This window comes from Heloderma suspectum, chromosome 2 (genome assembly GCF_057233095.1).
Source record: "Heloderma suspectum isolate Gila_16-S chromosome 2, 16-S_ref, whole genome shotgun sequence".
In the NCBI taxonomy this organism is placed as follows: Eukaryota; Metazoa; Chordata; class Lepidosauria; order Squamata; family Helodermatidae; genus Heloderma; species Heloderma suspectum.
Genome location: NC_139459.1, coordinates 351,932,642 through 352,004,003, shown reverse-complemented (window position 1 = coordinate 352,004,003; position 71,362 = coordinate 351,932,642). Strand labels below are relative to the sequence as shown.

The 71,362-nt window shown below is 47.3% G+C and overlaps 2 protein-coding genes across 2 annotated transcripts; both read right to left on the bottom strand.

Moving 5' to 3' along the window:
- Positions 1 to 15,011: 15,011 nt before the first annotated feature.
- On the bottom strand, positions 15,012 to 23,415 carry LOC146355503 (vomeronasal type-2 receptor 26-like). The gene is made up of 4 exons (XM_084832566.1): positions 23,275 to 23,415; positions 22,482 to 22,712; positions 19,417 to 19,543; positions 15,012 to 16,571 (listed from the first exon to the last, which is right to left on the bottom strand). Exons 2-4 carry the CDS (start codon positions 22,557 to 22,559, stop codon positions 15,661 to 15,663), a joined length of 1,116 nt encoding a protein of 371 aa, XP_084688692.1. The 5' UTR covers positions 22,560 to 22,712; positions 23,275 to 23,415; the 3' UTR covers positions 15,012 to 15,660.
- Positions 23,416 to 24,145: 730 nt separating this feature from the next.
- LOC146355502 (vomeronasal type-2 receptor 26-like) lies at positions 24,146 to 40,329 on the bottom strand. The gene is made up of 4 exons (XM_084829911.1): positions 39,809 to 40,329; positions 31,372 to 31,663; positions 24,538 to 25,131; positions 24,146 to 24,379 (listed from the first exon to the last, which is right to left on the bottom strand). Exons 1-4 carry the CDS (start codon positions 40,021 to 40,023, stop codon positions 24,146 to 24,148), a joined length of 1,335 nt encoding a protein of 444 aa, XP_084686037.1. The 5' UTR covers positions 40,024 to 40,329.
- Positions 40,330 to 71,362: the final 31,033 nt, after the last annotated feature.

Sequence of the window (71,362 nt, the reverse complement as noted above, 5' to 3'; positions counted from 1 at the left end):
TCTCCATCTTTGGCTGCAAAGGACATAATCAATCTGATTTCGATATTGACCATCTGGTGACATCCACGTGTAGAGTCGCCTCTTGTGCTGTTGGAAAAGAGTGTTTGCTATGATCAGCATGTTCTCTTGGCAAAACTCTATTAGCTTTTGTCCTGCTTCATTTTGTACACCAAGGCCATGCCTGCCTGTTATCCCAGTGATTTCTTGACTTCCTACTTTAGCATTCCAATCCCCTATGATGAAGAGGACATCTTTTTTTGGTGTTAGTTCTAGAAGGTGTTGTAGGTCTTCATAGAACCAATCAACCTCAGCTTCTTCGGCCTCAGTGGTTGGGGCATAGACCTGAATTACTGTAATGTTAAATGGTTTGCCTTGGATTCGTACTGAGATCATTCTATCATTTTTAAGATTGTACCCCAGTACTGCTTTTCCCACCCTTTTGTTGACTATGAGTGCTACTCCATTTCTTCTAAGGGATTCTTGCCCACAATAGTAGATATGATGGTCACCTGAATTAAATTCGCCCATGCCTGTCCATTTTTGTTCGCTGATTCCCAAGATGTCGATGTTCAATCTTGCCATCTCATGTTTGACCACCTCCAGCTTACCTTGATTCATTGATCTGACATTCCAGGTTCCTAAACAATATTGTTCTTTACAGCATCGGATTTTCTTTTCACCACCAGACACATCCACAGCTGAGTGTCCTTTCGGGTTTGGCCCAGCCGCTTCACTCTTTCTGGCGCTACTTGGAAATACCCTCTGCTCTTCCCCAGTAGCATATTGGACACCTTCCGACCTGAGGGGCTCATCTTCTGGCGTCATATCTTTTAGCCTTGTGATACGTTCCATGGGGTTTTCTTGGCAAGAATACTGGAGTGGGTTGCCATTTCCTTCTCCAGTGGACCACATTTTGTCAGAACTCTCTGCCATGACCTGTCCGTCTTGGGTGGCCCTGCACGGCATAGCTTATGGCTTCACTGAGTTACGCAAGCCCCTTCGCCACAACAAGGCAGTGATCCTGTGCAGGAAAAGAAAACACAAGAGGGACATGTGTTTGAGATCAATCCCTGGGAAAATTCTGGAGCAGATGATAAAGCAATCCAACTGTAAGCACCTTGAAAACAGTGCACTGATTACTCAAAGCCAACAAGGATTTGTCAAGAACAAATCCTCCCAGATGAAACTGATCTCATTTCTTGATCAACAAACCTCCCGTGTGGACTGTGGGAATGCATAATATACCTCAGCTTCAGCAAAGCTTTTGACAAAGTGCCCCATGTTATCCTGATGAGCAAACTAGCTCAAAGTGCGCTAGATGAAACAACAATCTAGTGGATCCACAGTTGGCTACAGAATTGGACTCCAAGAGTGTTTATCAATGGGATTTTCTCAGACTGGGGAGAGGTAATGAGCAGGGTACCACAGGGCTCAGTCCTGGACCCAGTGCTCTTCAACATTTTTATTAATGACTTGGAGGAGGAGGCACAGGGAATGCAGATCCGATTTGGAGATGACACAAAATTGGTCAGGATAGCGAATACTTTGGAAGACAGAAACAAAATTCGAAGAGATCTTAATAGACTGGAGCGCTGGGCAGAAAACAACAGAATGACAATAAATAGGGATAAATGCCAAGTTCTGCACCTAGGAAAAAGAGACCAAATGCACAGTTACAAGATGGGGGATACGTGGCTCAACAACACTACAAGAGAGAAGGATTTTGGAATTTTTCTAGATTACAAGCTGAATATGAGCCAATAATGTGATGTGGCTGCAACAAAGGCCAATGCTCTTTTGGGCTGCATTCATAGAAGCATCGCTTCCAAATCCCAGGAAGTACCAGTTCCCCTCTACTCAGCACTGTTTAGGCCTTATCTGGAGTACTGTGTCCAGTTCTGGCACCACATTTTAAGAAGGATGCAGGCAAACTGGAGAGGGTTCAGGGGAGGGCAATAAAGATGATCAAGGGACTGGAGACAAAGCCCTATGAGGAGAGACTGAAAGAACTGGGCATGTTTAGCCTTGAGAAGAGAAGACTGAGGGGAGATAGGATAGCACTCTTCAAAGTACTTGAAAGGTTGTCACAGAGAGGAAGGCCAGGATATCTTCTTGATCATCCCAGAGTGCAGGACATGGAATAATGGGCTCAAGTTACAAGAAGCCAGATTCCAGTTGAACATCAGGAAAAACTTCCTGACTGTTAGAGCAAGACAACAATGGAACCAATTATCTAGGGAGGTGGTGGGCTCTCCCACACTGGAGGCATTCAAGATGAGGCTGGACAGCCATCTGTCAGGGATGCTTTGACTTGGTTTCCTGCATTGAGCAGGGGGTTGGACTCGATGGCCTTGTAGGACCCTTCCAATCCTACTATTCTATGATTCTATGTTTGTTACTCATTCAATATATTTTATTAAATGTTGTAATGTGAACTACTCCTATGTGTACAAATGTGTTTTGTGATATTACACTATAATCCCCCTTAGTTATAAAATTCTCCTTTACATTGATCCTCCAGTATATCTGGTTTTGATCTGATTATGATCTATGTTTAATTTTTTCATCCACCCTTAAAAGACAAAGGGGGAAAGAATGTTTAATTTCAGAACAGAAGCCTGATTTAAAAAACACACAACAAACATGCGGAGTCTAATCATATGTAGCCTCACATTGCAAACTCAATCACGGCACCTTCATGAGAGCAGGAATAGAAAGGAAGGATCCTGTGGCCCAGGCTGGCTCGGACACTTCTGCCAGGTCCCTTTGCTGCTGATCCCATCACCTGCTGTTCTCTGGGTCATTGCTTGCCCGCCCCACACAGAACCCCAATGTCCAGAGCTGGCAGTGGCACCTGTCCAAGGGTGCCTGATCCTGGTGACACTCCTGACTGCAGAATTCAAACTGAACTGCACAAGCTGCAGCATTCACACTTGTAGGCAGCTACCTGAATGTTTCCTGAGCAGCTGAGCATCCTCCCCAAGGACCTTTTCCCCAAAGCAAAACTGGCCACAATAGGGATGTGGCTCTCACAGCAGGAAGGAGAGACTCACTGTCCCTGCCAAAAAAGGATGGCCAGAGAGCGTTAATTCAGTCAGGCAACTCAGTACTTACGGGCGAAACCTGGTTGAGGGAGGCTTGAAGAAGACATATGTCTCAAAGTCAGTATTTAGTGTAGAAGTGATCCCTCCAATCAAGTAGTCTCCTGGTCTGTAATAGTTAAAGGGGCCTGTTTGTTCACTGATAACACTCGCTGGACATTTTATCTTCAGCATCAGACAGGAAACTTGGGGCAGCAGAAAATGCAATAGCAGCAGCAATAGCATGTTGAAAATGCCCACTCTACTGTCTCTCTGTCTACCTGCCCCCACGTGCACACACAATCACCCCGTGACTGGTCTCAGAGCCTGCTAAGTAGAGGACAGAGCATCTCTCAAGAGCACAGCTGCAGAGACTATGGTAACAGAGATGGATGGAGCCCAGCCGTGGCCTCAGATCTGAAGGGGAGGATCTAAAACCTCATACTGGGGTAGCCCCTGCCTTCCCTAAATTTCACCCTGCAGGCACTCAGTGGCTCAGGAGGTATTTATGCACCAGATTTTCAGGATTCATACATGAGGAATTACCAAGCGTTGCTCCTGATTTGAGATTTCTTACATTGTTTTTGAAGGTGATATTCGGGTTGTCCTGGGGAATCCCGTTAGGTTTGGTCAAAAGTAGAATCACCATCATTGTGATAATTATAAGGTGGGAAATATCACTCCTGCAACATGGTTGAATTCTTTGTGGCACCATGAGAAGCTGGGGAAAAAAAAAAAAACTTGTTTGTGCCATTCCCCGAGTAGGTCTATTTCATGTGTCAGCAAGGGAGCAATTCAGTAAAGTTTGACTGACTGGTAGTGAAGAAAAAACTTCTTGACATATTAAAGTTTGCAGTATTCAGGTAAAACTGAACAACTGTGAATGAGCAACCAAGAAATCTGTGGGGAATTCCTCCTCACCCTGCCCTTCCAGTGTGGAAGAGGTCTTTGTTTTCCTCAGCTAACAGCAAATGCTCCAAAGTCCCCAGGTCAGGGAGGCCATATTCCATCTTGTCTAACCACTTCAACACAATTTTCTACTGTCTTCTGGAAGGAAGAAGTTGATGGCAGCCAAGTTCAGCACCTTTGGGTTATGGTTGGGCTTAGAGATAGACCGGCACTGAGCCATCACTGGGACATAACGGCAATAATATAGAGAGAGGTTTCGCTATTTGGGGGTATACAAATGTAATGCATAAATCCATAAAATATATGAGGGCAGTTGTATGTCTGCACATACAACTGCCCTCTTATATTACTGCCATCAGCCTCCAAACTAGAAAGGAAGTATAGAAGAAAGGTAACCAGGATATATATATTTTTTTCTCTCCTTGGAAAAACCATGTTCTCCCTACACATGCTGGAATTGGGAAGGTAATTCCAAAACCTTCTTGGCCGCATTGGGCCCTCTTAACACAGGTCAATGTAATTGTTTGTCCAGTGGACTCTGTAACCATATACACTCTAGTATTCATAATGCAGGAAGTTGAGAAGACCAAAAAATCGACTGTGGAGAAAATTTGGATTGCAACAGCTGTGCAGGAACTCAACATCAGCTTGATGTTCAAAATGGTTGATCTCCAGCTCACCCATGTTTCTTTGTCCTTCTTAATCAAGAAAGACAGAAGGACACCATATGACAATTTTGAATTGTTTGCTGTTGCTATCAAGCAGTTTGGGGAGACCACATTTCATTCCTTATTTTCCAGTCATGGCCTGTCTGTGAAAGTCTGGGAAAGATGCAGAGAATAAAGAGAACTGGGAGAACCAGTCCCAGGAGGTGACTGAAAGAATCCTGTCTCAAGGCACCTACAGTATTTACAGTTCCATCCTGGCCATGGCATGGACCTTACATGCTACATACTCATCCAGATCCAATGGAATCATTTGGAATGCAGGTGGTGGGTGGAGAGAAGCAGGCACTTCAAAGGGCACGGTCATGGCAGGTATTCCTCCATCTCCTTCACACATTTCATGTATTGATTACATTTATACCTCACACATTTTTGTTCTCTGAAAAGTCCTGTAAGTTAGGGGAAGCTGAGAGTCAGTGACCAGCCAAAGCAATCTCATGATTTGGGGATTTAAAACCACGTGGGGGCAGGGAGGTAGTAGTAGGCTTACAGTGGTTGATCAGATACCCCAGTCAGAATTCCTTCAAGGTTTCAGTGTTTGCTTTTTTAAAAAGGTGTCCAGAACCAAATGAGGATTCTGTGGGTTTATCACCCCAGCTACTCAATAATCTGCCACGCCACCCAGAGGTAGCAGGGGTGGTCTCAGTTTGTGGTATTGGGGTCTCCTGCAGAGGCTGCCTGTTGGGAGTGTCTTAGGTCTTCATGGCTGTATCAGATGATAGCACTCTGTTGATCTAAGTTTGCAATGGAGGTAAAGAACATTGTCTATTTGTCAAGGAGAATCCACTACCTGGATGGATTTGGGGACTTGCAAGTACTGCCCCACTTTACCTTGAGTCTCATAGCCTCAAGGAAAGATCTACCTACATTTGCTTGACTGTGAATAGAACTCTCCTAGCAACTGGGAATTCTGCATACAGGCTAAGATACCATATTACTGCCATAATACAAGAACAGGGTTCAGTGGCCTAGAAGAATCAGTGTAGAGAAGAGCTCCAAATGGGCAGACCCAAGATGTACCATGGACTTTCCCAAATTCCTAAGAGTGTTATGTCATTCTATGTCATTCTAGCTACACCCTTTCCTGAGAAAATTCCATCTTTACAATACTTCCATGGATGGAGCTTGTATGGATGTGCACAGAGAATTTGCATCTGACTTTTATATTGTAAACTGGGTGATGTTTCCCAACATGTCCACTGCTAGAGTGGAAGTTGGGAGTATAGAGAGACGGTCCTCCTCAGAGATCAAGTTCACCATTGAACAGAATGCCATTGTGTGGCCCAAAAGGTTTAACCAGGTAGGAGAAACTACTCATTTCATTTGATGCCCTGTATGTATGTATGTATGTATGTATGTATGTATGTATTGCATTTCTGTACCATCCCAGGCAATACTATATATTTCTAATGCAAAATATATTCCATTGAGTTCAATAAAGCTTGCCCATTAAATTCAGTTGGGCTTATTCACAGGTCAGACGGCGTATGATTGCAGTCTAAACATCTATCATTAGCTATTGTACAGAATACTTTAGGAATATGATTCCCAATCCATTAATTTATACTAAAATAACATTGTGAGTTAGGGATGGACGAAAGGGACTTACCTCGTCCCGCAGCTTGCTTTGTGGTGGGGGGAGGTGCTTCGCTTCTCCACCCGAAGTTCAGGTGAGGGGGGGGAGGCGCCCCGCCTCGCCCGGCCGAAATTCAGGCCGGGGGGGAGGCGCCCCACCCTCGCCGCCGAAATTCAGGCCGGGTAGGAGTGCCCCGTCTACCCGGCCGCGAAAAAAAAGTAAAACACACACACACACACACACACACACACACACACACATGATAGGCTACGTAACGATTTACATAGCCTATCATGGCTAGATTTCCAAAGTCAGCCGTGATAGGCTATGTAAATCATCACATAGCCTATCATGGGTGACTTTGAAAAAAAAAAAAAAGCGCGTACGCAAATGGCAGCTCCCATGGGGACCGCCATTTGCATTCCTTATTTTGGCACGTCTAGTCTATGTAAAGATTTACGTAGACTACGGCAAAAATAAGGGCAACGCAAATAGCGTGCCCTTATTTTCGCCATAGTCTACGTAAATCTTTACGTATACTAGATGTATACGTATATATGGGCGCCGCCATTTGCGTATGCATTTTTTTTCCCAAAGTCAGCTGTGATAGGATACGTGACGATTTACGTAGCCTATCACGGCTGACTTTGGAAATCTAGCCATGATAGGCTACGTAAATCGTTACGTAGCCTATCACGGGTGCATGTTGTTGATTTTACTTTATTTATTTTTTTTTGCAATGGCGGTGGTGGCAGCCGGTCGGGAGACTGGCTGCTGCCCCCGCCTCCGACAAACCGCCGCCGAACCGCCGCTGGGACCCGACGTCGAGAGGGACATTCACTGAAGGTAAGCCCCATCCCGGGCGGGGGCGGGGGGCCAGCGGAGAATTTCCCCAACACTTTTGGGGGGCCGAATGCATCGGCACTCAGCCTCCCGAAGATTTGTGGAGAAATTCTCTGCCAACCCTAGTGAGTATGAGTAGAAAAGGTTTAGCATGATTTTAAGGAACCCTTGGAGGACTGCTGTGAAGTTTGCTAAGCCAATGTTCCCCTTTCTTGTTTACAAGGCATATTTAAAATGTTGCAAATTCTTGTATGGGCTGTAACAACATGGCTTCCATGAAAGGGTGTGCCCATTCACAAAATGGCTGTTCTGATGGGTATGGCCATCATAAATTACCCATTTCACAGAAGGCAGCAGAGGGGCCAGTAGGGATCTACAAAAGGTACTTACCTTTCGTGAATTATGTTTATGGTTGGGGGGGAGGCATTCCGTCCCTCCCCCTGGAATCCTCGCCGGGAGGGGAGGCGCTCTGTTCCTCCACCCCTGGAATCCTGGCCGGCTGGCTATGCTCTGCAGGGATTCTGCACCACCCCTAGTTTGTTGGCAAAAACTATCCTGGTGGTGGAGGCATTTCTATTCACAAAGCCAGGAAATAGGATGAGGAAAAAGCTGGGGAAGAGTCTGGCAAACTCAATTGTAATTTCTTCCTCTAGTGTTCAAGTTGTTATCTGCATTAACTGGCTGGGAATTTCTCCTCCATTTCCAGACTCTGACAAGCATTTGCAACCTGGCAAATGCAATGAAGGGTCTGTCATCATGTTTTATATCACACTTGGCTTCATGGTCTTCCTGGCCATTGTCTGTTTCATGGTGGCTTTCCTAGCCAGGAAGCTGCCTGGGGCATTCAGTGAAACCAAGTTGATCACCTTCAGCATGTTGGTGTTTTGCAGTGTTTAGGTGTCGTTTGTGCCAACCTACCTGAGCACCAAAGGGAAATACATGGTAGCTGTGCAGGTCTTCTCTATTTTGGCCTCCAGTTTGGGCTTACTGGGTTGCATCTTCATCCCCAAATGCTACATTACATGAACCGCCCAGAGAGCTTCGGCTATTGGGTGGTATAGAAATGAAATAAATAAAAACAAATACATACATTATTGTCCAGAGGCCAGATCTAAATAAAAAGGAGCACCTAATGATGAAACCAAAGGACTGCATATGATGTAAGTAGACTTATTTTGTCCAGCATGGTGGTAATAAAAACCAGTGTACCTGCCTTGACAGTTAACTTCATTTGTACACTTTTCTAACAAATTTCTCTTCTTTCCAAATGCATTACAAAAAGAAACTAACTATTTTGACAAATAGCTGGCTGGGTGATGCTGAAAGTTGTCCAGCACATCTGGGAGTGCCAGGATGGGGAAGGCCAATTTAGAGTGTGTGTGCTAGAGGATGTGGCCCACATCACCTTCAGCGTTAAGGATGAGTTTGAAAACTCTGCGGCCAATCTATGTGAAATGAGAAGTGCTTTCATGTTATATCCAGATTTTCATGAAATCACTTTTGGTCCGTCAGGGGCACTCAAAGGAAGAACAGTGGAGTATCCACTACCTAAAGACCCAGGTTCATGAGTCACACACTTGAAACTGCCATCCTTCCGGGTTGGGTCTACTGAGTCCAGCCAGTAGAGCTGAATGTCATCAACGTGAAGGTGCTGCTCAGCTAATGTGAAAGGCTTATTCCCCACCCCTGTCCATGCTCCCCTGCCAGGGAAGTTGAAGTTCCTGTAATTTGCCCCTCTCTTCCACCATTAGGATATTGTGACAGTTTCAAACATACTACGTTATCATGAATAGGGGGAAAAAGGCTGTAAACTAGAAATGGGCAAAGCAGATACTGTGCCAGGCTACATATTGTGAATCTGAATAAAGCACTACGGTGATATAGTGAAAGGATGAAACAGCACAATATAGTGCTAAGTGGGAAAGCAAATAGGTGCCCAAAGGTGCCCTGCTGCAAATGGGGAAAAAGAGGGAATGGGGGGGGGGAAGTGGCGGACCATGTCTCTGCCATGTCACAGAGGCATACAAAGGATTTCATGCAGGGGGATGGGGCACACTACAGCTTAATGGCACTGGTGCTGCATTTAAGGAAATAAGAGTCGCTAAAAGGACTTTCCAAAAATTCACCTTTTCCAGAAAGAAGCTGTGGGGTTGCTGCGGATTGGCAACAGTGTCATGCGTCATGAGCATCCATGATGTGTTCTTGCATTGCTCTAAATTATCTGTGTGGATCAGCCCCAAGAGCATTTAAGTCTGCTTGGTCCCAGATTGGCCTTTCTGTGTGCCAGAAATGGGATGGAAGTAGGAACTGGTTCACTTGCAGCTTCCTCTCCAGCTCAAAGTCTGATATGGCAACAGAGGCAGCAGAACAATAACAACACAATTCAAGCACTCTTCAAGTGCTTGAAAGGTTGTCACAGAGAACTTCCGGTCTGGAGCCATGTCGCCCTATCAGCATTCCACGAAGCTCCGTGGGACGCTGTCTCAAAGAGCTTTTAAAAAGGTTGAAAAACCTTTTCATCTCCCCCCTGGAATGAAAAGGGGGGTCAGGAGCTGCTTTGGATGATGCTTCAGAAGATTAGCTATCTCTCCATATTAGCAGGGAGGTTGGACACCAGAGCTAGTCTGTCAGAGCTATATCATCGCTCAAAGCTGTTTTGAACCTCCTATCTAAATAGGAGAAAATAGGGCTGGCACGCTCCATTGTAATTTATGGATTAAGAAATACCAACAACATCTGAGGAATGGACTAAGATATATCAACAATATTTGAGGACCTGCAAGACTTGTTTGAAGAGAAGGATGGCTACATTAAGATGAAAAAAAAAATTCTCTGCCTACTCCCCCCACACCTCCCTTGGCAAAGGCTCTGAGAAGTTGAAAATACAGATGAGTTACTTGCTTTAATAAAAACTTTGTCCTTGCAATTTGCTGAACAGGTGAAGAGATTGGATAATATTCAAAATCCCATCACCACCCTGCAAGGGGCTGTGGATTTAATCAACACTTCTTGGCAAAACATGGAGGTGAAGATTAATGAGCTCCAAGATCGGGTGACAGGAAATAAAACAATATCTCGCTTTTTCAATAATCTCTGTGCTAGAATTTCTCAACTGGAAGCTTCAGAATGCAGGGCAAATGTACGTATTTTTGGTATTAAAAATTTACCTACTGATGTAAATTTGTCTACTTTTGTAGATAAGTTCCTGCATGAGATACTCCCTGTGCCATCTGATTATTCATTTGATATTGAGCAAGCATTCTGTGTGTCAAATGCTAAAAGGACTGGCTATACAGTTATAGTCCAATTTGCAAGAATCTCCACAAAAAATTATATCCTGTGTTTGGCAAATGAGGGAACGAGGTGGTGGAAGGGGTGGCCCCACTCCTGGACCACATCACTGCCTGTTCAGAGAGGCACGCCTAGGATTTCATTCAGGGGGATGGAGCACACTGCAGCAGAACCTCATGGAAGCTGTGTTAAAAGAAAAAAAAGACACACTAAAAGGACTTTCCAAAAAAGCACCTTTTCCAGAGAGAAGCTGTGGGGTTGCTGTGGATTGGTGACAATGTCGTATGTCACAAGTGACTGTGATGTACTCTCACTTTGCACTAAATCATCTGTGTAGTTCAGCCCCAGGAGAATTTAAGTCTGCTTCATCCTGGGTTGGCCTTTGCATGTGCCCGAAGTGGGATACAAGTGGGAATTGGATCACGTGCAGCTTCCTCTCCATTTCAAAGCCTGATATTGCAATACAGGCAGCAGAACAATCAGAACATACTTGTCCATGCATGTAAAAGATGCAAAACATGTATCCTGATCAGCAAGGGACAAGTGCAGTTGTGGTAGGAGTGGGAAGTTTAGCTGTTGGGAAGCTTTCCTACAGAGCTGTTCCACACTGGAGCAGAACTCTTTGGGGTGTGCTTGGATCTCCCTTGCTGCAGGCTTTTGAGTAGAGGCTGGAGACCCATATAGTAGGAATGCTGTAGCTGCATCCTCTGTGGGAGAGTCTAGATTGAACAGCAGGTTGGACTAGATGATCTGAAAGCTCCCTTCCAACTCTGTAATTCTACAATTATACAAAGGAGAGTCTTGGAAAAGTAACTCTCTGGTTTGAAGCTAGATTTGCCAGTCACATACCTGCACACCCTCCCCTTCCTTGCCTCTGTCCTTACATGGGGAGCTTGAGGAAATGCTATGCTTTCAAAGAGATGGTCTGGGTCTGTGAGGGTTTCCTGGGAACTCCGAGGTTCCTCCATGTTCTGGGATGAGTCCGATTAGATTTTGGATGCCTCAGAGGACACCTGCTTCACTTTGGGAGAGCCCCAGATACCTCCAAAGCAGCCGGAGTTGGCTCTGGAGTCATTCAACACTGCCAGCAATGGTGCAATTAGTGCAGGACCTCAGGGCGCAAGTCCAAGGGCCTCCAGAATAGCCCCCCTTCCCAAATGATTACCCAGAGAGCAGCAGGTGATGGGAACAGCAGCACACAACCATCCTGGGGCTGCTACTATTCCAGACAGGCATCCAGCACAGCTGCGAGTGGGAGCGAGAGGGGAACTCAGATTCCTGTACCCAAGGTTGGAGCCCAGACTCCAACCTCAAATTCAGGAATCCGAACTGCACAAAAAAACCCAGGCTCTGCCTCGGGGCCATCAGTTGCTCCTTACACCTCTCCACCCTACATCACTGTCTCATCCTCACTGTGAGACGCCTCAGCCTTGCCCACACAGCTGGCCCTGGGCATAGAACAGGCAGCATGTCAGGTCATCAGTTCCCTACAAGGACTCCTAGAATAGGAGAATAGGAGAAACACTGGGATAAGTTGAAGGAACTCTTAATTAGCGATGGGCGGATTACTCACCTGGTTCCGGTCTGTGGCATCCGCTGGGGAGGGGAGGTGATATGTCCCTCCCCCCCCAGGAATCCTTCCCGGCCAGGTCTACTTTGCGGCAAAGCTGCGGAGCTGCCGGCCGAGGCCAGCTGCAGCTGGACGTCCACCCGCTGCTGCTGTGCTGCAGATGCAAATGGCAGCCGCTATGCCGGCCGCCATTTGCACCCAAGCCTTAGGCCATGATAAGCTACGTAAGTATCTATGTAGTCTATCACAGCAAAGAACAGGGGCGCAAATGGTGTAGTGGCCACCATTTTCGCCCCTGCTCTTTGCCGTGATAGGCTACGTAAGTATTTACATAGCCTATCACGGTCTACTCTAGGGACGCAAATGGCAGCTGCTATGATGGCCGCCATTTGTGGCCACAGCAGCCCAGCAGCGGCTGAAAGACAACCTGCTGCTGCTGCCGCCGCCGCATCCACCTCCGCCACCACATCCGCTGCCAGGTAGGCTCCATATTCCATGGGGATTCCACGGGGTGGTGGTGGGGATTGCTCTGTTCTGCCACGGATTCAGTGGAGTCCATGGCAGAATTCTCCAACATCCCTGCTCTTAATACTTCTCGATCCACATCATTCCCTCTATGTCCTAATTTCACGTTAACCACTGTTCCACATCTGAAATCTCAACAGTGAGGCAATGCCCAGAGGATGCTGCTGTGAAACCCACTTGATGTGCTGGGGGAAAATCACTCTCCCACGTCCTAACAAAAAGGTGCCTCCATTCCCATGCAGTCCAGGTTCATCCTTGGCTAGCTCAGTCATGGTTCTTCATGCAGGCAACATGGTGCCAAAAGTCTGCAGGAAGGAGGACTGCCATTTGCTTCTCTTCCTCTACCTCACAGGGCAGTTGGCAGTGGACAGCAAAGATCAAGAAGCCAAAGCATTTTTGTTTCACCCCGAAAAGAGCAATCCCAATCAAACACAAGTAAGAATCCACTTGAGATTTTATTCTGTGGCAGAGATGGTGGTGAAAAAATCGTACTTCACCACCACCATTGCATCTGGTCAGTGTCATCCAACAGAGGCCCTTCAAATTTGTCCACCCATGAGAACAGTCAGGTGGGTGACCATGCATGAGAAGGCCTTCTCTGCAGTGGCCCCACACATTTGGAACAAGCTGCCATTGAAGGTCCGTCATGCTCAGTCATTGCAGGCTTTTAATAAGGCCTTGAAAACATCTTATTTTAACTTGGCATTCTATTGATATGACTTGTTGCTGATGCTGCTTTTAACATCAGTGTTGGTTTTATTGTTGGCTTCTATTGTTTTTATATTTTTTATCAATTTTAATATTTTAATTGTTTTTATGTATTTTACTGTTGTGAGCCACCTGGAGAGGGCTTCTGCCTTGAAAGGCAGCCAAGAAATATTTTAAATATAAATAAATAAATAAATAAATAAAATTAAACAATGGGTTTGTGGGGAAATTTTCAGCAACAGATTCCACTTTCACGATCTTGGAAAGTTCAAACTGTGTACTCCCCCAGAAGAGAGAACACTGTCTCAGTAGAAGCGCCTACCCTCTGGGAAACCCTCCGCCATGCAGTTCAGGAGGCAGAAAATGTGGCATGTTTCGAATGCCTCCTGAAAACTCTTTTGTTCAGCCAGGCCTTCTCTGGCCAAATTGCAATTGATCATGAGCTGCTCCATCTCAGTGCTTTTAGAATTCTGTTGTTATTGTTTTTAATAGTGTTTTAATATAGTGTCCAAATGGGATGTGAATCACATGGAGATTTTTAACACTGCGTGGTATATAAATCACATAAATGAATAAACACATAAAGCAAGTAAAGGAGACTTCCCAGCATATAGCATTGTAATTCCTGGGCATGAGATGGGGCACAACTCTTGTGAAAGTAGCTGAGAAAGAGAATCCAACTTCTTCCTGGATAAGCATGGCACTTGTGGTTTGCTCAGTGCTTTACTAAGTGATTGCTAATTGCTAAATATACTTCTTGACCTTTATTTGTCATCTAATGAAAACTACCACCAACAGCCCTGTGGGGTTGAGCCTTGGGCTGCTGGGTCGAACCATACTTGACAACCTATTTCTAGGGATGTACGAAAGGCACTTACCTTTCACGGATTATGTTTATGGTTGGGGGGGAGGCGTTCCGTCCCTCCCCCCGGAATCCTCACTGGGGGGGGCGCTCCGTTCCTCCCCCCCCCAGGAATCCTGGCTGGCCGGCTGTGCTCCGCAGGGATTCTGTGGAGCTGCCAGCCGGCTCCGCCAGCAGCTGGACATCCGGCCGCTGGCTAGCAGGGACGCAAATGGCAGCAGCCATAGCTGCCACTGTTTGCATCCCTGCAGTCAGCCGTGATAGGCTACGTAAATGTTTACGTAGCCTATCACGGCTGACTTAAAACAACAACAACAACAACGTGCATATGCAAATGGCGGCGGCCATGGCCGCCGCCATTTGCATTCCTTATTTTGGCACATATTAGTCTACGTATTTACATAGACTAAGATGGTGAAAATAGGGAATGCAAATGGCAGCGGCCATGGCCACCGCCATTTGCATATGCGCGCTGTTGTTGTTGTTTTTAAAGTCAGACATGATAGGCTACGTAAACATTTACGTAGCCTAGCACATTTTTTTTTTTTTACCTAGCCGTGATTGGCTACATAAATCTTTACGTAGCCTATCACATTTTTTTTAAAAAAAAAACTGGAAATGGCGGCTGCGGTAGCCAGTCAGAAGACCGGCCGCTGCAGCCGGTGCCACCAAACTGCCACCACAGCCGCCACCAGGAAGATCTGCCCAAGGTAAGTCTCGTCCCGGGGCCAGGGGGGGGGCAGACTGTTCCACCACCGATTTCGGGGGGCCAAATGAGCTGGCATTTGGCCTCCCCGAGATCTGTGGTGGAATTTTCGTACATCCCTACCTATTTCCAAAGATATACAGTCCAACAGTTCTCCTAACAAAGCCAATTGTGATTCTACAAAAAAAAGACACAACGTTTTTTGGAAGTAGCTTTCAAGCATTTTTCTCTAGTTTTGAATTAACCTTTATTTTGTACAGTTAGTACAAAATATTTAGTACATATTTAGTTAGTACAAAATAGTAATATTTTTCTTGTGTTCCTTTTAGGAACAGTTTGCTTTCCCATTAAGACTTTCCTGGTGCTCCTCCAAATCTCACAAACTACCAAACCAAATCACTCTCCACATCAGAGCAGGACTGGGGGTGGCTCTTAGCCCTTGTAAACTACAAGTGGAATTGCCATTGAATTTCCACACTTCAGCAGGTATTGCACTTTTCTGTGTATATATCCTGTTACATTCCATACATATCACTGTGCTAGTAAGAAAGAAGTCATATTCACTTGAGTGGACATGTTTTTAAAAATCCGCTCCCCTCCCACTTGTCTTTTTGTTTTAATCACTCAGTTATTGTTTTCGTGCTACAACACTTATGTTTTAAGTAGCATGCACCCAATTTATGTCATGGCTTGTGTGTGTGTGTGAAAGAGAGAACGTGTGTGTGTTTTTATACATAATTGAATATCTAACTGTAGACTAACAGTATATCATCTTAAAAAGAGGACATTATCAGAAACATCCATGGGGGTGGGGGGAGGCAGAAACTTACTAAAGGACACCACTACAAATCAATTCCAAAAAAAATCAGATGCCCTCTTTAGTTTTGGTTGTGAGATGCTCCTTTGTATTCAGATTAGGCCTCAGTACAATAATGTAGCACTTGGGAAGAAAGATGCAGCCCAGTAACCCAGCACTGGAGGCCAAGATGGAGAAGATCTGCACAGCTATCATGTATTTCCCCTTGGTGCTCAGGTAGGTGGGCACAAAGGACACCCAAACACTGCAGAAGACCAGCATGCTGAAGGTGATCAGCTTGGCCTCATTGAAGGCCCCAGGCAGCTTTCTAGCTAGGAAAGCCACCGTGAAGCAGATGGCAGCCAGGAAGCCCATGTAGCCAAGGACAGCATAAAACATGGTGACAGACCCTTCATTGCATTGCAGAATGATCTCTCCAGGTTGGGAATGCATGTCAGAATCTGGGAATGGCGGAGAGATGCCCAGCCAGATGATGCAGATGCCAGCTTGGACACTGGAACAAGAAAAGACAATGGAGTTGGCAAGACTCTTCCCCAGCCATCCCCTCACCCTGTTCCCTGGCTTTGTGGCCAGGAAGGCTAGCACCACGGTGATTGTTTTGGCCACCAGTGAAGAGACGGCAACTGAGAAGATGATGCTGAAGGCTGTTTGTCGGAGTACGCAGGTAGCTTTCCTTGGCCTCCCAATGAAGAGGAAGGAGGACAAGAAGGAAAGCAGGAGGGAGACGAGGAGAATGTAGGAGAGGTGCCGGTTGTTGGCTTTGACTATTGGGGTTTCGAGGAATTTAAGGAAGATTCCTATCACAAATCCTGTGGTTAAGGACAAGAATAGGGCAAAGGAAGTCAGGATGATCCCCAGATACTCTTCATAGGACAGGAAGGTTGTAACCTTGCGGATACATACATCTCGGTCCTGGTTTGGATGCTGATCATCTGGACACTTGGTGCAATGATCTGCATCTGAAATGAACAAGAGTAACATAGCTTTTCTATACTCATAACAGTCATTGCTGTTTTATATTCCATCCAAAATATTTTCGAGTGAGCTTATACCCAAGAAGAAGAATGAAGTGGGCATTGGAGCAGAGGCGGGGAGAGGTTGGGAACTGAGAATTTGTAGTAGGACCATTATGTAGGGATGGCGGAGAATTCTGCCACGGATTTCAGTGAGGCCAAATGCACTGGCATTCAGCCCCCCAAAACCCATTGCAGAATGGCCTCCCACCCCCCGCCACCTCACGGAATCCCCCCAGAACAAAACTTACCGGGGGCTCCAACGGCAGTGGCAGCTCCAGCAGTGGTGGCAGTGGTGGCAGCTGGTCTTTCAGCCGGCTGCTGCAGCTGCCATTTGCATCCTGCCAGGCTGCCGTGATAGCTACGTAAGTATTTACATAGCCTATCTCGGCAAAGAGAGGGTCTGTAAACGGCAGCCGCTATGCTGTTTGTGCCGCTGCTCTTTCCGTGATAGCCTACATATTTATTTGTGTAGCCTATGACGGTAAACGTAGCCATGCAAATGGCGGCCACTACGCCATTTGAATGGCTGCCTTTACCGTAATAGGCTATGTAAATACTTACGTAGCCTATCATGGAAAGAGCAGTGGTGCAAACGGCGTAGTGGCCGCCGTTTGCATCCCTGCTCTTTGCCGTGATAGGCCACGTAAATACTGATGTAGCCTATCATGGCAGCCTGGAGGGACGCAAATGGCAGCTGCTACAGCGGCTGCCATTTGCATCCACAGCAGCCCGGCCACAGCCAGAACTCCGGCTGCGGGTGGCCCTGGCTGGCATATCTGTGGAGCCACTGCGGAGTGGAGCCGGCCAGGGAGGATTCCGGGGGAAGGGACGGAGCGCCTCCTCCCCCAACACAAATCACATCTGCGAAAAGGTAAGTGACTTTTGTACATCCCTACCATTATGTGGTGGAGGACAGGTTCACTGAAGGATCTCTGAAGACCATAGGGGGCTATTGGGCTGGATGGAGCAATAAAGCATATCAGCATAAGGCAGCATTTTTCTGTTGTTCAAACTGCAGTGGGGTGGCGGTACCCCAACCTGCGTAATTTAAGACGACAATAGTCAGAAACAATATTCTTTATTATATGTGAATCCTACGCTTCCTCCAATGTGCTCCGGGTGGGTGGTAAGCGGGCAGTTATCCCATTTTAACCCAGTAATAGCTCCGTGAGATTGCTGCGGTGAGAAATAGTTTCTGGCTTAAAGTCACCCACTCCTATTCTCCTCAATGAGGAAGGATTAGAACCCAGTTCTCCCGAATCCAAGACCTACATCAGGGCTACTTCTTCATCCTGCTAATGTGTTCAAAGGGACCTCAGTGATCAAGTACCCATCTCCCATCAGAATCAGGAACTCTGTATGAATTGTACCATTCTCATTCTTCCTCATGAGTTTAAGGATTATTTGGTGAGAGAAATAGGTGTTGGAAGGCCAATCTAAGTAGAAGTGGGGATTTAGTTTGTGTCTGACCTGAAGAGGAAGTGGGAAGTAAGTCTATGGCAGTGTTTTTCAAGACTTTATCTTGAGTGATTCATTTTCCCATCAAAACCAATGCCAGGAAATCTTTCAGAACAATCTCGGCTATGCCCCCCCCTTTTTTCTTTTCTTTTCTTTTCTTTTATTTTCTCTTTTCTTTTGTTTTCTTTTTGTTTGTTGTGTTTCCTGTGGATTTCCGGTAATACACACCCACACACCTTAAAGTGGATGCAGAGATAATTATTCATATACTATTTCAAAGCTGCCTTTATATATAATATATGAAGAAATTAAAACAAACTAAGAGTTTTACAGGATTTTTAGCCATAAGAACAACTTCTCAAATTTCTTAACCAATTAGCTCTTTGTAGGTTTGATTTATGATTTTCTTTTCTTCTCTCTGCGGATATGTTGTAAGGCACATACTCATCTCATGTGGGGCACAGACAGGGCTGTTCTGCCCCTCCATTTGCCTGTGTGAACAAGTCACATTTTGTGTTCCATTTGTTTAAGCAAAGGTGTATTCAACCATTGTTGAGTCCTGGAAGTTTTGTTGTTAATTTTTAAGAACTGCTTCAAAGCATTACAATTTTTTTTTTTTTTCTGTTAAAGGCTTTATATTATTTTTTTCATGGTGTGTACATCCTGGAGAGCTTTGGCTATTGAGATGTGTAGAGATGGAATGAATGAATGCATGAATGAATGGTATTCAACACAGAGGGCATGCCTGTGCTTTTATTTGCAGAAGGGGCATTTCGGCTGCTAATGGTGATCCCTGCCCCATCACTGCTTGCAGCCACAATATTCAACCCACTTCTCTTCCTTTGTAGAGCAGTCTTCCCCAACCTGGCGCCCGCCAGATGTGTCAGACCACAACTCCAAGCATTCCGAAGCATTGGCCATGCTGCCTCTGTTCTCTTCAGAAATTTGAACCATAATTTTGACATTGGGGGGGGGGTGCTGTTTGTTTTTCAACAGCTCCTTCTACCACACATTCCACCATTCCTCTTGCAATTTCCAAGGTTTCTAAAATGATCCTTTCTTTCTGGTACCTGAGAATCTCAGAAAGATTGCTCAACCTTTTTTTATTCTATCCAGGTTAGAAGGACCAACCACCAAACATCACTGAACATGGAGGGATACTCAGTTTCCTGAAGGGCCTTAACAGAGCCATTCTGCTGTGACCCCAGTAATACATGAAACAAGAAAGGATCCAAGTTCAGCGATTCCTCTAAAAAACCTCCACAGAAAATGTCTGGCTGAATCTTTGCCCTCCTCCCCAGGGGCTGCATTCTCCTCTGGAGACACCCACCTTCCTGAGTGGAAATGGTCCCTTCTGTGCAGGGAGCACAGTCATAGCAGCAAATGGGCTCTCCTTCCTTAACCACCTTCTTGAATCCAGGGCGACAGCTTTCCACGCACCTGGAATGTGGCAGGGGCTAAGCATAGAGACAAGGACCATCAAGGAAAAAGTGTCAGGACTCATTTGTCTACAGAAATGAGAGACGGGGTTTGGAAAAGACCCGACATGGCCTCTAGCCAGAGGTTTAACTTGAGGCCTGCTACCCAGCCTCACTCGAGGCCTGTTACCGGGTCTGCAATGAGTGAGTGCTGGCATGGGAAGAGGTCTTTATTTCTTACATTTCTATACCGCCCATTAGCTGAAGCTCTCTGGGCGCTGCTCTAGTCAAAGCTTTAACCATAAATTATATACAGTAACATAGTAAATAATAATAATTATAAAAACCAGTAAGTTTAAGACAGGACCAAAAAAATAAGAGGTAACCAAGATGAAAGCCAGCAGTCGAGCAAAGATTTAAAATGCCCTCACGCGCTCTTTAAAATGGAATGGATGGATAGCCTGGGACAATACAAAGTTCTTCACCTGGTGCCAAAAAGACCACAATGTAGGCAGCAGGAGAGCTTCTTGGGTGGGTGGGGGTGTCATTCCACAACCTGGGTGCCAACACTGAAAAGGTCCTTTCCTTAGTAGCCACCTTCCTCAACTCCTTCGGCAGGGGCAAACTTAGAAGGGCCTCTGAGGATGATCTCAGCATCCACTCCGGGAGATGGAGAAGGAGACGAGGCTTCAGCTAACCTGGGCCACATCTACATGGGATTGATTTCATTGTTTGATTGGTAGGAGCTGCACTGTATTAGCACTGCAAATTAACAGCTGGGGCAGGAGATGGAAGGGTTAATGCGGACTTGCCAAGCCAGGAAGGCAGAGAGCGCAGAGCTGGGGAGAAGAGAGCAGGACGAGGTCTCTTCACTGCCCAATCCACAGGCTTCCCCCCCCCTGCACAAACACAGGCTCAACAGAGTGCTTCTGAGTCCCAGTTCATGAAAATCCTCGCCCCTGGTGCCCACCCCTTTGCAACTGTGCAGCTTCGAATCCACAGGCCTCCAACGTTGCTGAGCTGTGTTCCTTTGTAGCCAAATGTCTCCACTCTCAAGCTTGATACTTCAAGTGAGATGCAGTGACGTGGAACTGAAGGCAATGAGTTAATTCCCATGTTTGCCCCCCTGCTCTCCCCCTGCCCCAGGCCACTTTCCCCCCACACCAATCAGTGCAGCTTCAACCAGCCCGCTTCTTCGTGCCTCGGTAACTGCGCAGCTGCAAAGGAGGATTCTGCCAGCATTCTGAATCTCGCCCTGAGGTGGACTGGCAGCCAGTGCAGATGGGACAGACATGGTGTCACATGATCATTCTGGCCAGGCCCCATTAACAGTCTCGCTGCCCTAGTTTGGACCAGCTGGGGGTTCCATTTTCAAAACCAGCCCCATGTACAACACACTGCAGTAATCCAAATAGGGATGTACGAAAGTTCCGCCATGGATCTCAGGGAGGCCGAATGCCAGAGCATTCGGCCCCCTGAAATCGGTGGCGGAATGGTCTGCCGCCCCGCCCCCCCGGGACGAGACTTACCTTGGGCAGATCTTCCTGGCAGCGGCGGCTCCGGCAGTGGCTCCGGCGGCGGTGCGGCGGCGGCAGCACCCGGTCTTCCGACCGGCTGCCGCCGCCGCCATTTCCAGGTTAAAAAAAACAAAAAAAGTGATAGGCTACATAAAGATTTACGTAGCCTATCACGGCTAGATTTTAAAAAAACACCATGATAGGCTACGTAAATCTTTACGTAGCCTATCACGGCTGACTTAAAAAAAAAACACGCGTGTACGCAAATGGCGGCTGCTACGCCATTTGCGCCACTGCTTTTTGCCGTGATAGGCTACGTAAGTATTTACGTAGCCTATCACGGCAAAGAGCAAGGGCGCAAATGGCATAGCAGCCGCCATTTGCATGGCTGCCTTTACTGTGATAGGCTACGCAAAAACTTATGTAGCCTATCATGGCTGCCTGCAAGGACGCAAATGGCGGCCACTATGACAGCCTCCATTTGCGACTGCAGCAGCCCGGCAGCGGCCGGCCGGAGACCAGCTGGAGCCGCCGCTGCCACCACCGCCAGAGCTGATTCCGCCACATCCGCCCCAGGTAAGCTCCGTCCTGGGGGGATTCCGAAGGGTGGCGGTGGGCCGTTCCGCCACAGATTCTGGGGGGATGGATCTAAAGAATCCAGCCTCACTGGAGTCTGTGGTGGAATTATCTGACATCCCTAGCTCTAGCTTTGGTTCACAGGTGTAAAGAATATCATCTTTTATATACAGGAGGTCTGTTAAGGCAGAAACTGACCACAAGCCTTTGATAGGATGATGCACCTCCAAGTTGGGAAATTACAGCCGTTGTGCATGGACCAATGACATAAACATACCTGGGGAGATCACTCTAGGTTGGAATACGCTTGCATGATTCAACTAGCATGCACCTGACCCAAAGGCAGGTGGCATGAAGTTCCAGCTTCCATGGTGTAACATGATTTTACCTTTCATATGGGACTCCTCTGGAATTCAAGGCTGTTAGGAAGTCCATGGGGGCTTTCAGGTTCCCTGCCTTAGCCTAGCTTTGCTCATGGTTTCATGGAGCAAATGTGCCCATGGCTGCCAAATGGCATGGGCGCCTGCAGGGTCTGCCCTTCCTCTCAGCTGTGTTCTAGCACACCAGAGAAGGCACGGAACAGGTCTTCCCAGGAAGGGAGTTCCAGGCCCCCTCTTCAGTCCCCACCAAAAGTGCTTCAGATATTAGCAGTGCAGAGGGAATGGCCTCTCCCTAAGATGTAGGCACAATGGCAGGTTTGCATGGGAGAAAGCATTTCTGCTGCAACACCAATAATACACAACACAACAAAGGATCCAGGTTGCAAATCAACACAGGAAGCTGCCTATGAACAGGAAGACTTTCCAAGCAACCCTGAAAGGCAGGCCCAGGTAGAGCAGTTATGAGATCAAAGCAGATGAGATAAAACAGATGATTTCCCCCACCTTGTTGAGATGCTTGGGCCACTTCGGGGCATCCTGGTCAAAAGTGAACTTTCGGTCTCTGAATCCCCATCTTTCCATCGTCCCAAATTTCTCTATAATGGCAGACCGATTGGGAAACACCACCCAGTTCACGATGTCAAAGTCAGCTGCCAGCTCTCCATTCTCATCCAAATACACTCCATCCACAATGGAAGCATTGTAATACTGGGGCTTCCTCAGGAAAGCGTGAAACTGCAATGTCAGAAGGAACACCAGCATTTAGTAGACAGGAAACCCACATCAAACATCTCAGTTCACCCTGGAATCTCCCACGGCTCAGGACTGCTTCCCCACTCAAGTGGCTGTTGTCTCTTCTTACCTGGTTTCATTCCTGAATCCTCCTCCCCCCGCCCCCCCCAGTCTGCTTTAACAGTTTAAGAAGCTAAAGCGAAACTTCTGTTTTCTATTCTCTGTGTTCTAGAGATTACCATTCCACTCAAACTCCCACTTCCCTGGGAGTAAGTCTCACTTGAGTAGACATATATATAGGAATGCACTATACATGCCATATATTTAGTATGTGATTTAATGTACTCTGAATATCTTGGCCCACACATCATCAAATTGCCCAGACGATTTTTAAAAATGCTCCAAGAACAGAACTATTATCTGCTCTGTATAAAATAGGGATGGGGGAGAATTTCTCCCTGAAACTTCGGGGGGCCGAGTGCCAACACATTCGGTCCTCCAAAGGTTCGAGGAGAAATTTTCCGCCACCCCCCGCCCCCCCGCCACCCCCCGGGATGGGACTTACCTTTTACGAATGTCGCTCCCGGCAGCGGGTCCCAGCGGTGGTTCGGCAGGTCTTCGTCAGGGGCGGGGGCGGCAGCCGGTCTTTCGACCGGCTGCCGCTGCTGCCATTACAAGGAAAGTAAAAAAAAAACAAAAACGCCCCTGTGATAGGCTACGTAATGATTAACATAGCCTATCACGGCTAGATTTGCAAAGTCAGCCATGATAGGCTACGTTAATCGTTACGTAGCCTATCATGGGGCTTTTTTTTTTTCTTTTGAAGTTCGCAGCCGGGGAGACGGGGCGCTTCTCCCCGGCCTGAATTTCAGCCAGGCGAGGCGGGAAGCCTCCCCCCCGGCCTGAATTTCGGCCAGGCGAGGCGGGAAGCCTCCCCCCCTGGCCTGAACTTCGGGGGGAGAAGCGAAGCGCCTCCCCCCCACCGCGAAGCAAGCTGCGAGACCAGGTAAGTGACTTTCGTACATCCCTAGTATAAAAACAGATGGAACCCCTGCTATATACAGGTTTTGTTTTTTAAAAATGTTCAAGGGAAAGCAGTCTAGAAAAGGGCCAGATGGCACAGTATTAAAAGGCTCTGTAATAATTACTAACGTTCCTCCCTGCCACATCAGCCAAACAGGAATACACCCACTCCTGCAGGCAAAGGTGGGGCCAGATGGAGTTAAGAAAAGGCCCACCGAGTCCCCACTTGCTTCTACAAACTCCCTCAGCCAAAGAGGGAGCCTGGCAGAGGGAGGGAGGGTCACACAGAGGCAGCGAGATGGCCAACTCCCATGGGGGAGGAGAGGGAAGGGCCTCTGCAGGTCCAGAGGGCCTGAGTCAGTGCTGGGGGTCAGACCAGATGAATTGCATCCTCAGAGGCCAGTCTAGGGGGCTCAAAGAGGGAGCAGCACAGGGAGTTTTGCAGTTGGGTTTGCTCCACCAATGCGCAACATTTCACACACTTCTACATTGGTCGTTAGAGTACAATTCCAAGACAACCATTCCGGAAGTGTACAATGGATCACCATGTCCAGCAGGGATATCTGAGATGGGAAATGAATACCTGCCATGGCTGCAGCCTCTGAACATCCAGCCTGTCTCTGCCCTCCACCACCCTCCTCTTGGATCTCGATGAATAAACGGCATCCAAGGCACGAGCCACAGCATGGATGGAGTTGTAAATGTGGTAGCTGTCGAAAGACAGGATTCTCTCCACGTCCTCTTGGGGCAGGGCCTGCACTCTCTCCTTCTCTGTGCATCTTGTCCAGCCTTTCACAGACAATACATGCTTTGAGTATGAGCAACTAAATGCTTTCCAAACAAAATGCTTAATAAGAGAGTAAAAGCGTGAATAATATTCATATGTTTTCCTTTTATTTTTCTGGATAAGGAAGGAAAATATGCCATGGATGCGTGGGGAAGGTATATGAGAGGACAATTCAAAGGTGAAATCCCACAGAGCTGTTACAATCCAGACTGATCCAGCCCTGTGGTGTGTAAAGTAATCACTGTATCTTTCTATAATGTACATTCCATTTAAGAAGGAGCTGGTATCTGCACAGTAAACAAAAACATTGACTTCTCCCGGTTTCTGAAATGAAGCCGGGTGGATATTCCTTTGGTTTACATTCATCGCTCTTGAGAATCTTTGCGTGAAAACAACACAAAGGCGGTTCCTGGTGAGCTCAAGCATCAAAGTCCTCACGAACCTCTCTCCGTTGTCCGTGTCTGAAGCCACGAGACCAATCAAGGTCCACCTGAAATGCAGGAGCACTTTGGCAATCCCCTGGTACTGGGTTTGGTCTTTGGGGACCATTGGGTAGAAAAAAGGGAACTGAGCTTTATCATTCAGCAGATGAGAAATAAAAGTGTAACTGACCTGGCAAGGAAAGGAGGACATTAAGGTTGTATTTTCTTTCTGATCAGATTTTCTGAAATATTTGTTAATCCCCCTTTAAAGATGTCTGAATTAGTGTCCATCACTACTAGGGCTGTGCATGGACCCCCTGCTTGCTATAGATGCCGCTTTGGACTTTCCAAAGCAGCCCCAGTTTGCTTCAGACCAATTCGGACCCCATCTGCTTCACTTTGGATTCGGGCTTGAAGCGTGATTCAGATATCTGAATCATTCTGATGTTTTCCCTTTGACTTGCATTAGAAAACAGAAATGGCTATAACGTTTTCATTTGTTATGATACACTAAGGATGTCAGAGAATTCGGCCACAGATCTCATTGAGGCCGAATGCCTGTGCATTCGGCCCCCTGAAATCCATGGTGGAATGAAGCCCCTGCCCCCCCACCCCACAAAAGGCGCGCGAAACGGAGCACTGCTGCCTGCTGTCGTCTGCGCTGACTTGCAAATGGCGGCTGTGTCTGCGGCTGCCAGTCGCTTCCTCATCATAGCTGTGATAGCCTACATAAATAATTACGTAGCCTATCACGGCTAATGCAGGGACACCATGTGCATCCCTGCGGAGGTTGTGATAGGCTACGTAAGTATTTACGTAAACTATCACAGCAAGTTTTTTTTTTTTTTTTTTTGCTTGCCGTGATAGGCTACGTAAATATTTACTTAGCCTATCACAGCTAAATACAGGGATGCAAATGGCGGCTGCTATGGCAGCCGCCATTTGCATCCCTGCAGGCTGCCCAGCGGCTGGATGTCCAGCTGCGGATGGCCCCAGCCGGCGGCTCCACGGAATCTCCACGGAGCGGAGCCAGCTGGACAGAATTTCAGGGGGAGGGATGGAGCGCCTCCCCCCCACTGCAAATGTTACCCTTCAAAAAGGTAAGTGACTTTCATACATCCCTATGATACACAAATGAAATTTGGCAACCTGTCAGCCCCTTTGGAGGGCATCCCACCTGCTGGATTTCAGACAGTTTGTCTATGGACTTTTTGTGCAAGGTGCAGGTGAAATTTGATTTTTTTTTAATCAAAAACTCTCAAAACAAAGAGCTATAACTTTTCACTCTTTCCACAGACTTACATGACATTTGAGGACCTCCCAGCCCCCATAGAGGGGGTGCCATGTGCCAAATGTCAGACAGTTTGAAACAGGAGTTTTTGTGCTAGGCACAGATAAAACGTGCTGTTCTCAGAATCTCAAACTAAATGGCATAAATCGGAGATGTTTAAGCGGAGATTCAGATGAGGTCACGATCCCTAATCTCTGCTGTAGGTTTTTGTGAAGTGCAAATAACCCCTTTCCCCTTTCTGACAAGTGGGGACTGTGTTCATTCTAGAGCTAATACATGCAAAGGAACCCTGACCTGCAGGGATGCCTGGCCAGAACAATCCCAGGCTCACAGGGCCACTTTGGTGACTCTAATGCTTTGGTGACTCTAGAATGAGTACACTTTAAATCCTTTAACGAGGATCCATTCCAGGACAAGTCTGGTGCCAGCAGCCATGGTAATGCCAGCTCCAAGAGTGTATCTTAAATTTGCTTCAGTTAAAAAGCTCATAGTTGGACCTTGGGAATACCTATGTGTGTGTGTAAATATATATGAAATAAAGGATCTGGAAAGAAAGGGAAAACTACTAAGAAATGGTTGAATTGAGAACAGAGACCGGTGGAGAACCCATGGGTGCAATAGAGTGTGTCATAGTTGTCTGGACTGGGCTGGGCTGGGGCCAGATTAGAGGCTTGAATAAAGGAATAATGATAATAAAACAACAATGCCTTGCCCAGCAGGGCATATATGGAAGAGCGGACATGGGCCAGAAAGGTGGAAGAAACCAGAGCCAAGCCCGGCATATTCTGTAATAGGAGAAGAACGTGAGGGGTGACAGGCTTGACTGCCCTGGGGCAAACAGCAAGAGCAAATGAAAATCAGATACAGAAAGGAAACGCCCTACATGCCAAGGGGCAAGTGGAAGGGAGTAGCCCTATGCCCTGCCTTACTCATCGGCACTTGGAACTGGAGAATGGGCAGGTGGAGGCTTGGGGAGAGACACCTCTGGGTGCAGCAGGGGGGAAACAGGGGGGAAATATGCAATAGGCCCATGGCATCAAAGCCACCCAGCCCAGCTTTTCCACCCCGGCATGGGGAATGGGGCACAGGACAGCCAGGTGACCTGATTGACCCTGCAAACTTGTCTGAAAGATGAGCCACACGTACACATGGGTGTCGTTGTGAAACTGCAAACAGCTCATTAAATCAGTTCTGGTTCCTTTGGGCAAGGTGGGCAGTGGGCAGGCACCGGCTGGCAGACACTGGCGGAGAGACACCCGTGGGTGCAGCAGGGTACAAATACGCAATACGTCGACTCTGCCAGCTCTCGTGGGGAAGCTGCACCATCCAATTCTGTCAGTGACGGAAGAGGGGCTCCGGTGGAAGATTCAAGCTCCAAAGAACCAAGGAGGCCTAAGCAAAGGTGCATCCAAGAGACAGACCTTGAGTCAAGGGAGGAAATATATATGTCCGCTGGGACCAGAAAATACGTAGGGCCCTGAGTAGGGATGTACGAAAGGCACTTACCATTCACGGATTATGTTTATGGCTGGGGGGAAGGCTCTCCGTTCCTCCCCCCCCCCCGGAATCCTGGCCGGCCGGCTGTGCTCCGCAGGGATTCTGCGGAGCTGACGGCCGGCTCCGCCAGCAGCCAGACATCCGGCCGCTGGCTAGCAGGGACGCAAATGGCGGCGGCCGTAGCTGCCACCATTTGCGTCCCTGCAGTCAGCTGTGATAGGCTACATAAATGTTTACGTAGCCTATCATGTCTGACTTTTAAAACAAAAAAATGCACGTACGCAAATGGCAGCGGCCATGGCCACCACCATTTGCATATGCGCGTTGTTGTTGTTTTTTTAAAGTCAGACATGATAGGCTACGTAAACATTTATGTAGCCTATCACGGTTTTTTTAATAAACCTAGCCATGATAGGCTATGTAAATCTTTACGTAGCCTATCACGTTTTTTTTTTTGTTCTTTTAAACTGGAAATGGCGGTGGCGGCAGCCAGTTGGAAGACCAGCCGCCTCAGCCGCCACAGCCACTGAACCGCCGCCGCAGCTGCCGCCGCAGCTGCCACTGGAGCCGCCGCCAGAGCCGCCGCCTCCAGGAAGATCCGCCCAAGGTAAGTCTCGTCCCAGGGGGGCGGGGGGGCAGGCCATTCTGCCACCGATTTCGGGGGGCCGAATGCGCTGGCATTCGGCCTCCCTGAGATCCGTGGTGGAATTTTCATACATCCCTAGTCCTGAGTTCAGACTTCAACTGGGCCTGGAGGAGACAAGCAAAGAAAACTAGACCACTGAGGGCATATAGAGATGGAAGAGCCTGAGTTGTGACTTGAACTGGGCCTGAGACAAACAAAACAAGCCCGCTAAAAGGCTTAAATATAGAAATAATAGTAGTGATAGTGATAGTGATAGTGATATGATGAGGCTAATAATAATAATAATAATAATAATAATAGTAATGCCCTGCCTGACCAAAATAAAGAAAAAACCTACCCAGCCAAAAGGCAGAGAAACAGCAGGCTGGGTGACTGTGCCGCTCCTTCACCCGAGGGCCAGAGGAAGGGGTATCCCAGCAGAGGCAAGTTGACTTTGAGGAAGACCAGATGCTCCATTCAGTCAGTGGCCAAGCAGCCGCGGTGGGGTGTCACCACATCGCCCGCCATGGAGCCATGGCGTCTCGCTTGGGATGCTGGTGGGTGGGCAGTGGAGTCTTTCCCTGGCCACCTGAGCCAGGTCCAGCCAAACTCAGCTGCGGGACGACCAGTAGGCCATCGGGTACGTGGACCCGTCCTCCATGGCCTCCAGCAGGTAATGCTGCACAGACATTGTGGCATCATCCTGGCGGGCTGTCAGCGGGCTGGCTGGTGCCCTGTCTCCCCTCCTCCTCCACCTCCTCCTCTGATACCTGCTTCAGTCTCTTTACCCATCCCCCCCTCACTTGCCCCACCAGTGTATCCTGACACCCCATCTGGGAGTTCTCCCCACAAAGGCCAACTTTCAGGGGGGATCACACATGGTGGCCAACATCTACGTCCCCTCTGGCATGGGGGGTCTACCTGCCGTGCTAGGCCATCCCTCAGCCTTGTCACCACTTCCTGCACATCTGCTGCTCTGCCATTTCTGTGGAGACAGAGACTTCGAGCCTTGGGTCTCGGGGGTCCCCACATGAGCAGGGGTGACAGAGGAAGAGGGGTCAGGTGCTGGAGCCTCGGCCTGCTGCTCCTTCTTCCCCACACCCTGGAGGATCTCCTCCTCTGGACCCTCCACCATGCTGAGGACATCAGATACTTCTGACCTAACGTCCACCAGCAGGCTCCCCTCTTCCACCAGAGAAGGGGATGCAGCTCCTTTGGCAGGAGTGCTACTGCTGCCGCCGGCACCCACCTCCGCAGACAGGGACCTCCGGGCACTGCCACTGCCCTCCACACTCTGCTGCCTTGTGACACCAGGATGCCCTATCCAGACTGGGGCTGAGCCAGCTTGCCCATCACTGCTGCTAGTGCCAGTGGCGCCTCGCCCACCGCCGCCCCTGCCCAGGTCCCGATGATGCCTCATGTTCGGCTGGCTTGTGCCACACAGGGTAGTATGATATTATTTAAGTAATAGATGTTACTGTGTGGTGCTTTGCCCACTGTATTCTGAAATGTGGACGTCCTGCTTTGCTTAAACACAACACAAGCAGAGACACACAGATGCACAAGAGCAAAAGAAAAGCAAACACAAAACTCCCTACAGGCAAAGGGTTTATATTTTATCTTTGTATGGAATAAGATATGGAGTTCAAAAACGGGAGGGAAGCAATCCAGGAACTGAGAAGGGTGGGTGGGAGGACAGCCAAGAACAAGGAAAGAAAAATACTTCATTTCAAATTAAAAAAATAATGTGTGTTTTAAAAGGATTTAGCCAGAAGATGATGAAGAAATGGCTGATTGGAGAATGGCAGGAAGGGGGGAAAGAGAGCCAAAGAACAACAAAATGGAAATACATATACATACATACATGTGTGTGTGTACATGTGTGTTTAAAAAGGACTTAGCCAGAACATTATGAAGAAATAACTGACAGGAGAAGTGGGGGGATGACCCTGAAACATGGCCAGGCAAGGAAAACAATACAACTTTTCAAATATTGCTTGCTTTTTATATAAAGAATCTTTATATAACAGGCAGAGAAAATTAATAAGAAGTTTGAGTAATTCAGAAGGGCAGTGGGTGGGAGCCAGACAACAAGCCAACTGGAGGAAAGGAGGAAAGGAAGAGGTACTCAATGTTTTCCGTTTTTAAATAAATACTCTGGAAGTAAGCAAGGCAATAGCTGAGAAGGGCTGGGTGGGAAAGAGAGACCAGTACACACACACCACAGATCTAAACAAATTACTTCAGAGTCCTCTCCAGTAACACCACCAGATCTCTCGTGCACCACAAACAAACACAGGATTTTTCTCCAACATATCCAGCTCTCCCACCCCTCCTCCATCACTGTCACTGATTGGAGACTGCTGGGTTCCGTTCAGCACTAATTTGGAAACTACAGTTGCCAATTGCCAAAGCTCACTCCCTCTTCCTCCTCCTCTTGGAACCCCTCAGCACTGCTCTGATTTGCTTCGTATCACATGGAGGCACCCCCAAGAGCCCCGATTCACTTTGGAATTCGGATTCGGCACCAAAGCAATGCACAGCCTGAATAACTAGACCTGGTGGCAGTGAGTTCCACAGAGTTTAACTGTGCGCTGCTCAAACAAGTCATTTCCTTTGAAAGGCTGGCCTTGATGCTTATTAGCCCAGGAAGACTCCTTGTCCCCCACTCCCCTTTTACTCTTTAACTGAACTGAGAAAATGCCTGAGGCTGTAATCCTAAACTCGCTTGCCAAGTAATAAGTCCTGCTCAACTCAACCGGACTTACTCAAAATGAACCTGCACAGAAATGCAATGCACAGTTGACCTAAGGACTGCAACAGGGCATAGGTTTTCCTGAAGGCATTTTACACCTCAAGGGAAACCTCTCTCAAATCACTTGCAACCCTCTGAAAAGCTATATCTCCAATCTCACAGGATCATCCACTGCCCACTGTCTCAGTTGTCTGAAATTAGACTCAGGTGCAAAGTGGAATTAGCATCAACTTTCATCTGGCCCATTCTTCTCTATCCCTACCTGTGGGATTTTGTAGATGCCCAACATGGTTGAAATCTGGATGGAGATGTCAGAGTCAGATCCCTCAAGAACAGCCAATGGCTGATTCTGTCTTCCACATTTGTAGTTGGGAACATTTGCCTGCCCAACAGACAGCAGGCTTAATGAGGCATCTGAAGTCATTCGTTCATCAAAATAGTTGTCATGGATGTTGTAGCCCAGGGTAATGTTGGGTAAGAGCCTGGGATTCTGGTTGATCTCCTGAATGGCAAAGACGATGGACAGGATCCTCCAGTAATAACTGAATTCTTCACTGAAAAAATATACAAGGGGAATTTCCATAACATAATCATATCTTAGACAGATAAAAGGGAGGACTTCTTTGCCCAGCTCAGAATTAAACTGTGGAATTTGCTACCAACAGATGTGGTGATGTTTAAAAAAGGTGTTTAAAAAGATTAGACAAATTCACAAATGGTTACGCTGTCGATAGTGTGACAGTTTGGGAAGTGCATCCTTTAAGAAGGATGCAGCTGGAGGGAGCCCAGAGAGCTGTCCTTTCCCTTCTGAGTGGCTAGGGATGGCAGAGAATTCCTCCACAGATCATGGTGAGGCCAAATGCCAGTGCATTCGGCCCCCCAAACTCCCTGGCGGAACATCCTGCCCCCCCGCCCATCCGCGGATCCCCCCCGGGACGAGACTCACCTGGGGCTGATCTTCCGGGCACTGGTGGCTCTGGCGGCGGCTTCAGTGGCGGTGGCGGCTGCGGCGACCAGTCGTCCGACCAGCTGCCGCCGCTGCCATTTCCACTCTTGTAAAAAAAAAAGAAAAGAAAGAAAAAGAAAGACGTGATGGGCTACATAAAGATTTACGTAGCCTATCATGACTAGGTTTAAAAAAAAAAAAACACGACATGATAGGTTACGTAAATCTTTACGTAGCCTATCATGCCTGGGTGGGTTAAAAACAACAAAAACCGTGTACGCAAATGGCGGCAGCTATGGCTGCCGCCATTTGTGTTCCTTATTTTTGCCCTCTTAATCTACGTAAATATTTACGTAGACTATGACGGCGAAAATCAAGGGGAATGCAAATAGCATAGTGGGCGCTATTTGCGTACCTTTTTGATTCCCCATTTTAGCCTACACAAAGATTTACGTAGGGTAAAATGGGGAATCCAAAAGGGACGCAATTAGCACCCGCTACGCTATTTGCGTTCCCCTTGATTTTCGCTGTCATAGTCTACATAAATATTTACGTAGATTAAGAGGGCAAAAATAAGGAACGCAAATGGCGGCGGCCGTAGCCACCGCCATTTGCGTATGCAGGGTTTTTTTGTTTTTTTGTTTACCAGAGCCCTCCGCGCCTGGAAATCCAGCTGCGGACGGCTCTGGCCTGGCCGGGCCTGGCTGGCTGCTCTGCGGAGAATTCTGGGGAGAAGGAATGGAGCGCCTCCCCTGCTGGCGAGGATCAACATAATCCGCGAACAGGTAAGTGATTTTTGTTCATCCCTATGAGTGGCTGTGAGCTCTCCAGGTGCTCGAAAGCTCCTGAGAGCTCCGACTGAAGTGGGTGGGTGGGTGGCCTGAGTAATCCCAGGAGCTGTGTGGGCAGGAAACTTCAGTCTGCTTCCTGCCTCCCAGCTGAGCAGAGCAGTACAGAAGAAGGTGCTCCAGCTGGTCTTGCAACTAGAGAAGCAAGCAAGCTCCCAGAGAGCAAGCGATCAGACCAAACGAACAGGAGGAGCAAGCAGGAGTTGGCCAGGGAGGTCAAGGAGGAGGTCAAGGGGGAGGCCCCTCACATTTATTTTATTTTATTTATTTTATTTATTTTATCTTTTATTTATGTTTTATTTATTTATTTATGTTTTATTATTTTATTTTATTTAACCTTCTCTTCTCATTTTCTTAAAATATTTGTCTCGTAACACACACTTCCATACCAGTGTGACTTTGTTTTTAACCTCCAGTGAGTAGAGGACCAGGCACAGGCTACTCTAGTGCAGCCAGAAAGCTAGACACAAAAAGGGAAAAGAGGCTATGGAAGGACAAGACTCTACAGTGGTGGTGACCTGCAAAATGTGTGCAGTGTTTGTTTTCTTGCCTGAGATCAGCATGGCCTCCACATGCCACAAGTGCAAGTTGATCACGCTGCTGGAAGGAAAAGTAAGAGGACTGGAGCGGCAAGTGTTTTTCGACCAGCTGCCACCGCCGCCATTACAAGAAAAGTAAAAAAAAATGCCCCCGTGATAGGCTACGTAACAACGTAGCCTATCACGGCTAGATTTGCAAAGTCAGCCGTGATAGGCTACGTTAATCGTCATGTACCCTATCACGGGTGACTTTGAAAAAAAAAAAAAAAGCACGTACGCAAATGGCGGCCCCCATAGGGAGCCGCCATTCGCGTTCCTTATTTGGTCCCTGTAGTCTATGTGAAGATTTACGTAGACTACGGTGAAAATAAGGGCAACGCAAATAGCCGGTCAAAAGACCGGCTGCCGCCCCCGCCCCTGACGAAGACCTGCCGAACCGCCGCCGGGACCCGCTGCCGGGAGCGACATTCGTGAAAGGTAAGTCCCATCCCGGGGGGGGGCGTGGGGCGGGGGGCAGAGAATTTCTCCCTGAACAACCTTCGGAGGACTGAATGCATTGGCACTCGGCCCCCCGAAGTTTTGGGGAGAAATTCTCCCCCATCCCTAGTAGCCTATCATGGGGCTTTTTTTTTTTAACTTTTCTTTTGAAGTTCGCGGCCGGGGAGACGGGGCGCTTCTCCCTGGCCTGAATTTCGGCCGGGCGAGGCGGGAAGCCTCCCCCCCCGGCCTGAATTTCAGCTGGGCGAGGCGGGAAGACACCCCTCCTTGCATGAACTTCGGGGGAAGAAGCGAAGCGCCTCCCCCCACCGTGAAAAAAGGTGCGGGACAAGGTAAGTCCCTTTTGTACATCCCTAATTATGAGTCTACCAAAGACATTCATTTTTCTGATTAGACCATGTGATCTGTCATTATGTTGTGCCTTGTCAAAACTTCTGCTTGCTTACAACTTACCCTCCATGCACCTGCACATTTCCTGAGTCATGCAGTCCCAAATCTAGAAGGGAGGATGGAGTGCCTGGGACCAGCAAAGATCCTCCATGTTGACCTGGTCCTCTATTGCCTGATGAGGCATCTGAGGCTTACAGTATTGCTAGAGGAATCCTACTGTGAGGCAACTCACACCTTTATTCTGTGACGTTCTGCATTATGTGACGTTCTGCATTATGATTGTGACGTTCTGATTGTGACGTTCAACGTTCTGATTGTGACGTTCTGCATTATGAGTCTCCCACAGACATTCATTATACGAATAAAAATATTTTTTAAAAGCAAATTGAGTTTTTAAAGAAGACATTCCATTCCACCAACTACAATAAAAAGGGAAATAGAACACATCCATCTGTAACGTAAATAACCTATACTTTTTCCACAAATCGAGGCACAAATGGTAACAACACATTTTTTCGGAACCACTTTGGCATGACTGAGTTTTTTTTCTCCTTTTTTTGTTAATTGCCCTTTCTCCCTCAATCTTCAACCAAACTTCCCAAAATGGTCAGGTTATGTAAAACAGACATCTCTTTCTGGCATGTTCAACTTTCAGACCTATTAGTGAAATATCCTCAATTTTATTGTCTTCTCTACTCCTTTTCCCCTTCATGGATCACTGCCTTGTTGTGGCGAAGGGCTTGCGTAACTCAGTGAAGCCATAACCTATGCCGTGCAGGGCCACCCAAGACGGACAGGTCATGGCAGAGAGTTCTGACAAAATGTGGTCCACTGGAGAAGGAAATGGCAACCCACTCCAGTATTCTTGCCAAGAAAACCCCATGGAACGTATCACAAGGCTAAAAGATATGACGCCGGAAGATGAGCCCCTCAGGTCGGAAGGTGTCCAATATGCTACTGGGGAAGAGCAGAGGGTATTTCCAAGTAGCGCCAGAAAGAGTGAAGTGGCTGGACCAAAGCCGAAAGGACACTCAGCTGTGGATGTGTCTGGTGGTGAAAAGAAAATCCGATGCTGTAAAGAACAATATTGTTTAGGAACCTGGAATGTCAGATCAATGAATCAAGGTAAGCTGGAGGTGGTCAAACATGAGATGGCAAGATTGAACATCGACATCTTGGGAATCAGCGAACTAAAATGGACAGGCATGGGCGAATTTAATTCAGGTGACCATCATATCTACTATTGTGGGCAAGAATCCCTTAGAAGAAATGGAGTAGCACTCATAGTCAACAAAAGGGTGGGAAAAGCAGTACTGGGGTACAATCTTAAAAATGATAGAATGATCTCAGTACGAATCCAAGGCAAACCATTCAACATCACAGTAATTCAAGTCTATGCCCCAACCACTGAGGCCGAAGAAGCTGAGGTTGATCGGTTCTATGAAGACCTACAACACCTTCTAGAACTAACACCAAAAAAAGATGTCCTCTTTATCATAGGGGATTGGAATGCTAAAGTAGGAAGTCAAGAAATCACCGGGATAACAGGCAGGCATGGCCTTGGTGTACAAAATGAAGCAGGACAAAAGCTAATAGAGTTTTGCCAAGAGAACATGCTGATCATAGCAAACACTCTTTTCCAACAGCACAAGAGGCGACTCTACACATGGACGTCACCAGATGGTCAATATCGAAATCAGATTGATTATGTCCTTTGCAGCCAAAGATGGAGAAGCTCCATACAGTCAGTAAAAACAAGACCTGGAGCTGACTGTGGCTCAGATCATGAGCTGCTTCTTGCAAAATTTCGGCTTAAATTGAAGAACGTCGGGAAAACCACTAAACCGTTCAGGTATGACCTAAATCATATCCCTGATGAATATACAGTGGAGGTGAGGAATAGATTTCAGGGATTAGACCTGATAGACAGAGTGCCTGAGGAACTATGGACGGAGGTCCGTAACATTGTTCAGGAGGCAGCAACTCAATCCAACCCAAAGAAAAAGAAATGCAAGAAAGCCAAGTGGCTGTCTGAGGAGGCTTTACAAGTAGCTGAGGAAAGAAGGGAAGCGAAAAGCAAGGGAGAAAGGGGAAGATATACCCAACTGAATGCAGAGTTCCAGAGAATAGCAAGGAGAGACAAGAAGGCCTTCTTAAATGAACAATGCAAAGAAATCGAGGAAAACAACAGAATGGGAAAGACTAGAGATCTCTTCAAGAAAATTGGAGATCTCAAGGGAACGTTTTGTGCAAAGATGGGCATGATAAAGGACAAAGAAGGCAGGGACCTAACAGAAGCAGATGAGATTAAGGAAAGGTGGCAAGAATACACAGAAGAACTATACAGGAAAGATCTGAATGTCCCTGATAGCCATGATAGTGCGGTCACTGAACTTGAGCCGGACATCCTCGAGAGTGAAGTCAAGTGGGCCTTAGGAAGCATTAGTAACAACAAAGCTAGCGGAGATGACAGTATTCCAGCCGAGCTATTCAAAATCCTAAAAGATGATGCTGTTAAAGTGCTGCATTCAATATGCCAACAAATCTGGAACACTCAACAGTGGCCACAAGACTGGAAAAGGTCAGTTTACATTCCAATTCCAAAGAAGGGCAACGCCAAAGAGTGTTCAAACTACCGCACAATTGCGCTCATTTCACATGCAAGCAAGGTGATGCTCAAAATCCTACAAGCTAGGCTTCAGCAGTATGCGAACCGAGAACTACCGGAAGTACAAGCTGGGTTTAGAAGAGGCAGAGGAACTAGAGATCAAATCGCCAACATTCGCTGCATCATGGAGAAAGTAAGAGAATTCCAGAAAAATGTCTATTTCTGCTTCATTGACTACGCTAAAGCCTTTGATTGTGTGGATCACAACAAACTGTGGCAAATTCTTAAAGTGATGGGAGTACCAGACCACCTGACCTGTCTCCTGAGAAACCTGTACGAGGGTCAAGAAGCAACAGTCAGAACCAGACATGGAACAACCGATTGGTTCAAAATTGGGAAAGGAGTACGACAAGGCTGCATATTGTCACCCTGCTTATTTAACTTATATGCAGAGTACATCATGAGAAATGCCGGGTTGGATGAATCAGAGGTCGGAATTAAGATTGCTGGGAGAATTATCAACAACCTCCGATATGCAGACGATACCACCCTAATGGCAGAAAGCGAAGAGGATCTCAAGAGCCTCTTGTTGAGGGTGAAAGAGGAGAGTGCAAAAGCTGGTTTGAAACTCAACATTAAAAAAACGAAGATCATGGCATCTGGCCCCATCACTTCCTGGCATATAGAAGGGGAAGAAATGGAAGCAGTGACAGATTTTACTTTCTTGGGCTCCAAGATCACCGCAGACGGTGACTGTAGCCATGAAATTGAAAGACGCTTGCTCCTTGGGAGGAAAGCTATGGCAAACCTAGACAGCATAGTAAGAAGCAGAGACATCACCTTGCCGACAAAGGTCCGTCTAATCAAAGCTATGGTTTTCCCAGTAGTAATGTATGGCTGTGAGAGCTGGACTATAAGGAAGGCTGAGCACCGAAGAATTGATGCTTTCGAACTGTGGTGCTGGAGAAGACTCTTACGAGTCCCCTGGACTGCAAGGAGGTCAAATCAGTCCATCCTAAAGGAAATCAACCCTGAGTGCTCATTGGAAGGACAGATACTGAAGCTGAAGCTGAAATATTTTGGCCACCTAATGCGAAGATAAAACTCTCTGGAAAAGACCCTGATGCTGGGAAAGACTGAAGGAAAAAGGAGAAGGGGACGGCAGAGGATGAGATGGCTAGATAGCATCACGGATGCAATGAATATGAACTTGAGCACGCTCCAGGAGAGAGCGCAGGACAGGAAGGCCTGGCATACTATGGTCCATGGGGTCACGAAGAGTCGGACACAACTGAACGACTGAACAACAACAACAACTACTACTCCTTTTGAAAAAGCTCATGAGTGTCCTGTCTTGGGAGGAATGCTCTATAAACAATTCACAGAGCCATTTTTGAAATGTGCTTTGCTTCCTACAACCAGTTTGCTTTTTTGTATGTGATCTGTCTATGCAAAACAAATTTCTAACCACAGTGTTTATTGGGGTTCTATTGCTTTTTCTTACTGCCCCACAAAGAGCTGCAAGGGAGGAAAAGAAAAATTGACAGCATCTGTATGTTATATCTAATGGAAAGTAAATCTTGCTAATCTAAATACTAACCTTTGGGTGGCTGTTTGGGTGGCTACCGGGAGGAGTCCCATCCACGTCATCACATATAGAGCCTGTTCCCTCCCACCCACTCCCTCCTGCTCTCACCTTGTTCTACCCTTTCTGCCTTCTTTGGCCAGTGTGTGTTAGTGCCGGCCTCCCCAACCTATGTCTGACCCCAATCATTTTTTTTTTATTTCCCTCTAGATCTGCAGAAGCACATTAGCATCTGCTCCCAAACAAATGCACTATTTCGCTATATAACGTTGTTGCAATAGTGCTATACTGCTATACGGGGTATAGCTACTCCTGTTCAATGTGTGAAATGGTGGCAACATCTGGGAAATACTGACAGGGAAAACATTGCAGAAACATTTCTTGACAGGGGTGAGTGAGTGCTATACTGCTATAGGGGGTATAGCTACTCCTGTTCAATGTGTGAAATGGTAGCAACATCTGGGAAATACTGACAGGGAAAACATTGCAGAAACATTTCTTGACAGGGGTGAGTGAGGTAATGGCCTGGTGAAAAACACACCCCTGTGCAGAGCAATCCTGCCAGAGTAAATGAAGCTGGACATGGGTGCAACAGCACCCTCCCACCCATGTTCCCCAGCAACAGGTGTATATAGGCTCACTGCCTCTGTTACTGGAGGTAGCACATAGCTACTCAAGACTAGTAGCCATTGATAACCTTATCCTTCAGGAATTGCTCTAACCCCTTTTTAAAGCCATCCAAATTGGTGGCCTTCACTACATCTTGTGGTAGCAAATGCCATGGTTTAGCTCTGCACTGGGTGAGGAAGTCCTTCCTCTTCTGGCCTTTCATGGTCCCTTGATGTCAGCTCACTCCTACTTCACTACAGAATAGCTGCGGCTCAAACACATTCGGCAACACTGAGCAACGCTGAGCTCTGCGAGGGGCGGTGAGGAGGAGTGGCATCTGCTCACAGGGCTTACGAGAAAAGCAGGTCTTTGTTCTGTACATCAAAGCTCTGGCAGAAAGACCCGATTGTCCTCTCATAGGTCATTACATTCTCCAAGAGAGCCCTAGTCAGTTGCAGCACATGAAACGGCAGGCTGAGCACTGGAAGGGGCTTTACTTTTGATGCTCCCGCAAAGTCTTCCCCCAAAAGCAACAGTGGAAAATCCTTTTGCCTAAGGAAGGCTGCAGATGATCGGGAAAATCCTTAGCAAATGAAGCATACTTGGAACTAATGAAATCACAAGAGAGGGAAGGAGCAGAAAGTCACTCTGCCACCATCACTGCGTAATGACTTACTTGACAAGTCGGCTGCTAGAAGGTGGCTGCTCGAAATTGCTTCCACTTGAAAAAAGCTTCATTTCTGCAGAGATGACGCCGCCAAGGAAGAGTTCTCCTGGCCTGTAATAACTCACTGGGTTCCTTCTACCCCGTTCCAAAGTCAAGGGGCATTTGGCCTTGAGCGTGCCGCAGGCCGCCTGGGGAAGCAGCAGCAGCAGCAAGAGCAGAATCATTCTGGGAACGCCTGGCACAGCCTCCGTCGCAGCGTCTGCTCCTCCCCACTAATAAGAAGAAGAACTAGAAGACGCCAAAGCCCCCTGCAGGACCAATGCCTCTGTGGCTTCCCAATGCAGATGGAGCCCAGCCAGCCAAGGCTTCCCATCTGAAGGGGACGACAGGAAGTCAACCGCAGGCCCACACAGTCCTCCTGCCCTGCCCTGAGCCTCCTCCCAAGCTCTCCGTGGCACAGGAGGCATTTACGCAGCAGACCTTTTGCACCGGGATGCCTGACACCACCTCATGTTGCTCTTGAACCTGATGTTTACGCCAAAAGCAGGCTTGGAAGCGGGGGGGAGGCATGATGCTTTCATGGGAATAATAATAATTATTATAAATAATTACAAGGAGAAAGAGAATCACTTCTGCAACATCCTGAAGTCTCTACGCAGCTTCATGCACAGCTGGAGAGGACGTATTTACAAAAATCCCCTTTGGGGCTCCATCTTCTGCCCTGGATTACTGAGGGGGCAGATGAGCTTGATGAAGTACTCATGAAAAGACACAGTAACAAGAGCCGGAATCAAGATATCTGTTTGGGATAAATAGCACTATCAGTGGAGGGGTCTGGTCAGGAGTCGGTTAATGGGGCTGAAAAGTCCCAACCTGGTGCCCTCCATTGTGTTGGACTGCAGATCCCATAACCCCCAGTGGTCAGGCGGGCTTGGCGTGACCATAGGGTGAAACCTTTCAGCCAGCCAGGGAGGCCTGAATGCCATAGCAGAAGGGGCGAAGAGGGAGCCTGCGGTGTACCAGGGTCCAGGGCGGGAGCTTCTTACTCACGGTGGCTCATTCCTGGCCTGCCCAGCCACTCGCTCCCATGGCAGCTGCCTCTCTTGCGTCACCTCCTGCAGGCTCCCCTCCCATCCTTGTAACTCTTTGTGCAACTTTCATTTCACTCCCAGTTGGCTGGTTCCAAGTTCACCAAAGGCTCTCACTTCCCAGCTACTGATTCAAATGTCATGGAGCCCAAGACAGTCAGTCCAAAATCCACCCCCTCAATTGTCTTTGCCAGCCCAGCTTGGGAACCCTGTATCTGGGCTTTTTTCTTCCATCTGAACTCCTTCTTGGTCATAGTCTGTCAGGGTTCCCCTTATGACCCAGACCAACTCCTAAAAGATCTCTTGCCTCCTGAAGAGTCCCACCTTCCTTCTTTTAACTTCCCCTTTTCAATAATGTGGGGTTTAGACTGTCAGTGTGTGGTGATTGATGCTCTAGACACAGGGTTTAACCATGTTTCCTGGTAGATTAAAGCAAGAAACTCACAACTAAAGGTATTGACACAATAGAACTGAGTGATACAAAAGGCATTAAGGGAAATAAAAGTTGCCAAATGCAAGTTCCTATACCCTAGCTGCACATAGAGTTTTCCAGGCCGCTTCTTCCTGCTCCCTCTTCAGGCTCTTGTCTCCCTGACCCTGCTCTTACTGGCTCTCTCACTCTCTTTCTTTACCCTCCTCCTTCTAAACTGAAGGTACTGCTTCAAGCCTGGAGAAATGAAACTTAACCAGGGAAATGAAACTGCTCCTCTCAGCAATACCCCCTCCCAACAAAAATACCAGGTCTCTAGGCCTGACCTTTCTCTTTTCCTTGCCTCTATAGGCCTCAAACCATCAGATGATCCATGAAGTGTCTGCTCTCCCATTGTGAAGCCTCCAGCCTCTGCTTTAGCTGCATTTCCAAACTGGCCTTGAGGTCCTCGTTCAGGTCGTGAAAAGCCTTTAGGTGCTGCTGGTGCTGCTGCTTCAAGGCCTCCATCTGCTGGGATGAGGCCTGCTGGAACATCAGCTTCATCTGTTCAGGGAGTCAGAACGTAAGAATGTAAGAAGAGCCATGCTGGATCAGACGAAGGATCCATCTAGTCCAGCATTGTGTTCACACAGTGGCCAACCAGGTATCAACCAGGAACCCACAAGCAAGAAAGTAAGCCAGAAAGTAAGAAAGTAAGAGAGATTGGTTAGAATAGCTTACAAATGAAGTTCACTCCCAAGGCAGATACATTGTTTTTTTATTCCCACCATGCTGTACAAAATAAGTGTATTTCAATCATATACACTCTTTTGCTTTCACCAGTAGATGCTCTTTTTTATTTAGATCCGGCCTCAATACAACAATGTAGCATTTGGGGATGAAGATGCAACCCAGTAACCCTGAACTGGAGGCCAAAGTAGAGAAGACCTGCACAGCCACCATGTATTTCCCTTTGGTGCTCAGGTAGGCTGGCACAAAAGACACCCAAAACACCAGCATGCTGAAGGTGATCAACTTGGCTTCGTTGAAAGCCCCAGGCAGCTTCCTGGCTAGGAAAGCCACCGTGAAACAAATGGCAGCCAGGAAGCCCATGTAGCCAAGTGTGATATAAAACATTATGACAGACCCTTCATTGCATTGCAGAATGATCTTCCCAGCTTGAGAATGTATGTCAAAGTCCAGAAATGGAGGTGAGATTCCCAGCCAGATAATGCAGATAACAACTTCAACATTAGAGGAAGAAATTACAATGGAGTTTGCCAAACTCTTCCCCAGCCATTTCCTCATCCTATTTCCTGGCTTTGTGGCTAGAAACGCCACCACCACCATGATAGTTTTGGCCAACAAACAAGAGACAGCAACTGAGAAGATGACGCTAAAGGCAGTTTGTCGAAAAAGGCAGGTCATCTTTTTGGGCCGACCAATGAATAGGAAGGAGGACAAGAAGAAAAGCAGGAGGGAGATGAGGAGCATGTAGGTGAGGGCTCAGTTGTTGGCTTTGACCACTGGAGTTTCTCAATATTTAATGAAGATTCCTAAGAGAAGACCAGTGTGAGGGATAAGAAAAGGGAAAAGAAAGTGAGGATGATCCCCAATGTTCCTTTGTAGGAGAGGAAGTTGATCAGCTTAGGAACACATTGATCTCGGTCCTTGTTTGGATGTTGGTCATCTGGACACTTGTTTCAATGGACCAGCTGCAGCATCAGGATAATCCAGCCTTATCCAAATGGTTGTCTGTCCGGAAAATGTTTTGGACCAGTTCCCAGCATTGCTGACCACTGGCATCATGCTTCAGGCTGATGGCATTTGACCTCCAAAACCTCTGAGGGGAACAAGGTTATGGAAAGCAGCTACAACCTATTTTCCATCACTCTTAGTCCGTGGTTTATTGCATCCTCTAAAACATGGGTGGACATAAATTAGATTACATGATGTTTTGGAATTGAAATCCCTGCTTCCTCTACATTGGCAATACTATCAGGAACTTCTGGAAGTTGAAGTCCTGAAGATTTTGAGATCTACCTTCTGCTCAGCCCTGCTCTAAAGAAATGTTAGTGGCTAAAAGCATAGATGGTATGAGAGGAAGAGGAAACAAGGATAGGAGAGATGATACTAAAAACAGGAGAGGGCTATTGTCTTCATGTCCCAGTCATAGGCTTCTCAGAGGCACCTAGCTGGATGCTTTGGGAACAGGATGCTGGACTAGATGGTCCATTGATGTGAACCAAAACAAAACCCAAGGATGTTAAAGTGCACACAACTGGAAGACAGAAATATAAATTATATAAGATTGTGATATAACATGACAAAAAACAGTGTGTATGCAAAAAGGAACACAAAAATAATAGCATGATACAAAGAACTGAATTGCAAGATGTAGATGAACCTGGCTAAATGCTACAAGGACAAACACTAATTAATTGCATCTGGAAGAACTATGCCGTGGAAGTTGTGGCCTCCAATTTTTACAGGAAACCGACTATACTCCTGTTTCGCAAAAGGCTTCCTCAGAAGTGAAAATCATACAAACTGAAAATGAAAACATGATATATTTATATCAGAATATGAATCCAGAAAGGGACCCATTTTAAAATAACCCTTGCCAGAACATCTTAGTGTGTGTGTGCCCTATTCCGAAGGAGCAGTACTTGGCTCTAGAGTCACTCACCTTCCTGAGTGGAGATTGTTCCTTCTGAACATGGGACACAAGCATAGCAACAGAGGGGCTCTCCTTCCTTAATCAACTTGGCATATCCAGGCCGACAACTTTCTGTACATCTAGAAAAAGTCATGGTCTATCCCTGAAGAGAAGGAGAATCCCGGAAAATGTCTTAGTTTGAAAGGGTTTTTTTATGTAGAAATTAGTTCTATATATTTGTATAACTGGTAGGGGTGGACGAAACTCACTTACCTGTCCTCGAAGCTTTTCGCGGTGGGGGGGAGGCGCTTTGCTGCTCCCCCCATGAAGTTCAGGCCGGGGGGGGAGGCTTCCTGCCTCGCACGGCCGAAATTCAGGCCGGGGGGGAGGCTTCCCGCCTCGCCCGGCTGAAATTCAGGCCGGGGAGGAGGCGCCTCGCCCGGCCGCGAAGTCAAAAGTTTTTTTTTTTGTTTTTTTAAACGCCCCCGTGATAGGCTACGTGACGATTAACGTAGCCTATCATGGCTAGATCTGCAAAGTCAGCCGTGATAGGCTACGTTAATCGTCACATAGCCTATCACGGGTGACTTTAAAAAAAAAAAGCGCGTATGCAAATGGCGGCCCCCATAGGGAGCCGCCATTCGCGTTCCTTCTTTGGTCGCTGTAGTCTACGTAAAGATTTACGTAGACTACAGTGACCAAATAAGGAACGGGAATGGCGGCTCCCTATGGGGGCCGCCATTATCCGTACGCGCTTTTTTTTTTTTAAGTCACCCGTGATAGGCTACGTGACGATTTACATAGCCTATCACGGCTGACTTTGCAAATCTAGCTGTGATAGGCTACGTAAATCGTCACGTAGCCTATCATGGGGGCGTTGTTTTTTTTTTCTTTTATTGGAATGGCGGCGGCAGCAGCCGGTCAAAAGCCTGGCTGCCGCTACCGCCCCGGAGGAAGACCCGCCGAACCGCCGGCCGGATCCGCCGCCAGGAGGGACATTCGGCAAAGGTAAGTCCCGTCCCGGGGGGGTGCGGGGGGCAGGGGGGGCGGAGAATTTCTCCCCGAAACTTGTTTGGGGGGCCGAACACGTTGGCACTCGGCCCCCCGAAGTTTCAGGGAGAAATTCTCCGCCATCCCTAATAACTGGGAACTTTTAGTAAGTGACCCCTAGCTGTTTTTTAATGGCTGTTTTTTTGTTGATGGATCAAAGGGGGAGGTTGTCTGCAATCTTGTTCTTGAAAGGAACAATTCAGGGTACAATCCAATGTGTGTTAAAAAAGAAAGAAGTCCTTCACCTCTCAGCATCCCATAGCCAACATGGTTGGCCCAAGCATCCTGGGACTTGTAGGACCTTTTTTTCCATTTCAACCTGCATAGGATTGTGCCCTTAAAGCATCCCAATACACCCCTTTGCATGTTGTAACTAAAAGCAAGTCACATTACACAGTAATCAAGTGACTTCAAGATCATGAGTGGAGAACAGTGGGGGCCAGCAACAAAAGATAATGGATGATGTTATCCTGAGAGCAACACAGAGCCAGCAACAAATTGTGAGAGTGTCCGAATTCCACCTTTTTTATCACCTCAAAGTTTCATCTGCCATGTTCAAGACTAACAAATTCACTTTGGCCTATGTTTCGTAGGCACTGTTCACTTCGTCAGATGCAGAAGGACCCCTATTCAAACCTATTCATAAGTAACAGTGAGAAGCTGCACAGCACATAAATCCATTTTATAGTTGTCTACACACAAGTAAGGAGGACTGGATTATTTAGGACTAAGTATGGGAAAGCACACCTGCAAAGCTGAGCATGTGGGGTGATGGGGTTGTATAATAATAAAGGATTTGGTGGTATATGTAAAAAAAGTGTAAAAGACACCAAATAAAGGGTTAAAAAAAGAAAAGAAAAGAAATCCAACATGATGCAAACACAGACATTTTAACACATTTATATCAATATATACAGACATCTCTCTCCTTCTCATTCACACAGACTGATACAGAGACACAGCCACCCCTTTCACACAGCACACCCATGCCTCAAAGCAAATTCGGGGCTGGCAAATGCACAGGGGACCCAGACATAGCCATACAATGGCACACATGATGGGAGGCAGGGGGATCTTTCCCTACATTCCCCTGCTTCCCTGCCGGCTCTGCTGCCTTCTGTGAAAAGGGTAATTTATGATGGCCATGCCCACGAGAACAGCCATTAAGTGAATGGGCACACCCCCTCATGGAAGCCATTTTGTGACAGCCCCCACAAGAATTTGCAACATTTCAAATATGCCTTGTAAACAAGATAGGGTAACATTGGCCCAGGAAATTTCACAGCAGTCCTTCAACGGATCCTTAAAATGATGCTAAATGTTTTTTACTCATACTCACTATGTTATTTTCATATAAATTAATGGATTGGGAATCATATTCCTAAAGTGTTATGTAAAATAACTTATAAATCAATAGATGTTAAAGTTGCAATCCTACGCCGACTGACCTGGAAGTAAGCCCAACTGAATTTAATGGGCCAGCCTTATTGAACTCAATGGGATCATAGAATCATAGAATAGTAGGGTTAGAAGGATATATTTTGCATTAGAAATATATAGGATTGCCTGAGAACTTATAGAAATGCAATGAATAAATAAATGGCATCTAGTGAAAAGAGTTGTTTCTCCTACCTGGTTAAACCTTTTGGGCCACACAATAGCATTCTGATCAATGGTGAACTTGATCTCTTAGGAGGTCTGTCTCTCTATACTCCCAACTTCCACTCTAGCAGTGGACATGTTGGGAAAAACCACCCAGTTCACAATATAAAAGTCAGATGCCAGTTCCCCGTTCTCATCCATATAAGCTCCATCCATGGAAGCATTGCAAAGATGGAATTTTCTCAGGACAGGGTGTAGCTAGAATGACATAGAAAAAACACACATTTAGGAATTTCTGGAAAGTCTGTGGTACATCTTTGGTCTGCCCATTCGCAACTTTACTCTACACTGATTCTGCCAGCAACTGAGCCCTGTTCTGGTATTATGGCAGGAATATGGTATCTTAGCCTGTATGCATAATTCCCAGAAGCTAGGAGAGTCCTATTCACAGTTCAATTCACATCTATCCAAGCAAATGTGGGTAGATCTTTCTTTGTGGCTATGTGAATGAAGGTAAAGTGGCACAGTTCTTGCAAGTCCCCAAATCCATCCAGGTAGTGATCTCTCCTTGACAAATAGACAATGTTCTTTACGTCCATGCCCTGATCAACAGAGTGATATCATGTGATACAGCCATGAAGACCTAAGGAATTCCCAACAGGGCAGGCTCTGCAGGAGATCCCAATATCACAAACTGAGACCACCCCTGCTACCTCTGGGTGGCAGATTACTGAGTAGCTGCCTTGTTGATAAACCCACAGAATCCTCGTTTGGTTCTGGACACCTTTCAAAAGAACAAACACTCAAAACATGAAGGAATTCTGACTGAACCACCTCATCGACCACTGTAACTCTACTATTACCTCGCTGCCCCCACATGGTTTCAAATCCCCAAATCACAAGATTGCTTTGGCCAGCCACCAACTCTCAGCTTCCCCTAACTTACAGGACATTTCAGAGAACAAAAATGGGGAAGAGAATATATGTGCTACCTTGAGCTCCTTGGAGGAAAGGTGGGGTATAAATGTAATCAGTACATGAAATGTGTGAAGGAGAAGGAGGAATACCTGCCATGACTGTGCCCTCTGAAGTGCCTGCTTCTCTCCACCCACCACCCGCATTCCATTCGATCTGGATGAGTATGCAGCATGTAAGGCCTGTTCCACAGCCTGGATGGAAGTGTAAATACTGTAGCTGTCTTGAGACAGGATTCTTTCAGTCATCTCCTGGGACAGGTTCTCCCAGTTCTCTTTTTCTCTGCATCTTTTCCAGACTTTCACAGACAGTACATGACTGGAATATAAACAATGAAATGCTGTCTCCTCAAAATGCCCAAAAGCAAGAGCAAATGATTCAAAATTGCCATATGGTGTCCTTCTGCCTTTCTTGATCGAGAAGGACAAAGCAACATGGGTTTGCGGGAGATCAACCATTTTGTACATCCAGCTGACGGTGAGTTCTAGGGGTGGACAAAAGTGACTTACCTTTTGTCGAAGGTTGTTCGCGGTGGGGGGAGGCGCTTCGCTGCTCCCCCCACGAAGTTCAGGCCTGGGAGGGAGGCTTCCTGCCTCGCACGGCCGAAATTCAGGCCGGGGGGAGGCTTCCCGCCTTGCCCCAGCCGAAACTCAGGCCGGGGAGGAGGCTTCCCGCCTCGCCCGGCCGCGAACTCGGAAGTTTAAAAAACAAAAAACAAACGCCCCCGTGATAGGCTACGTGACGATTAATGTAGCCTATCACGGCTAGATCTGCAAAGTCAGCCATGATAGGCTACGTTAATCGTCACGTAGCCTATCACGGGTGACTTAAAAAAAAAAAAAAGCACGTACGCTAATGGCGGCCCCCATAGGGAGCCGCCATTCGCGTTCCTTATTTGGTCGCTGTAGTCTATGTAAATGTTTACGTAGACTACAGCGACCAAATAAGGAACGGGAATGGCAGCTCCCTATGGGGGCCGCCATTATCCGTACGCGCTTTTTTTTTTTTTAAGTCACCCGTGATAGGCTACGTGACGATTAACGTAGCCTATCATGGCTGACTTTGCAGAGCTAGCCGTGATAGTCTATGTTAATCGTCACATAGCCTATCATGGGGGTGTTTTGTTTTGTTTTCTTTCATTGGAATGGCGGCGGTGGCAGCCGGTCGAAAGACCGGCTGCCGCTCCCGCCCCGCTCGAACACCCACCGAACTGCCAGCCGGAACCGCCGCCGGGAGGGACATTCAGTGAAGGTAAGTCCCATCCCCGGGGGGGTGCGGGGGGGGTTCGGAGGATTTCTCCCCGAAACTTGTTCGGGGGGCCAAACACGTTGGCGCTCGGCCCCCCGAAGTTTCGGGGAGAAATTCTCCTCCATCCCTAGTGAGTTCTTGCCGAGCTGTTGCAATCCAAACTTTCCCCGCAGTCCCTTTTTTGGTCTTCGCAACTTCCTGCATTATTGATACTACAGCATATATGATTAGAGAGTCCACTGGACAAACAATTACATTGACCTGAGTTTTTATAAGACATGAAATTATGTCGAAAAGCCTTCTCAGATTCAGCTCTTGAATGCTTCCTGAGAAGGCAACACAAATTCCATTTGTGATGACCGCAGGTGTGAAGCTGCCTATGAACTTTTCTCCATTGTCATTACCTGGAGCCAGCAGACCGATCCACGTCCATCTGAAATTCAGGAGTGTAGCAGCCATATCGGGGGTCAGACTAAGTAGCCTCATGCAGTCTCATGCTTCATGTCCTTGCTGAGCTCTTTCTCCCTTGAATATATTGTTGTAAGCTGACGAGACACAAGAATTCCTTATCTTGTCAAAGGTCATACAATTGTATATCTTGTTCTCTGCTGTTCTCTTCTGTTCTCTCCTTATCATGGCTACCCTATAACCCAGTTCTTGTATTATAAACAATAGTGCTAAGAGAAGAAATGTTGAGGATTGCAACCTCATGCGGGAGGGGGAGGAGGAGCCGTTTCATATGTGTCACAATGTCTATAAAACCAATGTGCTAATGTAAATCGGGGCTTCTGGCTCTTTGGAAATGATTCCAGCCTTAAGCCCGCGCGTTAAATAATCTCTTTTTCCTTCACTCCGTGGTCTCTCTGACTCTGGGTTCTGCAACATAAATGGTGCCGTGACTCGGATGTGGCAGGCTCTGAGCCAGACAGGTGGCAGTTGCCTGCTCTTGATCGCCACACCGGGAAGACGAGCTCGGCGCATGCCTCCCTTTCTTGGCGCCACCGACCTTTTTCTCGAGTGAATGGGAGAAAGCCTGCACCGGGATCGCCCAAACGGCAGCGAGCAGCAAGAGAACCTTGGGAAGTGGAGGAAGGAACTTGAGCCCTGCCTGTATCGCAGCTGCAATTGAGTTGAAACCCACATTAGAAGCCTTCAGGAGAAAGGCAAGTTAATGGGAAAAAGAGGACCCCACCTTTAGGGAGAAAGGCCACTGGGCAGAAAAAAAGAGGGCCCCGCCTTATGAAGAAGGTCAGTGTTGGTGGTATACGTATACAAAAGAACCTACTCCTTGCGGGTAGAAGGGGGGCCTGATCACACCCTCGAGTGGGCTCCAGTACCTAGCACGCCAGTACTCAGTAGGAAGCTGAGGAAGCTGGGGAAGCCGTTTTCCGCTCTGGTAAAAAGTGGGAAATGTGGGTGGCAGGGACATATGGATGCAGTGGAGAGACTGATGATTGTGTGAGTGGCTACTGCGGTTTCTGACGCATACCGTTGACCGTCCGGGTGCCCAGGCCAGTAGCAAAGTGCGTGGTGTGAAAAATCCTCTTGTGTCGGCCAGTGAGACCCCTTACTCACTGACCAATTCCCATTCCCTAATTGTGTCTGTCTTCAATTTAGGAGGGAGGCTATGGGTGGTGGGGGAAGCAAACCTTGCACCCCCTTGAGATGTATGTCAAACAAAGAAGGAAAAAGGTTTTTTAAAAAAGATTCAGAATAGAGAGAGAAAACAGCAAAAAGCTCAAGGTCGAGCTGAGAGGAAAAAAAACAAAATCTGAGGCTGTTAATTAGAAAAATGTTGCAGGACAGTCTGGCTTTTAACAAAGCGTGGGAGCATGAGAGTGTAAGGCCGAAGAAGTAGCTGTTAGCCTAGCGCGCCGAGAGAGGGGGGGCAGGAAAAATGCCCACAACGTTCTGAGTTGTGCAACATCATCACCTCGCCTAATTGAGATGAAATCCCTAAGAAATGGAAACTGAAAATGAAGACCCAGAAGGTGAAGGCAAAATAGAAAATAAAGGTGAAGAATCAGCCCCCAGAGCCCAGGCTAGACCCCTCTTCGAGTGAAAAGTGTGCCATAAGACAGTCCCAAAGCAGAATGAAGCGGAAAGACCACGTTGAAGATCTCTGTCATGGTAACTGTGTTTAGCTTTGAACTGTGTTAAAATTGCATAGAGCCTGTAGCTACTGACCATCGGCTATATGATTTCTGAACAGCGTAACCATTAAGCTTTTGCCGTGGGATTCCCTGCAATGAAGAAATCTCACTGATTTGAGTGTCCAGTGTTACACTGCCAAAGTGTGTGTGCTAAAGAGACCGAGAAACCAGACAGCATGTTCCTGGCCAAGCCAAAATCACGCTACTACCATGCTCCTGAAAGCTGCAATAAACTGTGTAAGCTAGAAGACCCAACCTGATTGAGAAGAAAAGAAGATACTGGAGCAACTGTCTTAAAAAACAATGAGATCTGTGTAGCTGGCTGGCTGACGCTGTCAGTGATGTTACAACTTTAAATTAAGACTGTTTTCCTGTTTGAGACCCCAGCGAAGAAAGCTGACCCAAGTTATTTGTTGCCCGTGCCAAAGCAAGAATTTGGCTGCCCTGTACCTCATCGTGTCCTGTTTTGAGCTTGGGATTTACAAATACAAACAAACTGAGAAGCTTGCCTTTGAAGTCCTGCAAATCACCCCACCGCCTCCCCGAAGATTAATGGCTGCCTGAAAAATGCAAGTATAAGGCGATGCCCATCACCCCCCAGCGTCCTGAGTTTCAGCACTCAAGTGTTTCAGTGCTTTCATGTACCAGGTTAAAAGAAAAAAAAGAGTAAGTTTTTAAAATGTCTGTGAGAACCTGACAGAGGTAGAATAAAATTTACAGAGGAGTTGCCCAAGTTAAAGTGTCACGGCTAGAGAGCTGAGCTGTGCCGCTCTGTTTAGACAGAGGCCTTGCTAAAAAGTTAAAGGCCCTTGTCTGTCAGAAGGGGTGTAGGGCCACACTTCCCCTTTTTACACTGATGCAAAAGTGGAGAGCCTTTGCTGGAAACATCGCATCTTCATTGCCCAGAGCCTTCTCTGTTTGCCTCCATCAATGTCTGGGCTTTTTAGAGACACTCTGCACATGAACTAAAATTTTAAATTTTCAAAGACTTGCCATGGACAGTGCTGTGAAGCTTTTGATAAACTTGAACTCTCATCGCTGTAGACCATGTGTTTGTGTTTGTAGTCAGCTCAGTGTACAGCAGGCTGAGTTTGATCTGTGACTTTTAGATTTCCTTCTGCCAGAACTCATGCAGCATAGAGTTGCCGATGCAAAAATGGTGACCTAGAACTCTTTGCGTGTGTGGGTATGCCCGTCCTTTGATTTTGATGAGCCCTGAGCTTTCAGCCAGAAGAGCAGTATAATTGCTGGATCTGCTCCATCATGCCTTACCATGCAAAAAGTGTTTTCCATTCATTGTGTTAAATTGCAGAAAAAGTTTGTTGTGTATATTTTATGATTTCTTAGATATCATAAAATATATGTGATATTTGCAAATTAGTGTTAGTTGCAACTCCAAATAATACTAAGTGTGGTTCCCAATGGATGACAAGGAGAAAAGACAAAGTCAAGTAGAGAAAAGACAAAAGCAAGTAGAAAAGAAGGAATAGAAAAAGTAGAAGACAGATAGAGAAGAGAGAAAAAAAAAAGAAAGAAAAGGCAAGAGGCAAAGAAAAAACATTTGTAGAAAAGAAGCGTGGCCATAGTTGCCCCCAGGGTAAATTAAAAGCAGCTGATTGTGCCTGGAGCTTATTACCTGGGGTAAAGTAGCCACAATAATGTAATAGTTCTTTAAGATAAAGAAAATGTAACTAGAAAGAGAAGAAGAGCCTATCCCAAATGTGTATCATTGGGACTAGTGTAAGGCAGAAAGGTTTAAGTAAGTGAGTTTAACTTGAAAAAGACAAATAAAGAGACAAGGCTGGTGCATGGAGCAGAAAGTTTTAGGTAAAAAGTTTGAAACATGATCTGCAATACAGGCAGATCAGCAAAGAAAAAAAAAACAAAAGAAAGAGAAAAAAAATTGTCTTCCCATACTAATAAATAAAAGTGTTATCAAGCACCTTGGGAAGTGAAGTTGTTTACAGGAAGCTGTGCCTGAGAACCAAACACTTCTAGCCTATGCTGAAAATGCTTGCTAGTGTTGTGCTGCCTCATGGGTAACACGTATAGTATAAAAACCCATTTAGCCCAATAGCTCGTGGTTCAGAGAAGCTGTCTGATCCAGCCATTAAGTACGCCTGTGTGCTGTAAGTTACCCAATAAAGTCTCCTTGTAAGTAAATCCCCCCCTCGCTGGAATCCCAAAACACTAGTGGGGCTAGAGCGCCTCACCCAGTATCAAACCCTGCTGTAAAAAGCCATGAAAGCAGGTATGAAGAAGTCAGTTAATATGACCAAAGTGTCTAAAGTGCTGCAAGGTGCCACCGAGGCCCCAGAGCGTACTTGGAGCGTCTTTCAAATGCCTATCGCCAGTACACCTCCCTCAACCCAGAGGCCCAAGAAGACGTGAACGAAAAAAAAAAAAAAGAAGACCCGGCAGAGGCAGAAGATTCTTTAAAAAGAACCAGTGTGCCCAGTGTGGACAAGATGGACATTAGTAGCATGAATGCCCAAATAAAATAAATCAAATACACAGAAGAAAAAACCAAAGGGGCCAGAATGGGCGAAGAGGGAGACAGCTTGAGAGGGGCCGTGACATTGACTGTGAGGGGCCGTGACATTGACTTCATAATTGACACTGGAGCAGCATCAAAAGCAAGCAAACGTTAGCCTTAAACAAGAAGTCCAAACACTGAACAAAGTTCTTCAAGCCCAGCGTAGCTTTGTCTTAGAAAATAAGCCATTCCCATCACAGAAGTTCATCCTTTCCAATTAAGAGTTAAAGTATGAGTTAAAGAGGGAAAAATAACCCTTTAACTCCCAGATGGAGAGGACTGAAAACTGTCATACTTTCCACCCCCGCAGCTATGAAAGCAGCTGGAGTTAAACCCTGGATACATTGGACACGAGTCAAGAGAGCAAGAGGGGGAGAGTAGACTGTAAACAGAAATCCTGGAAATCCTTTAAAAATCATTCTGAAAAAGCAGTAAGAAGACTCAGGCTAGACCTTACTGTGGACATACCAGGAGACTGTCCCCCTGCGTACGGTCAGACCTGCAACTGGAGAATTAAAGAAGGGGACTAGACCCTACTGCAGCTTGCCAGGTGAATAGCTGCCCAGCGTACGGTCAGATCCCAAAGAAAATCAAACATGCGTGTTGTAGTGTTAGTAGTGTTGCATTGTGTTTCCTTAATAAGGTGCAAAAAGGGGGGTCTGCCCCTGGAAGGAGAAGTTTGTCCCAGTGATTTGCTGATAATTACTGGCTTCACCTGGCTAACATCACGAGAATAAAACATTTTTGTTTGCCAAGAGGTATACCTGCAAACAGGCTTATTAGCTCTTGCTTAATACCTGTCTGTAGACATCCTGGGAAAATTCAAAAAGATACCATGTTAAGAGTTTATGGTGTAAGTTTAACTTATTCCCAAAATGCTAATTGGGGTGTGGTTGCAAAGATCCTACCCCCTACAGAGTTCACTCTATGCACTCCCATCATTGCTGAAACAAATGCTACGTGTGCACAAATGCTTAATTGTCAAAATTTTTTCCAGAAAATACAAAGCTATCCCTGGCCCCCTTCCACTGTAATAAAATTCAAAACATATCTTTTAATGATGCCCACATACTTTTGCCTCATGGATGGTTTTAGACATGTAGTTCCTGCACTTGGTCATTCATTCCTGCCAACTTGTCTAATAACCACCCATGTTGCCTCAGCCGCCAATTGAACTGGTGCCAATTCTTCCCCTGTAGCCCGAGAAAATCCGTCAACGGCAGCCTCGAGCACTCCAACTAACTAAAAATTGTAATAGTCATGTGCAGTTATATTCTGACTCAGAAAAACTGGCCTTACCAATGTCACTAGTTAGGGTTCCAGGTTTAGCCTTGGCTAATGGTCTAAAGAACAACTGGTTAGCTTGCAGCTTAGCCAAAAGCATAAATGCCACCTCACGAGCATTGTCATTGTTAAATAAAGAGTTGCGTGATCTAAGAGGTGCAATTCTAGAAAATAGAGCTGGTATAGATTACCTCTTCCTTCTTCATCATTTAAGTTGTGAGACACACCAAAAGCTCTGTTGTTTTAACTTAACTGATAATGGCAATGCTGTAGATGAACAGATCAACAAGCTGCACAATATAGTAGCTAACAAAACAATAAGACAAAACAATTAGCTCAATTAGTTGACCCCTTCGCTTCCAGATCTTAGCTGGCTTAAAGCATTGTTCATCCTAATTCTACCAGTGTTGTTCATAAAAGTAGTTATGTCTCTGCGATCCTTGTCTTATGCGCTGTTTAACCAATCTGTTTTATGTCTCAGGTAATAAAACTGCTGCCCTCTACGCTCTAATAGCCCAACAAGAGGCTAAGTAATATGTATGTCACAAAAAGCTTTGTATGGTTATCAAAAATGCTATAATTGTAATGAAATTATGCATTTAAGGGGGGAATGTAGCAGCCATATCGGGGGTCAGACTAAGTAGCCTCATGCAGTCTCATGCTTCATGTCCTTGCTGAGCTCTTTCTCCCTTGAATATATTGTTGTAAGCTGACGAGACACAAGAATTCCTTATCTTGTCAAAGGTCATACAATTGTATATCTTGTTCTCTGCTGTTCTCTTCTGTTCTCTCCTTATCATGGCTACCCTATAACCCAGTTCTTGTATTATAAACAATAGTGCTAAAAGAAGAAATGTTGAGGATTGCGACCCCATGCGGGAGGGGGAGGAGGAGCCGTTTCATATGTGTCACAATGTCTATAAAACCAATGTGCTAATGTAAATCGGGGCTTCTGGCTCTTTAGAAATGATTCCAGCCTTAAGCCCGCGCGTTAAATAATCTCTTTTTCCTTCACTCCGTGGTCTCTCTGGCTCTGGGTTCTGCAACAGGAGCAGTTTGACAATCCCCAGGTATGGAGGTTCTGGCTTGGGGATCATCCGGTACAAAAATGGGAACTTGTGTCTGTCCTTGGGAACTTGACTGACAAAACCATAGCTGACCTAGTAAATAGGGGAAGAAATTGGGGGTCTTCAATAATCACTTGCTCTTTCACACTTCAGTCAATGGGGGGGAAGTCCACACCCTGAAAGATATGCATAAATACACACTCTCCCGATTTGAACGACCTGAAAGACAGGTCCAAAAGAAAACAAGCTTTGAAGTGGATTTGGGAGAATTTCAGCAAGTCTGAGAAGTGCGGATTCTGCCATCCCTTCCCATTTCACAGATGGTAAACTGATCTGGCTCAGAGAAAACTAACTTGGCCATGAAATGGAAAAAGGCAGAGGGGAACTCTGAGCCCACATCACATAAAGCGAGCAAAGAGAATTGGTGATGCTTAGGGAAACACACATATGGTTGGAACACCACACACATATGCTGCTAGAATCTGAGCTAACACTGGTTGACAAAGCAACAGACAGTGGGGTTGTGGTGAAAAGCCCAATGAAAGTTTTTAAGTTTCGTGAAGTGCCCAGAAAGTTTGGTTGTGGGCAGTATATAAATGTAATAAAGAAATAAATGACCCTGTGTGCAGCTGCTATGGTGTGCAGGGAGGTTTCTATGTTGGTCATAATTAGAGAAAAATAATCGGAAATAAAATGGCAAATATCAGATTGAGTTTTTTCAAATCTATGGGTTATTATGCATAAAAATATCATCCATGATAGCCAATTTGAGCATGAAACCTCAGACTCCAAACCTCAACTTGGGTTTGGTGATGACTCAAAGCAAACTGGCTCTAAATCAATCCAAGCAGAATGGGCGAGTTTCCAAAGTGCTGAATCAGGGTCAGTGCACAGAGAAAGCTGGGGGCCGGTGAATAAGAACAGAAGCAGAGCCCTGCTGGATCAGACCAAGGCCCATGTAGCCCAGCATTCTGGTCACATAGTGGCCAAGCAGCTGTCAACCAGGAACCCACAAGCAGGACACAAGTGCAACAGCACCCTCCTGCCCATGTTTCCCAGCAACTGATGTACATAGGATCAGTACCTTTGGTGCTGGAGGTAGCACAAAGCCATCAGGACTAGTAGCCATTGATAGCCTTCTCCTCAAGGAATTTGTCTAACCCTTTAAAGCCATCCAAACTGGTGGCCATCACTACCTCCTGTGGTAGTGAATTCCATGGCTTAATTATGCCCTACTCAAAACTCTACTGTGCCATGTTTCAAGTACAAAAAAATCCTGCACCCATTTTTTCTGATATCTGGCAGGTAGATACTCCTCCAAAGGGGCTTTTATGCCTACAGATGCCACCCATGATAGTTAATGGGAGCACGAAGCCTCAGATATCCGAACCTTTACTCAGATTTGGTAACGACTCAAAGAAAGGGGCCAGTTCCGGTGTGCTGAATGGGGGTCAGTGCACATCTCTGCTGTACATTGGTTCCCCATATGTCCCCAGCTCTGATCATGAGTAATTCCTTGTTCTAGGATGGGATGGGAGGCAGGGGGATTTGACATTGGGTGTATTCACTAAAAAGAATTCCAAAAAAAAAAAAAAAAGTGGATGTTTGTCCACAAAAGCAAATACCCTTAATAAATCTGTGAGGTTGTTTTTGGATGCCAGGGGAATCTTTGTCCTTACAAAAAGGAACCTGTCCAAAGGAAATTTAAATACAAGACAGATTCAATATATATTGCAGAGACACTGTTGGATGGAAGTTCATGGAGGTTGTTATGGTAATGGAGTTTGCACTCATTCCCTGTATGCTTTTATGTATATAATTAAACTATGTATACCCCACACTTCAGTATGACAACTTCCTGGATAGTTTCCAGTAATCCTAAAAATACAAAGTTACATTGAGCCGAAATTTATTTAATTAAAGTGCCATTGCAATCAATGTAGTAAGGAAGCTGTGAGTAAAATGCCATTGATTGCAATGGAATAATGCGTGTTTGACTTATCTTCCTTCCTTACGGGGATTTATATGGGAGGTCCAGATGATGTTGTCTTCACTCTGTAACCACTCCCATGCCTCCCAACCCCTCCTTCTGGGGTTTTTTGTTACTAGAAAAATAGTGGTTAAGGAAAAATCAGTCTGAATCACTGCACAATGCCTTTGGTGTGTTTCTGCTAGGAGGCCTCCATCTGGAAGCACCCTTAGTTTGGATTCAACCCAGTATCTAAAACAGAGAACTCACTGCACCATTCATGCAGTCTCAAAATCCCATGTGCAGAAATGAGGGAGGGGGAGGGAATGAATTAGGGTGCATTCTAAAGATGGTAGAACCTCTCTCACATTGCATTCAATTATTTTGATAAAATTGTCTGTCTCCAGCCTTACAATACATGGTGATGCCCAGGCCAGTAACACCTCCTGTTCTTCTCTGGGAAGACAGCAAAGTGGAAGTAGATTCAGCCTACATCCCTCACCCCCATTCATATACCTGTGGCATTTTGTAGATGTCCAGCATGGTAGAAATCTTGTTGGAGATTTCAGAGTCAGCCCCTTCAAGGACTGCTAACAGGTTATTCTGTCTTCCACAGCTGTAGTTTGGAATATTCGGATGCCCAAAAGATACTACGTCAACCATGGCCTCATAAGTCATTCTTGCTTTGAAATAGTTCTCATAGATGTTGTAGCCCAGGGTGACATAGGGCAAGAGCCTCAGATTCTGGAATGGCCACCGCCATTTGCATTCCTTATTTTTGGCCGTCTTAGTCTACGTAAATATTTACATAGACTATGATGGTGAAAATAAAGGGGAATGCAAATAGCGTAGCAGGTGCTGTTTGCATCCCTTTTTGATTCCCCATTTTAGCCTTCGTAAATATTTATGTAGGCTAAAACAGTGAATCAAAAAGGGACTCAAATAGCGCCCGTTACGCTATTTGTGTTCCCCTTTATTTTCGCCATCATAGTCTACGTAAATATAAGGAACGCAAATGGTGGCGGCTGTAGCCCCCGCCATTTGCGTACGCGATTTTTTTTTTTTCCCCCAGAGCCCTCGGCAGTCAGAAATCCAGCTGCAGACGACTCTGGCCTGGCTGGGCCTGGCCGGCTGCTCCGCGGAGCTTCTGTGGAGCACAGCCGGCCGTGGAGGATTCCGGGGGGGAGGAACGGATCGCCTCCCCCCCCCATCAACATAATCCGTGGAAAGGTAAATGGCTTTCGTACATCCCTACTATGCACCAACATTAGATGCTGATGAAGACATCAAAGGAAAATTTTACTCCCAACTGGACACCATCTTATCAGAGATACCTAAGCAGGTTAAAATCCTCCTCCTAGGCAATTTCAGTGCAAGAGTTGGGCATGATTTTGATTTGTGGCCAGGGACCATTGGGAAAGAAGGAGACAGCAATAGCAACCAGAATGGATTTCTACTTCTGACTAAATGTGAAGAGCATAATCTTGTCATTACCAGCACACCTTTTTGTCAGAAAAATAAATTTAAAATATCATGGAAGTACCCTCGGTCAAAGCACTGGCATCTTCTAGATTATGTAATTGTCCGTGCCAGAGATCACTGTGACGTACTCCTCACTAGAGCCATGACGAGTGCTGCTGGCTGCTGGACAGACCACCGATTAATTCGTTCCATGATGGCCATTAAGATTGTCCCTCAACGTAGGCTCCAAGGAAGAAAACAAAGGCGTAAAATGAACACTGAAGCCCTTCAAGACCCTATTAAGCGAGCCTGATTTCAAACAACCCTCAAGGAACATCTACCTATGGAAACCCCTGAAAATGTTGAGGAACACTGGAATAAACTGAAGACTTCCATTATCGCAGCCTGTGAACAAACTATCGGATAGCAAACTAAGAAACATCAGGACTAGTTTGATGAGAATTATAGGGAGATTGAACATATTATTGATAAGAAAAGGAAAGCTTTCCAAATATGGACAAAAGACATCAACTGTGCCGCTAAGAAAAAACCTACGCCAGTGCAAAGACTGAGGTCCAAAGAAGAACTAGAGAACTTAAGAACACCTGGTGGATAAAGAAAGCTCAAGAAATCCAGCATTTTGCAGATGCCCATGATGCACAGGGCTTTTTTAATGCCACAAAGGCCATTTACTAGGGATGTACGAACTGTGTACCTTCCGTGCCACTTGCTTTCTGCAGTTTGCGGCCAGTGCTCCATACCATCATTCACAACCCCCGGAATTCTCCTCTTTTTTTTCCACTCCAAGATTTACGAAGATAAATCTGTACCGACAGCCGTAATTCTGCACAACTTCCATAAGAAAGGCTACTTTTCGTAGATATTTACGTATTTTTCCCCCTGCCCTGAGATATGCAGTAATTACTTACAGTCAAAAAATTCCTCTTCCTCAGGGCTTCCCAAAACAAGGCTGCCCTAGGAGTGCCTGAGTGATGCATTCTTGGTTTAAAGCAACGCTGTTTGAAAGAAAGAAAAAAAACATTTAAAATGACCATGCCGGTCCGGAGCCCTGCACGAGGTATTATTCCCCCTGCTAGGTTCTATTTCCACATCCAGCCTTGTTGGTGTCGTTGTGAGGCTAAAATGGAGAGGAGAACCAACTCTGTGCATGTCTACTCAGAAGTAAGTCTTATTGAGTTCAATGCGACTTACTCCTACACATGTCAGCACCCCACTTGCCCTCAGCTCAGCTTTGTATTTCCACATCCAGCTCATTAACAAACCTGTTAGTTATCCCACTGGGTGACTTTGGGCTGGCCTCTAACCACTACACCATACTTCTGTTATATGTAGGGATGTATGAATCCCTTACCTGGCTCCACGCAGGGGCATCCGTGGTGGGAGGGAGGCACTCCATCCCTCCCCCCGGAATCCTCGACGCTAGGGGAGGCGCTCCATCCCTCCCCCTGGAATCCTGCGCAGCCGGTTCCGCTACGCCAGGCATCCGGCTGCTGGGCAGACCTGCAGGGACGCAAATGGCAGCTGTCATAGCCGCTGCCATTTGTGTCCCTGTAGTGAGCCGTGATAGGCTACGTAAATATTTAGGTAGCCTATCACAGCAGGGGGAAAAACCCCAGGTTACGCAAATGGTGGTAGCTGCCGCCATTTGCGTACACTGGGTTTTTTTTCCCCTGCCATGATAGACTTCGTAAACACTTATGTGGCCTATCACAGCAGGGGGGGGAAAACCCAGCGTACGCATATGGCGGTAGCTGCCGCCATTTGCGTATGCTGGGTTTCCCCCCCCCCTGCTGTGATAGGCTACGTAAATGCCTACGTAGCCTATCATGGCCTCCGCAGGGATGCAAATGGCGTCCCTGCATTAGCTGTGATAGGCTACGTAAGTATTTACATAGCCTATCACAGCTATGCTATGAAGAGGAAGCGAATGGCAGCCGCAGGACGGCCACCATTCGCAAAGCAGCGGGGACGGAAGCAGGTAAGTGCTTCGTTTTGCGCGTCTTTCGTGGGGTGGGGGAGGCGGGGACTTCATCCCGCGAGCCTTTTATGGGGTGGGGGGGCGGGGGCTTCATTCCGCAATGGATTTCGGGGATCTCACCGAGATCTGTCGCGGAATTCTCTGACATCCCTAGTCATATGAAACTCTTGAAGAAAAAGAGACAGTATAATGGAAAGTTCTTTCTGAAACAGTCACACTTGTACAAATGCAGCATGAAGGAAAAGATCAGCCACCTTCTCTTTGTTTGAATAAAAAGCACACTCTGCACATGCTCAGGGAATGGACAAAATGAGGAATAAACATACCAGGGAATATGAAGAACTATATTCTTCTTTTGTGTGTGTGTGTGGGAATCTCCCTCCATCCAGCTGTTCCCTGGGAAAAAAAAAAACAAAACCATTCACCCAAGGGTCTTTCTTGGTTCTCCTCTCTGCTCAACTTTGTATTTCCACATCCATTTCATTCTATGTAATTCTAGCTTCACACCATTGTGTGGCAATGTTTGGGCCACCTGTGAAGGTTCTGGTCCCAAATTTGTTTTAAGGCATGGATGTTCTGTGTTAATGGGGTCTCTCTCTCTCTCTCTCTCTCTCTCTCTCTCTCTCTCTCTCTCTCTGTATGAGACAGTTATATTTCTGTATACATTAATTTGAAGGTATTAAAATGTCTTTGTACACACTTATCTGGATTTTTAAAAAAACTGTTGTTAGTGTCTTTTGCAATTTTATTTGTTTCATCCGCTTCCAAATCCTTTATCATTATACCACCCCATCACCCCACACACTCAGCTTTGCAGGTATGATTTCCCATACGTACTCCTGAGTAATCCATTCCTCCTTTCTTGTGAGTAAACAATCATAAGCTGGATATTTGAACTGTGCAGCTTCTCACTGTTTCTTCTGAGTAGGTATGAACAGGGGTCCATCTGCATCTGATGAAGTGAACAGTGCCTACACAACTTGGCCAGAGTGAATGTGTTAGTCTTTAAAGGGCCAGATGTATCTTTGTGGTCATTAAAAGTGGTGAAATTTGGACACTCACAATGTGTTGCCGGGTGCCAAAGACTGCTTTTCTGTGTCACTCTGAGCATCATATCATCATCATCATCATCACCATCATCATCATCTTGGGTTGCTGCCTCCACTGACCTGCATTCCCTTGTTACACTTGTTTCTCTGTGTAATGGGAGTTGCTCTTGGAACAAAGGATCTGGGCCTCAACCAAAGTAATGGCTTTGGAGGATTGTTTTTCATTTATGTTACAACATGCAAATGGGTGGATCAGGGATGCTTTAAGGGCACAATCCTGTGCAGGCTTAGATAGAAAGAGGTCCTACAACTCCCAGGATGCCTTTGCCAGCCATGTTGCCTGTGGGATGCAGGAAGTTTAGAAAAAAGACACACAGAAAAAAGTATCATTCCTTGCTAGCCACATCCTTCACCTGCCCTTCCCTCCAATGAACGATTGCAGAGAGGATCTCCCTGAAGAGGTCTCCTATTCACTCTTCTCTATAGTCCTCCTTCCTAAATAGGAATCTCCATTTTCTAGGGGTCAACTGAGCTATATTCCAAGCCACTGGACACTGACAAGGGTCAGCAAAGAGGGAGTTAATCAACTGTGGAGGTTTAGCAACATGATGAGGAAGCCAGGCAGTGGACTCTTCCCACCCTACTCACAGTAAGCAACTGTAAATAAATAACCAAAAATAAGGAGCTCACCGCCTCCTAATAATAACTATGTTTTCCAGGTAAAACACACCCAAATCAAGAAGCAGTTCTGAAGGTAGGAAGCCAGCAGGAGTGTGGGGGCTATCCAGTGCTTTGCATTGAATGCCATAGGTATGACTATCTGCCTCCAGGACAGAAGTCATGGCTGTGTGCTGGTTTTAATCAGTGCCTGGCTGTAGGGATGGCAGAGAATTCCACCACAGATTCCACGGATTCCCACGGAATCCATGGCAGAACGGTGTCCTGCCCCCGCCCCCCCGCGGAATCCCCCGGGACGGCACTTACCTGGGGCAGATGCAGCGGATTCGGCGGCGGCAGCAGCGGGTGCGGCGTGTCCGGTGGCACATGTGGTGGGTGCGGCAGGTGTGGCGGCGGGTGCAGTTGGTGTGGCGGCGGCAGCTTCGGCGGCAGCGGTGGTGGCACCGGGTGTGGTGGCGGCAGGTGCGGCGGCAGTGGCAGGTGCAGTGGCAGTGGCAGGTGTGGTGGCGGCGGCGGGTGCGGCAGCAGCACTGGGTGTAGTGGCGGCGGTGGGTGAGCTGGTGGTGGGTGCGGTGGCAGCAGCGGGTGCGGCGGCGGCAGGTGCGGTGGCAGCGGGTACGGCGGGTGCAGCGGCGGCAGGTGCTGTGGCGGCGGGTACCACCGTGACGGCAGCAGCGGTGCCTGGTGTCCTGGCTGGCCGCGGCTGGGCACAGCGTATGAAAATGGTGGCGGCTACGGTGGCCACCATTTGCATTCGCTATTTTTCAGCTTTCTAGCCTACGTAAATATTTACGTAGGCCAGAATGGCAAAAAGTAGCGAACACAAATGGCGGCTGCCATAGCCACTGCCATTTGCATATGTTTTTTTTTACTTTGCCGTGATAGGCTATGTAAATAGTTATGTAGCCTATCATGGTTAAGTACATGGACGCAAAAGGCGGTGGCTATGGCTGCCACCATTTGCATCCCTGCTGCCCAGCGGCCGGATGTCCTGCTGTGGGCGGAACCGGCCAGCGGTTCCGTGGAATCCCCGCGGAGCAGAGCCTGACGGGCAGGACTCCAGGGGGAGGGACAGAGCGCCTGCCCCCTGTCGAGGATTCTGGGGGGAGGGACGGAGCGCCTCCCCCCCACCACAAAGCAGATCTGCAAAACGGTAAGTGACTTTCGTACATCCCTACCTGGCTCAAATTTGTTCCCTTGCAGGGATAGACGAAAGTCCCTTACCTGATCCCGACGCTTGCTTCGCAGTGGGGGGGAGGCGCTCCATCCCTCCCCCTGAAATTCTGGCTGGGGGGGAGGCGCCCCGCCCCTCTTTGCCAAAAATCTGGCTGTGGGGGAGGCGCCCCGTCTCCCCGGCCGTGAAACCTCGTCGTCTGCCAGGACGCAAATCGCGGCGGCCATAGCCGCCGCCGTTTGCGTCCCTGCAGTTAGCAAATCGCGGCGGCCATAGCCGCCGCCGTTTGCGTCCCTGCAGTCAGCCATGATAGGCTACATAAATGTTTACATAGTCTATCACGGCTGACTTTGGGGGGGGAAAGGGCGTACGCAAATGCCGGCGCCCATGGGCGCTGCCATTTGTGTTCCTTATTTTGGCACTTGTAGTCTACATAAACATTTACGTAGAATAAGGCGAAAATGAGGGCAATGCTATTTGCGTTGCCCTTATTTTCAGTGTAGTCTACATAAATGTTTACATAGACTACACGTGCCAAAATAAGGAACGCAAATGGCGGCACCCATGGGCGCCGCCATTTGTGTTCACACCTTTTTTTTTTTTCCAAAGTCAGCTGTGATAGGCTACATAAATATTTATGTAGCCTATCACGGTGTTTTTAAAAAATCTAGCCATGATAGGCTACGTAAATCTTTACGTAGCCTATCATGTTTGTTTGTTTGTTTGTTTTACTTGGAAATGGTGGCTTCCTCAGAAGTGAAAATCATTCATACTGAAACTGGAGACGTGTGGTGTTTCTTTTATAAAGCTTTATTTGCCCTGTGCTCTGGATGAAGGCCTATAAGATCACAACTCCAAGCAATCCCTGCTTGCTCTCCGCTGTCTAGGGATCTTCTTCTGCAAGACAAAAGCTGTCCCCTTTTGTCTTAGATTCCCCCAGATCCATTTCCTGTTACCCCCTCAGGCCTTGTAGAACAAAGGTTACCAATTCAAGATAACCTTGAGGTACATTGCCCAAAAGAATTCACTGGGGAAAATCCTTAGTCTCTTTGTACTGAGCAGCATTGAATGATAAGGGACCTCTGGAGGTAATACGCACTAACCCAAACACAGAACAATATTATATATATATATATATATATATATATATATATATGGAAACAGGTCAAGGAAGCCCCTTTCTACTGAATGGTCTGAAGTAAGGATGGAGAAAAGTCACTTACCTGATCCCAAAGCTTGCTTCGCGGTGGGGGGGAGGGGCTCCATCCCTCCCCCTGAAATCTGGGCGGGGGGGAGGTGCCTCATCCCTCCCCGCTGCAATTCTGGCCGGGGGGAGGCGTCCCGTCCCTCCCCGCCGAAATTCTGGCCGGGGGGGAGCGCCCCACCTCTCCGGCCGCGAAACCTCTTCTCCTGCCTGGACGCAAATGGCGGTGGCCGTAGCCGCCTCCGTTTGTGTCCCTGGCCTGCAGTCAGCCGTGATAGGCTACGTAAATGTTTACGTAGCCTATCACAGCTGACCTTGAAAAAAAAAGCGCATTTTCCTTATTTTGGCACAGGTAGTCTACGTAAACATTTACGTAGACTACGGCGAAAATATGGGCAACGCTATTTGCGTTGCCCTTATTTTCCCCGTAGTCTACGTAAATGTTTACGTAGACTACCCGTGCCAAAATAAGGAACACAAATGTACACGCTTTTTTTTTTTTCAAAGTCAGCCGTGATGGGCTATGTAAACATTTACATAGCCTATAACGGTGTTCTTTGAAAATCTACCTGTGATAGGCTATGTAAATCTTTTTTACGTACGCGCTTTTTTTTTTTTCTTTCAAAGTCAGCCGTGATGGGCTACGTAAACATTTACATAGCCTATAACAGTGTTCTTTGAAAATCTACCCATGATAGGCTACATAAATCTTTACGTAGCCTATCACGTTTGTTGTTGTTTTTTACTTGGAAATGGCGGCGGCAGCAGCCGGTCGGAAGACCGGCTGCCGCCGCCAAACCGCCACCGAACCACTGCCGAACCACCGCCAAACCGCCGCCGAACCGCCTCCAGGAGCCGCCGGAGCCGCAGCCGCCAGCGACATTCGCTCAAGGTAAGTCCCATCCTGGGGGGGGGCGGGGGCGGCTGACCGTTTCTCCACCAATTTCGGGGGGCCGAATGTGTTGGCATTTGGTCTCCTGGAGATTCGTGGAGAAATTCTCTGACATCCCTAGTCTGAAGTTAAGAGTATGCAGTGAGGTGATCACTTTTGCTGATAACACCACATTATTGGTGTTAAAACAAAGGGTTAAAACAAAGGGATTGTGAAGAGATCCAAAAGGATCTATCCAAACTGGGAGAATGGACATCTAAATGACAAAGGTAAGCATGTCTAACGTGATGTATGTTGGGGCAAAAAATCACACCTTCGAGGATAAGCTGATGGGATCTGAGGTAGCAGTCCCTGACCAAGAGCAACAAAGACTTTGTGAGAGGCAGAAATGACAAGAGTTGCAAGACTGGGGATAACAGCATGATCCCTATTTTACTTGTCTTGTCCTGAAGGTCATTTCAGGAAGGCCAGGGGACTGCAGACCTTACACAAGCAGAAGAGTAGCAGAGAAGAGAAATGTGGTTGTTGTTTTTGTTTACAAAGACCCCACTTGATGGCAGTGGATGAGCATTGCGAGCGGAGATGGGTTAAAGAAGACGCAGACAACAAGCTTGGGTCGAAAATTGGGCCACATTTATTGAAATAGCTGCAAAGGGGTAACTAGGACGGGCATCTAACTGTGTCAGCGGCTAGCTGGCACGTATAGGGCGAAAACACACCCAGCCTGAGGGGTGGCGGTGATCTTGCCATCCCTCCGGACTGCCCCTTCTGGGGGAGGTAGACCTTCCGGTGTCACCCCCAACCCGGTGCCGCACAACACCTGGGTGAGTGAGTGGGGTTGGTCTCCCAGGCAACCCTTATCCCCCCGCCGAGCCGCACAACCCGTTCGGGGGGCCTCAGGCGTCACCTGTCACCATAAGGTGCCTCTGCATGCACACCATCCCTACTTTCCTGTTTTTGCCCGTCCTAGCTGCCACAGGAGTCACAAGCCTAGTGCTTGTGAAACTCTCCCCACCTGCGCAGAAGAACTTCCCACAGGCCCCTTTGCAGATCTGACAGAAATATGTTATTCAATACATGAGACAGGTGGACACCATCCTACCTGTAATGCTTCCTCCATGTCCACTGAATTCCCTGGTGGGTGGTGCATCCATCACCTCAGTCGCCCAGGCCAGCCATTTCTCTAGGCACTTTCCGACGTGCCCTGCCACTGGCAACGTCATTCCATGCCTTCCCATTGATCCATGGGAGCCGTGAGGGCTGCAATAGGCTACTTCCGGCCAGGTATGCTGGACCACCTGCATCTCACCAAGGCCTGTTTGATCAGGTCCTTGCCTGGCTTACAGCCGAAGTCGTTCCTCTCAATGTGCAGCACCTGGACCTGCGGAGGAAGACTGACCAACTTTGGTGAAACAGAGTGAGGAGAGGACTCCCACCGTATGCCACGTCTATGAAGCCACTGGAACTTAATGTGTCGGGGTGACAGAAGCTGAAGTCCGAAGACGACATACAAGCCCTTCGTGCAGTTCAAGACATCATAACATGCCCATGTAAGAGCACCCGTTCTGGCATATGACGAGTCTGCTGGTCTAAGGAATAAGCACATCAGGGCAAGCAAAACGAAAATTGTGTCAGGAAGAAGCAGACAACTCGCGAACGTGGGCCGGAACGCTGTGAAGCCCCATTTTCAACTGCCATAACATGCCTGTGAGAGAAACCTCCAGAGGCCACCATGGAGACTGCTTCAATGTAACAACAGTGGTTCTGAACTGCAATCACCTAGGCCTAGCGGGGTAGAGCTAATGTAGAAACTGCCCAATTTGCCCTTATGTCAACAGTAAGCTGTTGAAGTGATAAAACAGAGGCCCCTCCTCAGACCCGTGGCATTCCATAAAACCCATAAGGTCCCGACGGGCATTGATCAATGGAGGGCATTGAAACTTGATCAAGGCCCTCCAGGACAAGTTGGACTTGGGAGCTCAGACCAACCCTGAATTCCTAAGGGGGGGGGGACTTGCAGAAGGCCGTTAAGGCTGCTGCATGGAACAGGGAAACGTCTTATTGGAAAGTGCAAATGGAGGGCTATTACCCCGGAGCCCGAAAGGGGTATCGGGGGAGAGAGGGTAGCTAAATTCACTAAAGCAGGCAACATCTGTGTCCAACCCTATATTGCATGCTGCCCCTAAAATCTGACATGGAGTCAGTGAATCCCACCATTGTGGGCCAGAAGGCTAAATGGCCAGCTTACGACTTATGGTCCCCGATAGTCTGTAGTTCCTTAGGGAGGTGCAGAATTGTGGCCAATTGTCTATAGGTAAGGTCCGTGAATCCTATCGCTGAAGCTTTGCCTACTGCGTGGCACACCTTACCTGCTCTGTTGTAGGCGGCTCCCGTACTGAGAGCCATGGAATGCAGGATGGCATGCTTGGCTTCAGTCTCCCAGTCTCTCATAGTACCGCAAGGATGGGATCTAGGAATGGAGCACCCGTGGGGCTAAGGCCCAGAAATCGTTGACCTGATTGCATGACAAAGCATCGACAATTGGGTTTGCCTAACCCAGCACATGGTGGACCCAGAACCAGATGTTGTAACACCGACACTGGAGTGAGAACACACTGGCCCATGACATGACCCTCCAATTTCAGGAGGACGGGGAATGAATAACGTGGCCATGTCGTCATACCGAAGGGAGGGGGGGTTACTGACTTGGCTATGAGATCATCCAAAATGTGCTTGGCAGCGACATCCTCCACTCTACAGGCTGCTACCCACAGCACGATCAGACCTGCTCTAAGAGTCTGAACCCCCCCCCGGGGTAGCGGCGGAACTGCGTGAATCTACAGTCTGGCTTTAAGGAGCGGCTCACGCCTCCGGAAGGAGGTGCCATTAAAGCCCTACTAAGTTGAAGCCATGCCCATGGGTATGTGCACACAGCAGAAGTGACCCTGGTTTGATGGTGCAGCAGCCGCAGTTCCTGCACTGCCCAGACTAAGCCGGCATGAGAAAGCACAGCCAGGGGCCGCTACCCTAACTGTGAAAAGAAGATGCCCTACAATATCTTGCATGCCCCCCCAAGGGAAACCCTAGGAAGATGTGTAACTGCTTGGAGCTGTGCCCAAAGGATCTGAAAGTTGTCCTGAGGGAGGCGAGAATAATGCCTAAGGGTATCAGATTGGCTTCACCGAATGTTGATGTGGGAGATGGGCCCTCAGCCTTTTATGAGCTAAGGGACACCAGTAACAGGAAAGGGAAGCAATACTTGTGTTAGATCAGAACATTGACCACCAACTTTGGACTCCATGTAGCATATGCCCATCAGGGACCCGTGGCCAGGATCGCCAACCAAGACAACTGCCCCATCGACGAGGTGTATCGCACTGAGCACAGATAATCAGGGAACTCGTGATTAACAGACTGGCCCTCAGGGAAGGTTACAAATCAGGATAACTCCCTAGAGGACTTCCCTGGCACCATTTCGAGAAGGGAAATTCCTAGAGTAGATATCGGGGTGTGGAAAAGCGGGGGCTATAACCCTTCTGCCAGTAATGCTGCCTTATTAAGCTCTCATGAACTTGTCGATGCCTGTCGAGGAAAAATGTTGCTTACGAGGTAAGGATGGCCTATGTTGTACTAGAAAAAGGGGGAGGGGTCCTAGGACCCAGCATGAAACCGTTTTCCAAGTTAAAACGCGTTCCCGCTGTTGGGTAGCGTCTTAAAGCCAGAGTAGCGGTGCCAAACTAACAATAGCATTGCCTTTATTTTCGCTGTAGTCTACGTAAATCTTTACGTAGACTACCCGTGCCCAAATAAGGAACGCAAATGGCAGCGCCCATGGGCACCGCCATTTGCGTACGCGCTTTTTTTTTTTTTAAAGTCAGCCATGATAGGCTATGTAAAGATTTATGTAGCCTATCACGGCTGACTTTGAAAATCTAACCATGATAGGCTACGTAAATCTTTTTGTTTTGTTTTTACTTTACTTTTTTCACGTTTTTGTTTTGTTTTTACTTTACTTTTTTCTTTCATGGCCGGAGAGGCGGGGCACTCCCCCCGGCCAGAATTTTAGCGGCAAGGGATCGGGCGCCTCCCCCCTGGCCAGAATTTCGGCGGGGAGGGACGGGGTGCCTCCCCACCCACCAAGAATTTCGGGGGGAGAAACAGAGCGCCTCCCCCCCCCGATAAAAGCTGCGGGACCAGGTAAGGGACTTTCGTCCATCCCTATCGCCTAACTGCCCCCAGGCTTCCTCCGCCTCGGCCTTTCCAAGGGGGCCCCTACCATCCCTGGGCAATGGACAAGAGGTGGACGAGTGCTGACTGTTACAAGGGAGAACTTATGATGAAAAAAGCACGTGTTCTGGGAGTATGCACCCTTGGGGCTGTATTCTCAGCACAGACAGTGGTGCTGAAACAGCGGACCCACTGGGCTGAGGGCCAGTGTGGGAGACAGCCTGGGGAATGTGACCACTGCCAGATCTGTTGCCGAAACACGGCCAGGAAGGAGTCAAAATTGGAGCAAAATGTCCTGGTCCAACAGGTCCCAGCACAGAGAAGGGTCAATGGCGGCCCTCCTGAGGAAGGTCTCAACATAAGCCAGCCACACACCTCCTCAGGTGAAAGCCATTATGAGAAGGAGTAGCCCCAGTGGCATTGTCACTCGCCAGATTAGTGTAGGGATCTGATATGCCACTTAGGTGGATGCCCGAGCAGGTGGGGGCAGGGCGAGGGATCCTGAATTAACACAACAGAACCCTGTAAGATGCTGAGTTAAGCGGCTAGGGGCTACGGTGGGGTGTGACTGATGGAGCTGCAGGTGGCCCGGGTGTCATATAGGGAGATGACATTGGGAGGGACAGCTGCCCCAGGGAAGTAAGCCAAGGCGGCAACCCCAAGTCCCTGAAGGTCGCCCGTCTGGACAAGTGAGGCGAGGTGCAGTCGTCTCACCCATATCCAGGGCAGCCAATCCAGTGAGGGCGTGCTCTGATCCCCAACTAGAAAAAATGGATGTTGTTGCCTGTGCACTCAGGGAAGAGGAGGCCGCAGAAGGAAGGAGCTTCACCGTGGGCGGT

What these genes read in the sequence shown, in the direction of transcription:
- LOC146355503 (XM_084832566.1), bottom strand. Translation starts at nt 22,559, where the DNA reads ATGGAAAGATGGGGATTCAGAGACCGAAAGTTCACTTTTGACCAGGAT. An exon ending in GGCCCAAGCATCTCAACAAG is followed by an intron (nt 19,544 to 22,481) that starts GTGGGGGAAATC and finishes CTCTATGCTTAG; the next exon opens with CCCCTGCCACATTCCAGGTG. An exon ending in GACCATTTCCACTCAGGAAG is followed by an intron (nt 16,572 to 19,416) that starts GTGGGTGTCTCC and finishes TGTTCATTTCAG; the next exon opens with ATGCAGATCATTGCACCAAG.
- LOC146355502 (XM_084829911.1), bottom strand. Translation starts at nt 40,023, where the DNA reads ATGATTCTGCTCTTGCTGCTGCTGCTGCTTCCCCAGGCGGCCTGCGGC. An exon ending in TCTAGCAGCCGACTTGTCAA is followed by an intron (nt 31,664 to 39,808) that starts GTAAGTCATTAC and finishes ATATTTTTTCAG; the next exon opens with TGAAGAATTCAGTTATTACT. An exon ending in GTTGCTCATACTCAAAGCAT is followed by an intron (nt 24,380 to 24,537) that starts GTATTGTCTGTG and finishes TTATTCATCGAG; the next exon opens with ATCCAAGAGGAGGGTGGTGG.